We start from the raw sequence: 72,089 nt of genomic DNA, 5'->3' as shown, positions 1-72,089 counted from the left end.
TAAGTGTGAGGGCTACAGGAGGGACACACACCCTGCAGAGAAGGCAGACAAATGGATTTAGGTCTCATTTGTCTCTTTGGTCTGTGAGAAAGACAACAGCAGTTGTGATTTCTGGCCTGAGACAGCTCAGGAATTACAAATGTGAACCCGAACCTGTAACATTTTTAGGGGCATTTACGTCCATCGCTACGAAGAGGGCACAGCAGGTGCCATGGAGGTGAGACACTGCCTTCAAACTGGCTCACTACGATTTTAGCTTTTAATTCCACTGGTCTAAGTGCTAACTGAGGAAGCCTAAGAAAGCAAAGACCTTCACGAATCCTGCACGAATCTTTCGGCTCCTACTTCAGGAATGGGAGCCATGAGTAAACAAAGCCATCTACAGCCTGACTTATATGCAGACCTTGACCTGTTAGCTTGAGGTCCAGGAAATCAAACAGGTTTCTGGGCTTACCTTTTAGAGAAGAGAAAAATAACGGTTACAGTTTTGCACTGTGCCACCTTTCAGCAGCAGAAGAGAACTTCTCCTGCATCACCATATGTGTATCCAAGTCACTTCACTTAATGTGAAAAAAAACAAGCAGTGACAGAACAGGGCCCTTAGAGTAAGCCTCCCAGCATAATGCAGCCACAAGAATTTAACAAGTGGGATTTACTTAACTGGTCACTAAGTGTTAGCATTGCTTTAAAGACATATGGCTGAAAGTGTTTCTCTGGCCATAAACAGAACTGAGAGAGCAGAGAAAATGCCTGACAAGCAAACGCGCTCTCTTTTGTTTAATAGCGCTCTTCAGACTTGTAAGCCTAGAGAAAGCTTCATTAAAGTTAATGGACAAATCTCCCAGGAAAAAAAAGATTAAGTACTTAAATGTTTCTGGTTTTGGTCTAAGCATGCAAAATTTCTCTTCCTTGCTGGGCTCACCCCAAGATAGCAAGACAGGACTACATCCATATTGAAACCTTTCAGGCTAGCTTTGTATCCCAGACCTGATGAGTGATCGGCAGAGTTCATGGGCCAGGTTCACAACCGCTGTAAGCGCGCATAGCTTCACGGAAGTCAGTGGGAGACTTGCACATGTTACAGGAACCTTCCATAAATAGAACAGAACTGTGTCCATTTGCACCAGAAAGGCCTGCAAATTGCTGCCAGCAGCATTTCAGTGAACACTGTTCACCTTGCGGACTTCAGGGAAACAGTTCCTGAAGTTACCATATCAAAGTACCCCCATCAAATCGCTTTCTTAGCTACTACCGTGGCACCCTTTTCCATAACATTTAAGCCCTCTCCTCCACACCAGTGTTAGTTGCAATTAGCTCTGCTACACCTCCAGTGAACCAGTACGCTTACTTTTAGATAAGGTACTAAGACAAACACTGTGAACTTCGTTGTGAGTCAGTGCGGAGACACTGAGAGGTGCTGGGACAGAGAAAGTTGAATATAATCTGTTTTGTGAAGGACTGAATGTTCAACCTTCACCTACAACAGGCATTTCACAGAAGAAATGCTTCAAATAGCCTCTGCACAGATTCAAAGCACAGACAGAAATAAAATTGCCTTTATCACGGTGTGCTTCTAAAGCAAAGTTTAGAAAGCTCAGATAAGAAACTTGTAAGATCCATACATGATGCCATACAGGAGATTTTAGATCACTGGCCATTTAAAAAGGCCAGACAACTCCAACCGTAAGCCGGACAAAACTGCAACAGAGGGTGGGTCTCTGAGCAAAGATGACTACTGTATCCTGTTACCAAAAACATGTGGTGAGACATAGCAAACACGCTCCACAGTTCCCATTTGGGTGTTGAAAAGCATAAAAACAGTATTTGAGATGTCCTATTCTTGCTAGACATGAATGCTGCTATCAAAGTACCCCACTGTGAAATCTGCAGTTCATACAGGGAACAGAGTATCTAACAGCGACAACTTACACAACGTGAGACTTGGTACAAGGTTGGCAGAAACCTATCTGGATGTGGAAGGAGAACTTATTTCTCATTAGCGGATTGGTACTAAAATTCTTTAGATACTACCTTATTACACAATAACATCATATTGCTAACTGTTGTTTGTGCAAGCTGATACAGTTAAAACAACAGATAGAAGAAAGAGTGGCTTTTGATCCGTAAGCGACTTGTTTTGACAATTTTCAATATACACCAGTAAAATGCACTGTGTTACAGCTTTTCTGAACATAGTCAAGTGTGCTAGCAGAACAGTCAGTGAAATGCTCCAAAAGAGATTTTAAAAATCTGGGGGTATTTAAGGAATCTCTTGGTAGCACTGTCAGGCTGCCCAGCAAAACTAATGTTTCAATACTGACTGTGAGCTCTCCAGCTTACAAGCAGAGGCCAAAAATGTCAGTCTGATTATCCCCATCCACCCACGCCAGAAGTCTGAACACTGGAATAGTCACCAGAAGAACTGGTAAGGCTCTCTCTGACAGAAAAAAAAACTGAAAAACTGTAAAACTTTGGGGGTTGAACTTGAAAAACATCACATGTTCTCCCCATCAAAATAAAGGGGAAGGACTCTCATGCAGCATTTGGTGAATGCTGCGAGTTCACTGGCCCGCTCTTGGCCCTGTGCAATGCACTCAATGCCATCAGTGGATTTGCCCCTAGGACTACAGACTAAAGAGGAGACTGCAGAACCATCTCCCTCCTATCCCCTGTGAACCAAAAGGACAGCACAGGCAACAGAATACAGGTTTCAGCAGAATACAGGGCAACACAGGCAACATAGACTCACACATGGTCATTTAACAGCTCAGGTTGGGGACCGACAGCACTGTGCACAGTAGGACAGAAAGGGTGCACAGGTGACCTGAAGTTTGTGGCTTCCTGGTTTGATCCCCAGCATCAATAAAATTGCTGCAAAGCTAATTTAACTTGTTCCTGAAAACACACTGACCTGAACAGGCTGTAGGAACTCAGGCTCAGATTGCTACAGATAGTTACATGTTTTTGTCTTGTCCAAACAGAACAGAGCTGGGCCTACCTACTTTTCAAAGTTGAACTTCATGTTTTAGGTATAATCTAGCCAAAATGCATAATTAGGTTTATGCAGCCTCTAGCTTTTCCACATTTTACTTTCAAATTCAAACGTTCGATAACACTGACTTCCCTAATCTTTAATAAAATGTCTATTTTGATGCCCTTGTAATCTCTGAAATAAAGTGTCAGAAGGCTTCCAACCAGAGCTCCCAATAGCCTTTAAAGACAGAGACGTGTGTATTAGGGCTACACAGGGCTGGTTAATGGCTAGTAACAGCCTTCCTTTCCCATTCCAGCTCATGGCTCTACTCCCTATGTTCAGCCATGGTCACCGCAACTTTGGTGTGCGTGATCCATCTAACCGTTAAGCTGCACATTTCTCCTGCATATCTTCACCTGACCAGCAGCCCTCGTTCACACCTCCTACCCCAAAGAGGCCATTCACTTGAGAATTTTTTCACCAGTCGCTAGCTTTCAATCCACTTTTCTTTTCATTAGACAGCACAAAACTATCTCTCAGGATTCACACATTCTCTTTTACTTTGTACCTGGATTGACAGCTCTTTGAGGCAGGGCCAGCTTTTTGTTCTGTTTGTACGGTATCTCCCACAAGGGCTTTCCTGTGATAACTCAAATAGTAAATGTAATGTAATAGTAAATGTAATTGCCATATCACTAAAGGGAGTCATCGGCAGAAAGAGGAAATGAGTAAGTCCTAGCACCCATCATGCTAATCAGTGGATTATGCTTCCTCTCTATGACCACAGTGATTCCAGAATAATTAAAACTGACTGGTGTAACGTTTCAACATTAGATGAAGAACTTAAAATCAGAAACCAAACAGCTGCAGGGATTGCTTGAAAACTAATGTGAGTTGGTATCACAGTCCTTGCCTGTATGTTGAGTAAGTAGTAAGACTGAAGATAATATTCTGATTCACAGCATGGTAAAAGCAGTTTCTCTTTTTCTCCAACATTTTCCATTAGACTTCTCTGCAAAGCTAACCAAAATGAGCTTGAAAGCGTTCTTTGTGAACTCCCTAGTAAAACGAGAGGGGGAGGGATTTCACCACTTTTTCCAAAGCATGCTAGTGTCACTCGACAATTTTTTGTCACATCGATTCAAATTCACTTTTTCCCCTGAGAAGTATACAAATTCATCAGCTTACCCTGTCTGATTTCTGCTGTCAAACACATCAGGAAGCATGTACCTCTCCATAATTCAAACTCCTTCCTGCCCACCTTAATTGTATGTCTCTTTTCTAGATGTAACATAGTAAGAATGGGCTGTCTCGCAGGGAGAGTTCCTTTGGATGTCCTTATATGGCAGGAATGCATGATCATTGAAGGATGAGTCCCATGTACAACCCTGTCATCAATTTATTTTATGTCCCCATGCTTCATGACAGCCATTTTGATAGTCTTGTCTACAGGGAATATTGCTCTGAACTTCCTTAGACTCTGCAAAGAATGAAAGGAAATTTGCTCCTGCAAGTGTAAGTAATTCCAGTTGTTTCAGGAGAAAGCAAACTGGTAAATCCACGTTCCTCAGAGACAACAAAACAAATCACGATTTAGCTGATTGTCTTAACACAGGTCATGAGGATAACTTTCCATTTCTGTAGAAGCCAGTTAAGATCTGACATATTTCTATTTACCTTTAACAACTTCCAGTCAGCTGCTGATCAGTAGAACTGTTGATAGCAAGAGGTTTGTGTGCCACACAGTCATTGCTAGAAAACAGTAGGTGTTCATCTCTACGGTTCAAGTTTCACAGAGCTCTAACAGACTCTAGATCCTGGAATTTGGATGCACATGGCTTTTTGGCTACTCTCTGTCCCCAGTGTTATATAGAAGGCAATTGGGTCACTACGTTATTTGCTGTAGAGGCTCAGGGATTAGGGCTTTGCAACTCTGCACCTCCAGCCTCTTAACTCCAAATGTCACATAGCTATTGCTAGGACACTTTAAAATATCTAAAATTTGATCTGCAGCACTGTATTCCTTCATCACAAAAACTTTCTGAAACACCTTCACCATGAGATGCTGTAGCACCCACTGCGGATTGCAAACATCAGCAGGGGTTAAAAAAAAAAAAAGAATTTTTTTTGCAATAGCTAAATACCATAGAAATATTGAATAAAAAAGAAAGAGAGAATGGAAAGAGGAGGAAGACAAGCCAACTGTAATAAGGAAAGATGTTCTTAGCCTAATACATCAGGGACTTCCGAAAACAGTTCACAGCTCAGTGGTGTGAAAGTATGTCAAGGTCACCGAACCCAAGGCACGTCTGCTAGCTAACTGTTGACCACTCTGCTGACCTTTAACTGTCTGCCTATCCAACTTCTCTAGGACTTTGAAACTATATAAAACGTGTCCCTTACATGAGATATTCGATGCTTTGGGTTGAATTCCCACTGCTTGCATTGCAGCCAAAAAGCTGTCCCCTTGCTTTGTTCCCCATTTAAAAAAAAAAAGCAGCTAAAATCTTTCAACTTCATTGTAAATAGCCGGATACCTCACAGTAAAGTTATTTATATACGAAGAAAGCATGAAACTTGTTTCTGTCCATATAGAATAGATACAGTGGAGGGTTGTGTGCACACGTGTGTGTGGCAGTGGGGAAGTTACATAGCTCTGCCATTGATTAATTTAAATGTTTAATCTTTTCAACAGAAAAAAATAAGCAAAGGAAAGCGCTTGAAACAAGAGGGTGTTCCACTCTTTTTGCATTTTCTCCCAGCATTCCTGAATGACTTTTAATGAAGACTTCTCATATTTTAAAAGAAGAAACTTCCTACAACTTCTGACCTTTCCAGGCTTATCCAAACACCTTCTTATTCACTTAAACTACTGCATATTTCAGAAACTTGGCATTCGGTCTTGTACAGTACTCCTTGTTGATGCTCTGATGCTCTCAGCCCATCTAAAACTACAGCTCCAAGAAAAAAATGTGTGTAATACCAACAAGCTAGAAGAAAAGGCACCAGTAGTTGGGCTTGAGAGATGCTATTCTTTTCTTTCTCTTCCTTGACCTGTTTAGACAAATTCAACTTTGAAAGAACCCTGCCATTGCTTACTCCAGGCCTAAATCCCTTCCTGTTACAGTCAGGTAGGCTCAGAATGCAGTTTGCAGAAACCTGGTAATAAAACTAAAACAATCACCCAGCAAACAGGGTAAAAATAAAGTCACTCTCAGGAAGTAGTAAACAAGTATCTGCATCAGTAAACTTGAAAAACATTATCTGCTGTCTTCACTTAATATCAACAGTTACTGATGTCCAGTCTCATAAATATCATCTTGTAACCAGCTTTTCATTCCTTTCCTTACACACCTCCCTTCCCCCTGCCACACACATACTCTTTTGTAATGCATAGAAAAATTGCGTTCTGTAAGGGAAATTCAGCCTGGTGTATTAGCAAATCTCAACAGATTTCCAAGTAGTACTGGCAATTTATACTGATAGCTAATTTGACTCATTAAAGAAGTTGTTCTGGTCAATGAATTAGTTTGTTTACCATAAGTAAAAGGCAGTAGAAACTGCGAACTAAAGAGCTATTTGAATATTTCTTATTTACAAACTCTGGTTTAGCAAGGCTTATACTGCAGGTATATCAAATTGGAACTGATTCTTGCTGCAACTTGAGTATAGGTTATTTAACGAGTGTCTAACTAAAATAACACATTTTACTAACAAATGGTAATCCTGAACTCCACCTCTGTTTCCCCAACTCTTTCCAAAAAAAAAAAAAACCCGTCCATAAATATACACACATTGTTCATATGCCTAAAGGCCAAGTGAATATACTTAGTGCTAGCTGAAATAAGACAGTTGAATGCTGCTGAAATTCTACTGAAGTGTCTAGCAAAAGGCCTGAGGAACAGAACACAATAAGTGTTCAAAAACATCTCACAATGTAATAATCAATGTGTAATATGAGCTAGGGGTTAGTTAAATAAAATGTGAAAGCTGTATTAATGAACCCTTTCGCTGTCCAACACAGCATTTCATTTTCTTTCATAGGCTGCATAATGCAGGGCCTGGGAATAAATTATAGATGAAACCCCCATCATATGTTTATAAATACACTAACATTAGCATTTTACTTCCTCATAAATCTGCACCAAACACTCAGGCACAAGATAGAAAGCCCTGTAAAACAATGATATATTCTCTGCTTGCAAGACTTGCCTAGTGGCCCATTCATTTCTACGGCTGTTCTTCAAACATTACTTTCTTCGCTCATGCCCCCTCATTTAAAATCCATTTTAATTTAAAGATGTTCGAGGCAGTCCTAGTGGTACATTTACTCATCCTAGTTATACATCACGGAGCAGGGAAAAGAAAATTGTTTAATCTAGAGATACGGTTCACTGTGGTCACCACTGAACAGTGGAGTAATTACCAGATCAGCTCCGCTAAAAATGCACTCAGGGTGTTCTGTGACCTATCATCTTCTAATCTGCATAGTGAAGTATAGCTTCATAACTATAAATTGCTGACTTAATTAAAACCAGGACCTTTCTGTCATTTAATTACAGGGAGAAAGGTTATTGCTTAAATGCAATTTTCCAAATGCGATTTCTTAACAGTTATTAACTGCTTCACCATCATTTATTGTTTCAGATTTTTCAATTTGAAAATAGTCCCTGTGACAGAAGTAATGACTTCATGAAAAACTCAATCTAGATGGAGCTGAACAGACCCATTTGTTTCTCGTAAGTGGAGCAGACAGAAAACTTGAAAATGTCACAGGAGGATCCTGTGATTGCTCCACTTTACAGGAGTAATTAAAAACCAAGAGGTTGTATTAAAGGTGAAGAGAAGAGGTTTACAACAATTTCAAGGTTTTTTCTCCCTTGCCAAAATATTGTGCTTGCATTTTCAACTCTATTAGGAGAGGTACTGATTAACAACTGTTAATTTATCCCAGTCCAATACACAATCCTAGTACCAATACACGAGATAAACCAGTTAGAAGTTCTGCAGCTTTTCTTTTGATCTGCCAAGAACCACCTTACTTTAAAGGAAAGTAAGTTCCATTTAATTTCTGTCTGCACATAAAGCTTTTCACTTCCAATAACTGCTGTTTCCTGAAAGCGCACAAGTGCCTTTTAATGTAAGAGTTGAGCAGCAGCTCTCCTTAGCTAAAACAGACTTTCTCATCAGGACTTTATTCTGCTAAGCCAGTCTTGCACCAATCTGAAATGAGTAAGAGAAGAATCCATGTCAAGACTTCCCCTGCAGAACACTACATAAAACTCTACTTGAGAGAGGAACCTGGCCATCACAGCACAACATACTTCGGCTCAAGAAATCATTCTGTATCAGTGAGGAAAAGTCAGCATTTGGCTCACAGTGATTTTAAAACTGTCTGGGCCCAATCCATCTGTATGTCCCTACTCCCTTTTGCTCTTCTGGCAAAGCTCGGTACACTTAGCTTACTCAGCCCATTAAGTCTGCCAGATTTGCACTGATGGAACAGGTTGGCTGGACCTTTGGAACTCTATAGAAATAAAGAAGAGCAGTTACCAGCAATAAATCTTCAAAATTCTCTTGAGACCGAGTCTCGGGCATGGGATATAGCCTTTTGAACCAGACAGATAAAAACCACTTCATCTACCACAAAGATGGCTTGTGCATTGCACTGTTCTCAGTCTCTCTCTTTCCTTGGCTGTTCTGCACTGAGTGTGGGCAGGTCTCAAAGACAGATAGCTGTTCAAGTCCTGCACAGCCACTTGTATACAGAACTAGCTTTCATTCTCATGACAGCAGATAGGAGGAACAGCTAAAGTCTGAAAGACCTCTTGCAGTGTAGTGCAAATCCAATGCAAGGCCAAAAAAAAAAAAAAACCAAAGAGAGAGAGAGAGAGAGAGAAAAAGATGCTTGCTGTTGCCAAGACAATTTCTTGCTCCCAATCAGAACATGGTTTTAATTTGAATTTTCCTTGCAGCCCATTTCATGTAATTAAAAGACTTCCCAAAATGCATATGAATGCCATGCACAAGAGGTTTTGCAGATCAGGGGAAGCTTAGTTAGAGAATAACATAGGGAAGTAAGAAGTTTTCTACTGGGCAAATATTCCTTTTCCCAGTCTTGTAGTGAGAGTCCAACATTCATATGACATCACTTCACTAACATCACCAATGATGTCTTTAAAGTATCAGAGTAGCTAGTACTGGCCATGCCAGGCTGCACTGGAGATCCATCCATTTTAAACAGCTTTGAGATCCCATAAACACACCATAGTCTTTAGTGCATTAATCCTCCAACACACTCATTAGCTGGAGGAAAGAGTGGGGAGCTCCACACCATGTCATTAGTGCGAACCAGGGGCAGACGGGCCACGTCATTAACGGTCAGGGACCTCCAGCTTCCTTCCTTCCTGAGCAAACAAGTCACAAGGATTCATTTTATGACCACTTTTTTTGTTGTATTCAGCTGCACACGAACTAATCGTGAGTCCGAAACTTAGCCATGGAAACTGTTAGTTTCTTCAGCAGTTAAATTCTGCAGAGCTGTTTGGCACAGGTAATCACTAAATGCATGGTACTGGCTGGATTACATAGACTATGTGGCAGTGTTTCTTTTCTCAGCAGTAACATAGCTGAATATTGCCCATGCAGAAATTGTCCTGGATTTACTATTACCACAATACCCAGAATATTTTTAAACCATGTGGCATCACCTCTCTTCCAAATTGCATTACTAAATGGACTACAAGCTTTTAACTCTATTTTTTTAAATTGTGAGGACTATTATGTTTTTGGTTATTTACCCAAACTTATGTGGTATTTGTTTTGTTCCCTGACTGGTAGACTTGCATAACTTAGCAATACAATCAAAACTGTAAACAGACAACATATGTGCATGTATGGCGTGCAGTCTGCTTTCAGCTAACGATCAAGCACTCTGGGTTACAGTTTGCCCTTGGCAAGTATGCGTACTAGCATAGCTTGAATCCTTACATGTTTACACTCAGCTCTGGCAGCGGAGTGGCAGTGTGGCATAGGAGATAGCATGAGTGAAATGAATTATCTATTTTAGGACTCTCTGGAGATGGCTTCTGTGAGAATAAAAACTACAGAGAAGGAAAAGGCAAGAGTGAGAGAGAGAAAATGGAAGAGCTTAGAGGAAAACTGGAAAGCAAGTGCAGCCACTGTAGATGGGGAATATGGAAGGTGAGTAACAGCCACATTCTCTAGAATTAAAATGAAGCAGCTCTGAACAGAATACACCAGACATAGGGTGTCCTGACAAGGACTCACAATCTGGAGTACCCTGCCAGTCCAAAGCAACATCTTAGTGAGATATACTGTAGCCTTACTTGTTTATTTAGAAGCCAGTGTTATGGCCAGGTTCATGGAATTACATGGTAGGGCTAATAAATTACATTTTTGTGACCCTTTCACTATCCAGAGGAAAGCCTGGTTTCTTGCTGAAAGACCTGTCACCAGTGCGGAAGTATCTATCTCCTAAAGAAAATAATGCACCTCTCATCCCCATTTAAAATGAAGCTAGAAAATATACTCTAAGGGGTGTGCACTACTCCAGTGCACTGGAGTAGTTTTTCAACAATTTGTCAGGCTCCTTGCTACACTCAAAACACTTCTGTTTCATTCCCCAAAGCCACTAGATGCTCTGTTGATCCAGGAAGGCAAGTCAGTGCAAACTTCCTGCTGGACTGTGCGTTGCGGAGGTCGCAGTAGGAGTTCCCTGCTATCACATCCATGCTGGGTGTGAGTTTTCATACATTCCCAATCTTACATAAAACCCTATGCATATGCGTACATGACCCCTTGATAACAGACATTCCCTAAAGGGGCCAAAACAAGTAAATGTAATAAATTCCAGCTGGCATCTCCCATTTCCCCGTGCAGCTGGTGAGACTCACAAGCCAACAGAACACCTATCACAGCTCAGGGACTTGAGAAGCGCACTGAGGACAGAGACTGTTACTTTACAATTATTCAAGGACTAAATTTAAGTCAACTCCCAAAATCAAAGCTGCTTCTTCTTAACATTTAGCATTCTCACAGACTTGTATAAAGTAAATATTCTTTTAGCAAACTCCAGAATAGTAGCAAAGGCCTGTGGGTCACTTAAAGTCATCCTTTAACCTCACAAATGTTGGAGATCACTGTTCTGAAGCAAACTTCTCTTGCTCACCTATTCAGAACTCTGCAGTGCTATTTCAGGAACAGAACTGGTTTGATCATGTGAAACACGACTGGCTTTCAAAGGTACCTGCCAAGCGTGTGCTTACAAATCAGCATGCCATGCTATCTTCTGAGCTCGCTATGTTTCCCTATGAATTACAAAAATGTATGCTCTCAGAGAAGTAACACATGGATTGCAAACCACACCATTAGACCAGGATGCAACGGCCATGCATGTTAATAGCCTGAAAATACAGAATGAGCCTTTCCTGTAATTCCCTATAGTTTGCTCTTTTGATAAATTGAGCTCATTCAATTTCCATTTAGGACTATTAAGAAGTCTGTAGCTCTAGCTATTTTTGTCTGTGAGACTCAGTTTGGAGATTTCAGAAGCTTAACATTCTAGCTGCATGTCACTGCCACCATTGTCTCTTGTCACAATTCTAATTCTATGTTCTGATAATAAAATTTCATTAGTGTCTGCACATCCTTTACCTTACCTTTGAAGTACTGTCTTGTGCTGAAACGATTAGCAGTACTTTACGTCATATCACTTGACTGTTTGACAGCCATTGTGAGTGAGCTAAACGGGGAGAAATTAAAATTTCTGACAATTTCCATTACATCTAAATTGCTGAGAAATTAAGGCATATTTACTTCTACAAATATTAAAGGTTGTTTAAAATGTAAACTGACTTCATTTTATTAGTAGATTCCACAATGTACTAATTCAAAATGACTACATGGCCTTATTTGAATAAATTACCAACTCATTTTCCAAAAGCGAAGGACATTTCCTCCAGGCTGCTTTTTGACTGTTTGTGTCAGGAGAAAAAGAAAACAAAAAAACTTATGAATATTTCAGAATAGAAGCTATTCCTTGGTGACTCTATTTCTTGTTTCATCTCAATAGAATAATCAGGTTTATTCCTGTATGATATGACTTTCTCTGCAACTTAACAAAAAGCATGCCATGAAGCAATGATTTCATCATATGATGTCAATTTGTCTTGGGATAAATTGATCAATATGTCCCAACTCTGCTAACCTGAACAATCACAGCCTATGCGCCCTTTCATACACTGATTGGGCTTCTTTACAAAGCTAGTTTAGGTTTTTCTATTCCTCTTCTCCTACGCACTCTGCACAAGAACCTCCCTGTTTTGACGCTCGGAAACTGCCTTGTTTCCATCCTAAATGAATTCAAAACTAGTTTATATCAAGTGACACTTGCACCAATAGTCCCCTAACTATCTTTTTCCTCACCCTAGCCACACCTACAGAGCCCAGCATTAACCCTTCCCAGCCCTCACTCTGCTGGGCTGAGCTAGTCAAATTCTTCTGGAATCTCCTTTCCTCACGTGGACTTTCCATTTCTCTCGTCATCTTAACAGGTCTTCTCGGCACTTCCTCTTAAGCAATGTAAGAAACAGCAAAGCAGTATTGCAGATGCAGTTGCTGTTATTCTCTACATGTACGCCAGACATCCCTCAACGGATAGGTTTCCTGTTCAGCGTCACAAAAAGTGGGCAGTTCATGGTCATCCTGTATACCCACATCCTTCTCCTCCTGCTTTTGACAGATGATGAACTAATGACTCTCCAGCTTACAGCTGGAAATGCTGAACCCCAAATTCATGATCTTGCTCTTTATATAGTAAGTTACATCCCAAGTGCACCACCGCAGTCATCAAAATCTGCTCATTCTACCTCATACTCTGGTCCTCCTCCGCACTGAAGATCCCTCCAGAAATCTCCAATAAATTGACTTTGAGAAATTCAAAATTGAATTCGCTTTCTGGAAGAAGCATTTTCAGCATGTAACTGTGGTAGAGGTGATAGGAATGGGGACAGGAATATACTTGTATATCAGAGGACTTTTGCAAAGCCAAAGTCTGCTTTTTCCAAACGATTTGGTTTTCTTTCCCTCTGAATTCACTAGCTAGCATTCTAGGCCTGCTGTAGCCCACCAAATTAAACTATTTATGCTCTGAGTTCAGGTCACAAGATTGTAGGTGTGGCTGCACAATTTCTTCCCCGATTTGGTGTTTCCTCAGTATTAACTGGACATTATCATTACAGCCACTGAAGAGACCTCAAACTCTTATAGTAGAAGAGAATGTAAGAAACATAGCACATCTGCAGGGGATGGCGGGGTGCCACCAGTCAGGTACTCATTTCAGACATAAAAACATTGCTAATCTCTGGTTTGTCATTTAACCACTTGGAGCTGCAGCTCAGCTGTTCAGCTGACTTTAAAATTATGTTAATAAAGCTACATACAGTTATTTAGGCTCCAGATTGGAAACGAGCATTGTTGACAACAGTCATGAGTTTCTGTAACTAGCTGAAGTATTACACGGAGGCCACTCTCCTATGTATTTTGGATTGCAACCAAGAAAATCTGCTCATGTCTCTTCTGCCCTAAAACCTTTTCTTTCATTCCCCCAGACCCCTTTCTACAGTAGCTTTCTTTCTAGACTGCTGAACCTCCCTTCCTTCATTTATCAGGTTTTCTATCTTCAATTCTTTCCGAGACTTTTCTCAGTGTCTGACCACAGCTTTGTTCCCAAACATTTTTTACGGGCCGCTGCCCAAGGCCCAAAGACAAACACTGCTCCTAAATGTCCTCATGATTTGCCTTGTAGGTACCTCTTTTATAGACCTCATGATTTCTCCGACCAAACTCTGAATGGCTGTTCATTATGGGCTAGCATAACGGAAGCAGCTTATTGCATGAAGTCAGGCATCCCTAAAATAGGTATAATAGTTACCTACCACATGGGATGTTGTAAGGCTTAATTTACTACTGCTGTAAAGCATTTGAGACCCTTAGAAGAAGGGTGTTATGAAAACTTAAAGCACTATGCTATAAAACATCGGTCTGGCTGAAGGCTTTCTTTTAACATTGGTGTGTTTGAAAACCAAAGGTGGATGTAGGGAATCAGAGTGTCTTACCAGGCATTTGCCATTAAGAAAAAAAAAGTACTGCTTTAATGCATTTAGCATCAATACACATATTCTAGGACTCTACGCGGTGAAGAAGGAAGAAGAGCAGAGAGCATGTCTGTTGCATAAAGCGTATGTGAATAAAAGATTACCAGAACATGGAAAAGCATACAAGATATTTCTCACTGTCCACTAAGTACACTTACCAAGAGAAATAGATGTGCAAATATAGGAACTTTTAAAAGTTTTAGTCTTTCAGATTAAGGTAGATCATTATGAACAAAGCAATTTATGTAAAAATACTCAAAGGGGACATAAAAAAGAAGAACGATTACAATGTTTTTGATTACTCATTTGTGGGGGAAGTGTCTTGTTTTGTTGGGATTTTTGAGAAGCAAGAATCACAAGGAGGAAATGGAACCATGGCCAACAGCTGCCATCCCAGTAAAACTCACTGTACTTGAAATTCTTTTTTACATACTTTGCTGAATTAGGATTCTAATACATGAAATATACTTTGATCTTGACAGAGGTTCAAACCTTTTTCTTAAAGTCAAAGACCATTTTGGATTTTTTTGCTTTAATGCACCATCAAGCTCATGCACATCCTTTGTCAAAATATATCAATATAATAGGATTATAATAAATAGTTCTTTTAACAGTTCATTTGGAATTCCAAAATGATGAGGTATGCAAAATGCAAAGAAAAATCACATAGATTTTTTTAAAGCAAACAAACTGTAACAACCCTTAAATTAATACTACAACTAAAAGAAAATTAAATCTGAGATAAGTTTATCTGACCTAAAGGCTTGGGGCAGCACATGGCAAAACACTAATTACTGACTCATAACCACAAGCTACATTTGGGATTCAAATCACATAAGAGTGACACTTTTCAAATGTTTTTCCAGTCCTTAAAATAGATATGTACATATCAGATGCTGACAAGTATTCAGTCCATAAATGGGTAAAGAAAGATTTCTACTTGTTTATATTTGATTTTCTCTTGCATTCTGTCATGTCCATCTTCTACTGACATGCTACTGAGTCAAAGATAGAGCTATTATTCCACAAGAAATGTTGATGCATGATTTTTTGATCTGCCCAGAAGAAAATACAGCATGTGACAGCATACATTACTTAAAGATTTTCATTGAGTTTACTACAGATCCTCATGTAGGTGCTCATTAGTTGGGACCCACATTTTGATTCCAAGAATCAGAGATGATAAGTTTCAAAAGGACCTTTAAGACCCGGGGCTGCCCTCCAGCAAAACAAATGCCACAATAATCCTCCAGCAAATTGTAGAGATTCAGAGTAACATCTCAACATTCACAAATATACTTAAGTCAAACTTCCAAACCTCTTCCAGCAGCACAAAAACAGAAATAAACTGGCAGGTGTATCTTATGCAACATCCTGCAACATAAAAATCATGGGCCACTTTACCGAAGTGACTGGCAGTCAAGAAGATAATCTAAATATATACAGTTGTTCTGTAAAGTCTGTTATATTGTAGCTGGATTCCCCAAAAGTTTGCTATGAGGTCTGTAATAACATCTAAAATTAAATAGCACAGAATGAGCTTTACAATAAATTCAGATGAGATCTGAGTTATTAGAGACTGGTATTGCATCACAGAACAAAGCTATAGGAACAAATTAATGCAAGGAAAGCTTAGGTGTGAATTTTCCCTGCATGGATCTGCTTCACAGTAACTGCCGGTGTGCATGCTTTCCCCCATGAAAGCGTTCTAAAACATTTACAGCAGTATGGATGTAGGTACACTAAGCCCACACCTTACTTTGCTTCACAGTAATTTGGGTAAGCATACCCAGAGAAGGGATTAAGGCTTATTATTATGATCATATCAACAGACATGGATCTCAAGACACATATAAAGAAGCAACTTGTGGCTTGCTCTAGGTCGAACATGAGATGCTGTTATCAGTGAAATGGCAGCACTATGGTTCCCAGTGAAGCAGCAGAATTTACACTGTAGTGGCTCCATCCTGCAAGTGTCTGCCCTAGCAAAATCAGATCTTCGGTAAGTGTTTCTAGATTGTGCAAGGGTAGGCAATTCTGCCTTCAGATCAGAGCCTTTCCCCTTACAGAAAGTAACGTTAAGAAAATTTAGCCTGTAACTTAGCTGGTGTGCTGCCTATCCCTTACCCCCAGCTTTACAGTGTCATTTCTGCATTTGTTTTTTGTGGACTAAGGAGGAAGCCCAAGGAATTTACGTACCTCATTCTAGTTGTCTTTTGCCTTGGAAATTTTGATCTTAACCAGTCTCACTGATTGCATAGCAGGAAATAGAAGACTGTCACTCGTTTTTAAAGCGCTTGCTTTTTACAGTGAAGAGCGTGGAAGTGTATCAGCAATGTTAACCTTCTGGAAACAGACAATATTTAAATTACACTGCTCAGAGCACAGTAATTGAGCCAAACAGACATAAGTTCATATCCACTGAGATTTCAATGTGGCAAATGCTGCAATTAATCCCTCTGAAGTACTCTAATGATAGTTCATATGACCAGAACTTTGTGTATTTTCTTCCAACTCTAGCAGTAGATTTAATAGACTAACCACTTCCCCTTACTAACCTTACCTCAGCCACAGACTCTGGGCATATTCAGAGTGATGGCTAACTCAGATTCTTCTAGCGCGCTCAGCTAAAACCTTGGGTAAAGTGTAAAATACCTCTACGTTATTCCTTTGCCCCATCCTTGAGGGAGCAGACAGACAGCAGCCCATGCAAAGATATGATCATGCATCTGTCAAGCTGCTACAATAATTCTATTTTTATACGGTTTATGAAGAGTTACACGTTATTAACGAGCATTTTAAGAAATGATTCATCGGTCACTCTAGAGTCTTCTCTCTGTTTATGACCTGTACCTAATATCAGAAACAAAACTTTCTAAAAAGGCTTTTATGATGCTTTTACTCTTCGAAGGTCCAGATCCTTGTTCACCAGTCTTTATTACATTATATGCAAACAAAAGTATAATAAAGAATGACCTACTTGCCTACAGAACTCCTCAGGAAAATCATCATTTCTTGTTTTAATTTTCTGACCATTTGAATCTACTTTGCAGTCATACATGAATGTTACAGACATCAGAACACTTAGTTGCCACACAGATGTCGTCACCAGACGTCTCAGCCCGGATGCTGCCAGATTCCAGGATAAATTAATACTAATAATCCTAGAAAGGGAAGGACTGTTTTGTTTGTAAGTTAAAGCAAGAACACATCCTTACAAGTTACATGCCGTTGCAATGACTCGAGCACTGCAGGTACCTACAAGGATGCTTTACACTAAGAAAATGAACAAGACAACCTCCAGTTCCTTGACATCTTGTAGTGAAATGTAATATATATCTAATATACATCTAATATACCTATGGTGAAAATTTCAAAGGCATCAATAAATGCAGCAGCTACATTGTCCTTTCTCTTCTTTACTTTGTATGTCCATGCACCGACATTGTCCTTTCTCTTCTTTACTTTGTATGTCCGTGCACTGAATTTCCGGAATTACTGCAATTTGTGACAGTCATGACATTATAAGTTCTTGCACAGTACAGCGTAACCTCTGTGGAGAGCCTGCACGTGGTCTACGCACCACTACTGCGCCTCCCTCATCTTCAAAGTAAGACAGATTCACCCCCTCCGAGAATACCAAAAGCGCTCTGCTCTCCCTGCTGAGTTACACAGGCACGAAACAGATTAGGCAGAGACAGAAGCAAACATTTACTTGGCTAAAAAATCCAAACATTCTCTTAAAAATTAAGGTCTAAGCTATCTTTTGAGTTAAACTGTATTACGCTTATGAATAAGAAATATTTTTATACCTGTTAAGAATCTAGCCTGAAGCATTTTCTGGTTTAATTAGCTTTTAAAATCTTGCTTTACCTATTAATCCCACTCTCAATATGCAGGAAATGAGCAGATGCTCAACACGAGTCTATCAGCTGTCCTATCTGCCCATCAAAATGACATACAAAGGTTTAATACCAGATTTGTTTTTTAAGTTGTACAGCCCAGGTGGAAAACACATGTTATGTCACAAATACAAAGCATTTCACAATGTCAGCTGAAGCCAGCTTTCTTGCACTGCACAGAGTCGGTGACTCAGAAGAAGCCCTGTCCATCTCAGATAATGCCAGGACTTGAATTCTATTCACTGCAGTAACAAATTAAATTAAATCAGCTATCCTGAGCACCCCACTCTCTCCCAAAATAAATAACAATACCCTTTCACTCTACTTTTACCTGTAACTATCATCCCCTATGAGCAGGAATAACAACATATACATTCTTGCACTGTCAACTTCGCATTTCTAAAGCCTAAACAATCCTCATATGCAAAGTGTTTAAAATCTGGATCCAGACCCAAATTTCGTCATTTTGAGCCCCTCTCTAATCCCAAATGCAATGTAAAGAGTCACACTGCAGGCTACCAAACTGTCCTAACATAAGGTAGGTAGGCAGATGCTGACTGCTTTAATTGGAGGTTTGTTCTAGGTGAAGGAAACCTGATGGTCTAGATCCTGATTCAGCAGCATTCATGTTATGTTCACCGAAACACGATTGTTACTGAAAACAGGCATGAGAAGAAGTAGCTTCTAGAATTTGTCCCTAAAAGATATGAATGATCGATAAAGAAAATAAAGCCTTTAGAAGGAAAAGTCTTTTTCTGGTCCAAAGGTATCTTGGTCTCAAATGAATTTTGCTCTGTAAATAACACTTATTCCTGATTATTGTGCTCATCTCATACTTGTAAAAGCAGCTGTTCAATTTAAGAAAAAGTCTCTTAATGTATCACTTAATACCCTATCCTTTTTACACCTATTGGTCCATAAACAGAACTCATTAATTTTCTTTCATATTTTAGGCAGACTATTACTGTGTTCTCATTCCTAAAGGAAAAAACTGTATGAAGTCAGACTCCTTAGTTTAAAATCACCTCAGGAACCCTAATTATATCTGTGCCTATGTAACTTTTCTCATTCAGATTCACAGAAAGCACTTGGAATCAAACCAAAGATCATGGTTATTACTGCCAAGTACTTACATTGTGTGTAAATTTACATAGTGCTTTGCAAGCAGAGATAAGATGTATTTCCTACTCCAAAGAGCCTAGAATCAACATAAGGTATGACAAACACAAGGACTGCAAGGGAACGTGGTTTAAAAGTGAGACTGTAAGGATAAAAGAGTATGATAAAAGATAGGGTAATCTAAAGTAACCCACTTCTATCACATACTCGCACCGTATGAAAGGACAAAGCCGCTTCTTTCCTATCCAACAGCAGGTGGGGCTACTGCAGTACCAACCTTTGTTAGAGGAGACACAGCTGCAAACTGTACAGGCATTTCAGCCTTAAAAGGCCCCTCAAAAATGGGAGTCTCTGGCATTTCAAACTCACATGAGAAAAATGAAAGTCTTAAATTCAGAACTCCAATACAAATGGCCTCATTTACTTCTCATTCCTGTTAGCTTCAACAGGGTTTACTGAGCCTCCATAAGTCAGAGTGCTTTTATGTGTGTGACTAAAACACAGATTCAAAAGATATAGACCACAGGCTCTTCCCAAATCTGAATCAGGCCTTTAGTGGCAAAGCTCCACTAGCTTGTAGCACAAAGCCAGTCTACATCAGCTGAGGAGCACACCTGATTGACTCCTAAAAAACTTCAGTGCATCTCATTTATTGCACATACGGCAGAACAGTGTTAAGTTATTTATAATACAAGGGCCAACTCCATATGTACTTCCTTCACATTACCTTATTAAAGCTAACAGCATGTAGAAACGATGTTCAAAACAGAATGTAAAAAAAAAAAGGCCTGAGGATAAACTGTTAGCCAAAGAACTGAGATTATTTTCATGTCCAAAGGTCCAGTTCTGCTGGAATGAACAGGAAGCTGAGTGCTTATTCAGGAGAGAGGCTGGGCACAGGAAGGTGTTGTGTTTAGCATCTGAAAGATGCCTGAAAGGATGCTAGATCCAAGGTCTAGATGCCATCAAGGCACAGTTCAGTGATGAGAAGTACTGCCTGCCATTGCAAAACCACCTGTATTCTCCCAGAGGTTCAGTTCAATCCTGTGGATCTTTGTTAGTGTGACAGCTTACATAAGCTACGCTACAGGGTAAAACATCAGAGCCTCAGGGATCCATAAGAGGTAGGTAATAGCCATATATTGTTTTGGGGGTTTGAGGCACTGTTTTCATGCTCTACTTCTACCGGTTTCAAGGCAGTGGTAGGCTGTTCTGCAGCATGACACAGTCTGCTAGTGCTTTCTTTTTTCCAGAGTCAGGCGTGACACGGGAGGGCTTTAACAGACCTGATCTTTTGCTGGCACGGTCTCATACTTCCAGCACTGGAGCGGAAGTATGACTGTGCCTCCATCCCTCCTCTTGCCACATCAGCTGTAAAGTCACTTTCTGCAGGAGCCAGTCTTCACTTTGTTTCCCTCCCTATCTGCCTCTAGTTCCTTGGCATTGATTCTGTATGCACTGAGGATGTGTCTGGAGGTGTGTAGTTACACTGCTGTCATAGCTTCCCCTTAGCTAGGGAGGTACAGCCCATCCACAGCAGCTTGGAACTCAGCACGAGCTGCAAAACCCACCCAAGAAGTGGAAGAAATGCTGTGGCAGTTAGTTAACTCACCCACAGCTAAGTAACAATTCACTCTTCACAATACTGTTAGCAGCTACCTCAGGGTAACCCTGCAAGCAGCAGCTGCTGCAATGTCAACCTACCCTGGTAGGTAAACACAAGGAGGCTTCTCTGGAGGCTGTGGAACTTGATTGCTAGCCAGTGCTGCTGCATCCTCACTGCTACCATTATCCCTGCCCGGTTAAACTAAGATAGGTCAACATGCTGCAATCATACCTTCATTTTGCTGGGCAGACCGATGGAGATAAAGAGACCCCCCCCCCCCAATGAAAAGAGAGTCTCTGATCACAGTGAGAGACAGATGCATAAAGGACAGGCCAAACTGTAATTTTTCTAGTGCAGATGATAATTTCACTCTTTGAAGAGCTGCACACAGAACCAAAACTTGCCAGACCAAGTGTGGGGTTGGCCATTTCTCAGATGCTGCCATACCTGAGGTAGATAAAGCTGCTTTCTAACAAGTGCACAGCACCCCTCAGGGCCAGGTTCCCTGCCAACCAGCCAGAACAGGGCAGCAATGGGGTATAGGGAACAGGAATGGTAAGGGGGCATGGTAGCAAGTCAAGAACCCTCTTGACCTTTTTGCATGGAGTGATGCTACCTCTCCTCCCCGCTCCATAACCCGTGTGATGGCCCTACGTGTAGGGCCATACAGGGCTCCCTGATGACCAAACTGTCTGAACTTGGAGAGATGGCAGGGTTTCCACCTCCCACAGGCAGAAATGGCCAGCTAAAAGCACAAGGGACAGTCAAAGAAAGAGACAAACAGCTGGAAACACCTTCAGAGGGAAAACAGACAAAAGAGAGCACTGCTCTTTATCCAGTGGTTTTGGCACTCCCTGTAAAATGCCTGCCCCAGTAGGGGTTCACCCCAGGGAGAGGAGGAAGCAGAAGTTGCTGTCTGGATGACGGTAAGTGCTAGAGGCAAAGCTTCAGCCTATCACACCTGCATATTTGGATACACACTCCTGCAGCTGGTCCCCACCTTGCGGCCACATCTGCATCTGCCACATCAGCAATGCGATGCCATAATGTCTCTCCTACTCCCACCCCACATCGCAGGCATGCTTGGCTGGGCCTGACCATGACCAACTGGCCAGCCCTGGGGTCTCAGCACAATGCTCACAGCAACTGAAAGCAGCGTGCTTGTGATGGGGCCATATGCTCAGAGAGGTCTCACTAGAAGACATACTTCCCAATATTATCGCTTAGCAAATGTGCTCTTCCAACACCTGGCCTGTTTTCTCACCAACTTGTATTACACTAGGACTGTAAGAAGCCTTTGAATCCAGGGGTATAATTCTGCCCTCAAGCCATTTTTACACCAGGATAATTTTGCTTTTTTAGGAGGTTTAGTCCTGATTTGTACTCTGCTTGAGAGCAGAATGAGGCCCACAGATCTTTTGACATGCAGCAATGCTGAATTAGTGTCATCATTTTTTCAAGAAGCATCATTCCAAATAGATGCCCACCCCTCACAGAAGAAGGGCATACTCTTAAATGCAGTAATTAACAGGCAGCACTACAACAAATGCCGTAAACATTATTTAATATGAAATCTTCAGCAGACTTTTTGCATCTGCTGGTAGAGGGTTTGTTTTTCATGGAAGACAAAGCAGTGACTGTGTGGCAATTACTCTGATGTCAAGTGCTAAAATGCAATAATGTACCGCTCTAGAACACGCATAGAAATGACTGCTTTGCCATGTATTTTGTACTATGAGCAGTAACCTAATCATCCGAGTGCAGCTGAACGGGCTGTTATGCACTCTCAGTGCAGCCCTGGAGCTCTTACGTGATGCGATTTGGAAGCTGTGATTCACATTTCCCACAGAAAACCAAGACCTAGTGGCAGATAGAAACTCCCACACTCACTCACATCATATGAATACCTGTAAAGAAGCCCAGCTATACCAGCTAGAATAATTTCCCACGCTTAGTCCTCATGGAAGTCAAGGCTGCAATATCCAATTAACAGAACTCATGGCTCGCTCTTGCCATCCAGCTTGGATATTGCCCTCTCTAGCTGTGCTGGACTGCAGGAAGCTTAACCCGCAGGCAGAATTAAGTAGCAATCCTGCCTCAGGACATTCCTAACTCCCTTATGGACACTTTAATACAGAAATCCTAGAACAGGACTTTTGCAAAGGACATTTCTTCCTCCTCGCCATGGGTACCCTGAAGCAGCACATAAAAATGTCACAGTCAAAACCCGTTGGCTTGTTGCAGAGAAGCCTGGCCTAGCCAGCCCAATCTATCTCTTTTCCCAGCCAGATACCTTGTCCTGTTCCTCTACCTGAGCCCCCCAAGTTCCCAGCAGAGGCACACAGATTGCTGCTGTCCGCTGAGGAAGTCTCTGCTGGAAGGGTAAACTGTGGTTTGAGGTTGGGCATCTGAGATTTCTTCTCTGTGGTTTCCCACACAGGAGGAAGTTGACTTTGGCTGGAGCACTGTGTGTTCTGGCTAACCCCAGCTGGCAGACAAATCGCCCGGGACTCCTGGCAGGGCAAGCTACTGCAGCCTCAAGCTGCACTTCTGTATTCGGGGAAAGGCTGGGTCAGAGGCACTGAGTCCAGGGCAGAATCCAGCCTTCACTGCCCCCATAAAAGCCTGAGCCAGCTTGCAATAAGGTCAGTGCCAAAACTCCTGTAAGAAAGGGAATCCAGCTTGTTCAGAACAGTGTCTTCTGTGTCTCTGCCAAACCCGATGGGATCTTGGGGCCAGTGTTAGTCATGCTGCTGCTGACAGTACACATTTATGGGGTCTGTTGTTGAGGCTCTGCCATTTACTCCTTTGCTCATTCAAAAAAGTCAAATTGGCTTAATCTTATTGTGCTAATAGACCTAAATATGGAAATAAAGAAATAGACTATACATAAGCACAATGAATATGAGTTTCCCATTCATTCCTTCAATTCCTTCATAGTACACGGTAAATTGCCAGTGCAGTCTTTTCAGCTTATTAACATCTTTAGACTTTGCCTCACAAAGATTGCATTCCCCACTTCGCAATTCAACCTCCTTCCAATACTTTTAAAATAGGAAAGGTCAGGGCCCCTAGACAAGATGCCAAAGACCAAATGGTCGGTCCTGAAAGCAGACGAAATGCAACAAGCCAGTAAAGCAAACAAACCATGCCAACAGTGGTGCTCTCGAGTAAAGGAAGTACAGCTTCAGTTCTGGCATCCATACAACCTGAACACTTACACACACAATACTGATCTCTGCAAGGCAACAGTGAATATCTGCTTGGAAGGGCTCTGTGCTACTTGGAGCTTTTTCAGCCTTGGTAGATGCTGTGGCTTTTCTTATGATTTCCTAACCCTTCTGGTCATTTTGGAAACTAAATTCTCTGAAAGCCAGGCTCCCACACTTTCTGGACCCCAGAAAGCTGCCATGGCTAACTGTTGGCTTACCTTGGGTGATACTTTGCTTTCTCTCTAACAAAAAAGAACTTTCATTTCCCTCTGAGCCAAACTAAGCACATATCAGGAAACAAGAGCATTTGCAAAGCTGAAATCTCAGCATCAAGCATTATTTAAATTTGTAGGGCTATTTAACGTTCACCACACATTTGATCCTAACCGTGCAAGTGATTTTCTATCAGAACATTTTTTTCCATTTTAACAAGGAAAACTGCCCCTCCACATATAAGCACTGCTTGTTATTTTGAGGCAGTGAGGCAAAACATACAGCACATAGACCACATTTGGCTTGCTTAGCAGATGTCTACAGATCACTTGATGTTAATTTCAACATAAAAGCTATTATATTTCTGGCCTTGCCCTATTAGTTGTTAAATAATTATTTATGGTTGGCAGATAAATTCTAGGAACCTTGAATAAAGCCCATCAACCCTACTAAACTAACGATATTTGACATAACAGTTTTCACTCATAAAAGACCCTAGATGTACTGTTTGTTGCATATACGATTCCATTTCACAACCTAAAAGGTAATCCCCTATTTATATTTAAACATAAACGGCATATAATATGCATTCCAACATTCCTTCACAGGCAAGGAATTAGCTTGTCTGGTTCACTGACATTTACAACTATGTACTGCAGCTATTTTCAGGCCATAATTCAGTTTATCTAAATAATCTTCTATTCACTTCACAACTCTGGCACTTGTTAATATATTTTTCCATAGATGTTTGGCTTTGTCTGCGCAGTTCGCTATACATGTGATCAATTAGGAACCTGTATGCTCTGGCCTTGGTGGCTGCAAAAGAAAATAATAACTGGAAATGTAGGCTTTCCTTAATTAATATTTTTAAGTGGCTAACCTTTTTTATACAAGTGCTGTTTATACACATGCTCAAAACTTTGCAATCACTGTGCATTCTGTTTGAGTGGTTTGGTAAATTCCAAGTAGCGAATCTAAAACAAAACCCGGAAAACGTAGTGAGCACAAGGCCCCATATGAAAGTCTTTCAGCTAAGTCTTTGGATGCATTCGGATGTTGTTGTCTGAAGAAATTTAGTTGATGTGTTGCCCTTTGTAAGCATAATTTAGTGTAATTATACTTTTGCATCCTTTGCAGTCAAGTTAGAATTTAAAGATTTGGAAAGACAAAGAATTTGAATGTTCCACCAAGGACAATTCTGTTGAGATGCCTATTTCTATTTCAGTTGTCCGGTTAAGAGAGTGCAGGTTCTCCATTACTGCAGTAATGTCCACTATATCTGCATTTAAGTTTGTGTGTAGCTTATGATTTGTTTGTATGACCAACTTAAAAATTACTGATCCAAAAAAGAGCAAAAGGAATTCATATCACTTATGGCATTCTGCATGGCCTGTCCTAAAAGCCACGCAGCATTGCTTTGCACCATTGAGAATTAAACCAAACTCACTAAAGTTACTGAAACGATTTCAGCTGATTTCAGTGGACATTAGACAGTACTTGTTAGCAGCTGGTGTGCCTCATTTCTCAGGTAGCTTTATTTTAGCGGGGAATTGTGCTATGTATTATCAGCACACAATAACTAAACTTACAGGTGGTATCCCCATCATTCTCAAGCCAGCCTAATTCTGCTTCTCCTAGAAGGTGAAGCTGCCCACTGAAGGCTAAGTCTTCCTGTTTCTTCCCGTTTGCTCCCCAGACCACAGAGATATGAGCCTGTGGGACCTCTGTCGTAGCTCTTTACACTTGATAAAGTCGCTTGCTTTAGACCTGCAGGCCATTTTGCTGGTCCCTAATATTGTCAAAATGAGGCCCTTAATCCAAGCAGGGAAACAACTAATACATCTGAAGGCTGAGAGGTAGGAAACATCAACTGCCAGGAGGGACTGGAAGGCAGCCACACAGGCATGGTTGCTCACAGTTGTACCAGCCTTTCAGAAATACCTACAGGAGTCCAGGAGAAATCCACCGGCACTTCAGGAGCGAACTGCCATCAGGACTTTTTAATGCCATTTCTCCCCAGGCACATTAGACACAAAATCTTAACCAGTAGCTTGCCAGTAGCAGTTTTAATGATATCCTAAGAAAGAGCAGATCTAGCAAGGAAAGCTGAGCTCCCCTGTTCCAATGGATACCTATGTGGCAGGCTGCTCTGCAGCAATGGGCCTTATGCATCTCTCCCAGCCCTATCATAGGCCCCATTTACACTTGGCCTTTGCATATATGGAGATTGTAACCCTGGGTTAAAATGATCAACAGGTGAGAGCTGTGGATGTTGTTTCACATCTACTCCCAGAAAGGAGAGGTTGTGGCCGCAAGCATCCTTTATTTAGGGTTGGTTTTACAATTATTATTAATGACCAGCCAATTTCACTCCGTGATGTCTGCTGCATGTGATAACACAATGTTTCCTTGAACATCATGTCATAAACTAGCAAAGGTGAGCAACTGGTGAGGCGGAAAAAGTAAGGAGAAGAGACAGTATATAAAATCATGCACATCAGATATTGTTCATTAAACACGCTTTTTTGACATAAGATTTTGATATAATTATTTCCTTTGCCTTCTGATAAAATATACCCACTTGTTAAAATATATAAACTGCATAGCTGGCTAACATAGTGCTTTTTCACCTGCCAGCAGGTTCCCTTCTTTATGTTAGCCAGAAACAAAAAAAACCACTCAGATTATGTAGTGGAGGGGGGGAGGCAATACTATTACTACAACAGGGAAGCAGGATCATTAAACACAGACGTTAATCCCACATGTGACGTTAACCTAGGCAAATCTTTTCTCGTGCACGCCTTTCTCCCTCTGTTGGAATGATACTGCAGCTCTGAGGGAAGGTTTACAATGCCAGCAGTCAGGTTCTGTGATGAGCTTTGATATCTTAAATTGCAAGCCTATGCTACTATTAGTAGCACAGTTTCATTAACAACTGACACCATTTTTCAGACATTCTCAGGTTACTTGCATCTTTCTCATTTTTAATTCACTGTTAATAATACCCCAGTCTCTGATCAAAAATAATAAACCAAAACCAGAGAGACATAGGCTTAAACAAGAAAAAAGGAGGGAAACAACAAGATATTATATAAATGCTGATCCCTACTGCCCCCAAACTTATTTTGGTAGAGGTCAGTTCTGTTCTGAAGCATCCTAACCGTGGAAAGCTGAGTGCTGGATAATTACAGTCAAATATTTCGTCTGGTTGTGATATCGGTCATTCAAATAAACTGGTCTATAAACAAACTTTTAAGAGGTTTGGCAGTGCTGCTATTATCAATTTTATTTTGAAGAGTGCATTTAACTTGCAGGACCTCGGTTTTGCTAACCCTGCAATTCTAAAGCATCTGCTATTCTCTTCAATATGATGTGGAGTCTAAGGAGAAGCCATCCTCAGGGAACCACTGCAAGATTTTCAGACTGAATACAGAAATTACATTATATGTAATATAGGCAAAGACAGGCAAAAACTCCAGCAGTCAATTATACTCAATAGTTTCTGTTAGATGATGTAAAGCCCAGTTTATATATTTATTTCTGGTGCAGGATACAGATTGGGACCTCTAGTGAAAATCAAGTTGCTCAGTGGCTTAAGTAATTTTGTTTCCACTCCCCACCCTGTCTCTGTTTGAAAGAGAGCATGTTTCTACAATGAAGACAATTCAGGGCTGGCCTAGTGAACAGAACATCTTACCTTGGGAGCATTTTTCTTACAAACTGGGATCTAACGACATAGGTACCTCTATAGCTCAGTCTTTCTCCGACTCTGCAAATCTCCGCTCTCTTCAGTCAGGGTATCTCCTGGTTTAATGGCTGGGACAGTTCACCCTTCAGTAATCAGGGACTTCAGCACTTACTGCAGGACTAACACCCACATTCCCACTATTTAAACACAAAGCCAAAGATTCAGCAACAATTTCATTCTTTATCAGCAAAGCAAAACCTTTACTTAACTAGTTTTCTTGCTTGAGGTTTTATATCTTTAATAAAATATCCTAGTTGTGGGTTAGAGGTTTACCTTATTTTAAGGCCTTCAGGGTTGTAAGGATACACAATGACTAGTGTATATGCAGACTGGCATTCAAATAGATTTATGTGTTTCCCTTGCTTATGATCAAACAAGGGATAACTGTTACCAGCTTCCTCTCTGCTATTTCTTCATTTCAGTGACAATGTACTGGCCCTGATAAGTATTCAGCCACAGCATGTGTGCTTTGAAAAACAAAGCTGCTCTCCCATCTCCTCTATAAATGATTTGGGGAAGGTTTACACCTCAGTCAAAACATCTGTGGCTACAGTTCCACCCCTGCATGCTCGCACTTACATGCTCACGTGCATTTAGAAATGCAGAACTTGGGTTTAAGCACAACACGGCCGTGCAACATATCCAAGTCTGTAGACTTTTATGCCCTACATACACTGTGGAATTTCCACCGTGCATGCAAAATTATTCATGACAGAAACATTGAAGGACCACCCTCCCCCTCCTTGTATATGAATACCAATGAGAAAAATAGCAAGAGGTTTTCTTTTCCTTCCCGATCACATTGAGGAAAGCAAATTTAAAAATAACATGTATGGGGGAGGGGAGAGAAGGGGGGAGTCACTGCAAAATGTTGAAGAGCAGGGGTACAAGTACATACTTGTATTAACATCTTCCATCCCTGGAGCTGCAGTAATTTGCATGACATTATCTACCTGGGATGTTGCTATGGTTATCACCATACATAAGTAATTACCAGGGCAAATTGCATGTACAGCGCACAGATTCATGCTGTCAGAAGCGAAGGATCTTTTCATACACTTGAAAATGTAAATGTTAGAAAAACACTAATCAGAAAGATTCCTGATAAGAGAAAAACTTCAAAACTGCTCCCAAGTGATCTAAAATGACTGTTAACCATGCTTAGTGACAATAGTACCAAAGGGCCAACTCAGACCATGCCCAAGTGAGCAGGACACTGCACAAACTCTGAACAGCAGAAAATCCTTGCCTAAAGAGTTTACAGCGCAGCGAGATAAGATGGCTACAGAGCAAGAGCTCATCACACAGAACAAACAAGGTTGTCAGCCTCATGGTACCGGGATGATATTTTTGGTAGATTATGTCAAGAAACTTGATTTTGGCACCAGAAGACGAAAAGAAAAGAAAGATGAAGGAATGGTACAGACTACACCCAGGTAAAAAAGAAAAGAGACACGATACTGTTACGAAGAAACTCTGACCAAACAGCACATCAAGTCAGGCTAAAGGAAGTCTAATCAAAAGGGTTATCTGAAATTTCTCCTAATTCCCCCTTCTGCAATGTTTCTGCTGCCACCCTGCAAGCTGGGATCTAATTGTTCTCTGATCTCTTGCCCTCTCGTTTCCCACAGGGGCTGGGACAATAGTTACATGCCATCTACTGATGTAGGTCTAAATTGAAAAGAACAATTAACATCTAACAGATTTTGACTGAAAGTCCAAATACAGAGTATCTAACGCTAGATTATCTAAAATAAATCAGACATTAAAAAGCTCACTCTTGAAATACTGCTGCAGTTTCACTTCCAATAAAGTACAGCAGCACCGTGTACAAACAGCTGGAGCTAAAGTCTATTGGTGTCAATGGAGATTTTTCAACAGCTTTGATGAATGTGTTCTATGCCCTAAGGAAAAGATAAGGTTTTAAAAAATTGTGCTGCTGCTGTGATCTAAGCCCATGTAAAGCACATTAAGCTAACTGGAATGTAAAACACAAATCTGGAAAATATGAAATAAGTTTCTATAATTTAATTTGAGGTGACATACGTCATTGTCTCATATCTATCCAAACCAATCACATGTTCTGTGTATAGAGCTATACTATAATTTATTTATTCTGAATTTACAGAGTGTGGTAGAGTTGAGGGAAAAAATTGTTATACTTTCCATTCCTAGCTTCCCTGAAAAACAAGTTTTTCCTTTACTGACATTAGGAATCATCTTACAGACATTGATCTTTACCTTGTTCTAATATTAGCAGAATATAAGGCCAGTCATCATCAAAGAACATCATTCTCCCTAACTGAGCTACAGAATAAATTTTCCAGTGCTAAACCAGCTCTCCTCCCAGCCCTAGCCTTTCACAATTTTCCCTAAGAAACTGGTCAGACTACCACACAGACCCTAGCAACAAGGGTACGTCTCTACATTCACCCACAGTAAGTTAAGCTCACCTGTGTTTCAGCATCCAGCCCTAGCAAAACATTGTTCCCTAATAACGAAGTGCCACCATTACAGCCTGGACTGCTGAGTTAATCTACTCTCTCATTTCTCCAGGTTGCCTCAGGGGGCCATTAATCATAGTGAAATGAGACACTGAAATGTACTTGATTTGCTGATGAGAAAACCAATGAGTGGTATCGGTACTTCACCTACTTACATAAGGATCTCTATGTAAATGGAGCCAAGCTCCATAAGATACTGCATGTGAGCAGGAGACAAAGCAAATTAATTTTGAAAGGACAGAAGAAGAAAAGTATCAGCTCTAGGAATCAGCCAGGACAAGCATGCTTTGGCACGATGGTTAGGAGAGCTATACAGGCCATAAAGATTTAGATGAGGTAGAAGACTTAAAACAGTTTTGAAGGTTGACTTTTTAACTGAAGATACATTTGCACGGCTTTAGTGTAAGAACCGTTAGGTGTAGCAGCGCTCTTACTTTCGTTATCCCCTTTCAAAGCAAACTATGTCTGAGTCTTTGGGCCAAAATCTCATTCTAGTTTTAATATGGACTTTAAACGTAAGTAAGAGAATACTAGGGTCCTTCCCTTTGAAAGCTGCAACGACGCTGTGATGCCATCAAGTATTTCGACAATTTTAGCACATGAGACTCTGAAACCATACTGATAGAGATGATGTGCTCTGAAGAGAGTTCTGCTGCTGAAAGGATGATAAGAACAGGTAGTAGCCAGCATCCCTGGCATCCTGAGAAAAAATGGCATCCCTCAGGGATCCACTGCGGCCATAAGGAAGGCACAATTAATGATGCCCAGAAATACTCGCTAAAGATAAAAATGTACCCTTACTAGGAAAAACACACATTTATGACACAATAGGATATGGAATATCGTCGTTCCATACCTTCTTTGACACAAAGCATTTTTGGCCTAATCTAGGGAACTGGACCCAAATGATGGCAGGCATATTCTAGCTCTAGGTATATTTCATGGAAAACAGTTTGTTCACTGTGAATATATCAGTGAAAGGGAAAGTAAATATGTAAAGAGCAAGATGCAAGATGGAAAAAGTGAGATAAATATTGTTAGATTCAGGGAGAAAAAGCTATAAACAGTAAGCAAAGATCTTTGATTTGCACTGTTTTCCAGCCCATAAAACCCTAATATCTGCCAGCATTTCATTAAAAGCTTATAAACTACCCAGCATGCCTGCTGCTGCATAAATGTATTGCTAAAAAGCACTGTTGATGTTGCAGACTCTGTATTTTGCAATGTTTCACAGAAACCTTATGCCTATAAAACTCAGACGCATCACTGAAAGAAGTGCGTATTATGAAAATAGTACTTTAAAGTCTAAACCTGATTAATAATAATCATTCAGTAGCAATCGGTTTTTCTCAGCAGAGATGTTCACAGTAATATTATTAAAACCAAAAATACCAGTTTCTCAGAGAAAATTATTCAGTATGTTGCGGATAAAGAACTTAAGCGAAAACTTCTACCATTTTGTAAATTGAGTAAAATTTGTATGACATATGACTTTTCACAGAGGACTGAGAGTGCAAGGAGTTTGATGGGGTCATGATAGCCCAACAGCAAAAGTCTGTAAATGTTGATGTGAGTGGTACGTAAATCTAAAAACATTCAGATCCGCAACTATTTTGACTGAACGTGGAGTCTGTTCTCAGTGTTAAAATCTAGGACTTCAGCCTTCCAAGGGCAAGTAATTGCAGTGTCTTTCCTCTTCCATGAAAAGTCATATTGGATCAATCAGATTTATATTGTTATTAGCAATCATACCAAACCTAATCTGGAACGATCAAAACACTCATGATTTCTTGTCTTACGTAAGATCACCGCATTTCAGGACTCACATAAACACAGGGCAAAATTAAAACGCTCCAATCAGAAGACAAATCTCTGAGGCAAACCCTCCCAGTGTCTGGAGGCTTTCAAGTGACCGATCATGTATGCACTTAGCCCATTCTGCATTGCTGTTGCAGCAGTTTTTTTCTCACAGAAGCATCTCCAAATTGTTCTGCCAAAAACGTTTCAGAATATTTATACAGATTAATTTCCCTCCTCCCCCAATAACGTCATGTTCCTTTGTTACTAAGATCACATGTCAAGCCACAAAATTACGTCACTGACCCCTGAATGGGCAGTAAAAGATACCTCTTCTCCATGCAAATGACTTACCTCTTAACTAGCAGCATGCTCTAGCACCATCTGGATCAGGAATAAGGTAAAAAATCAGCACCTCAGCACAGCCTCACCTTTGGAATAACACTGGAAACAACATTAGATGTAGGAATCGGGGCCAGGAACGTTAGAAGACCAAGATGGACAGCTATATCTGAAGTATCGCACAAACATGAGATTCCTGAATACTTCTGTGGTAACTATTTGTTTTACAGGCATTTACTCAGTACACGAAAAACAATAAAAGTACTGCAATTCACTGGCTTTGTAAACTCAAAACAAAGTTGGTATGATCAGCTCAACCGTTTTCAAGATGCTACGTGCACAGCACAGCTCCCAGCGAAACACCACTGAAGCACTTCCTTAACTCTGAACACACAAACAGATCCACAGGATAGTCTAGCCAGGCCTAAAGCAAAGCCAGGCCTAAAGCAAAGCGCAGCTCACACGACTGAAGTGAAAAGCCTGCATCGAAGTTTTGCTCTGCCTATACTTAAGTAACACATGCAGAGTACTTTGACTGTTTAAATGTTTGAAGCCTGTTACTATCACAAATGGTTCTGTGGCAAAACCACCAATAAACTGACAAACTTGCTCTGCACGGATGTCATTCACGTTTTTCAAGAATCACAAAAGGTAGAAAACAGAAAACGTGGAAATCTCTGACTTGACCTTTGTATTGTCATTGCAGTCAAGTCATGGGCCAAGCACAATTCGGCTATACTCAACGTTTAGGTCAAAAGGACGTCTACCAGGCTAACCATAGTGCAAAGCGGGCCGCGGTATGGTTCAGCGTCTTCAGTGCTTCGTCCAAACAAACAGCATGAAAAACACAGCACGTCAGCACTGGTGGCATTGCTACCTGCCATACCATACATATCACTATGAACTGGGCTGACAAATTAGATGTTGCAATTTGAAACTAGTAGCGCTCTCAGGTCCAAAGCAACAACGGACAGACAAGCCTCGGTGATGAGGCTTATCCACAGTGCTTGGTCATTGGTTTAACACACGAACCACTGGCAACAAGATCATTAACATACAACCGTTAATCCTCCCTAGAAATAGATTACAAATATAACATAGGAAAAGGAGGTTTATCAGGTTCAAATTTAAATTACTATTTCAATCACATGAGTCTAGAGCCTCCTTTTACAATCTTGAGCAAACTAAACTGTAATTTAAGGAAAAAAACAACAGCTTTTCTGTGCCAAATGATTTGGGCTATTTCTCTCACGCAAACTGCAGGATGGTGAGTTTGCTTTACTTGAAGTGATGGTGACACTGTTATGATAAATATCCTCTACAAGAATGCTGACAGTTTCTTTTTTACATTTTTTTCTAGAGCCTTTGGTTATTAACTTGGTGTTACACTCATTCTTTACTTGTAGCTTTATTGCTGCTTGCCTTGGAAAGAAAAATTCATGTTTTTGCCCTTTTCTAGCCAACTTAGGATGACAGCAGAAACCATCAATCTGAGAAACACGAATGACCAAACGAAATATACAGGTTAAGTGAGAAACAGAAACGAGAGGCGCTATAAAATTTAAGCGAGCTGCTTGTTTTGTGCGGACATACTCCTTTTGGACAACAGTGAGAGTTTAAAGTAGTATTATAGTAAGCAAGTAGAAGAGGCCTTCAAGCCCCCCACCCGGATTTCTCTGCTGCTCCTAGTTTACTTGGCAAACTGTGTCATAAAGCAGGACATAGGAACTGGACAATTTTTGCGGGAAGCCCGCAATCGCCGAGCTGGTTTTCGGTGGCAACCACAGTTCACCTCCCAACGGGAAAAGCAAGTCTAAGCTTTACCGTTCGCCTTCAAGCAAAAAGGCAGATAAAAAGCTGCGAGCAAGGGGCCGGAGCGCAAGCCCGGGGCGGGAGGAAGGAAGGGTCCCCAGCTGCCGCTGGGCTACGGGCAGAGCCACGGCGGGCCGGGCAGGGCCCCCAGCGGGCTCCTTGCCCGCCTGAGCAGGGCGCCGGCGACAGCCGGTCTCTGTGCAGCACCATCGGCCGCCCGAAAAGCCCGAGCCGTTGGCAGCCGTTGGGGGCCGTTGTGCGGCCGGCAGCGCGCGCCGCCCTGCAGACGTGGCGTAGCGCTCCGCGCCGGGCCGGGCCGAGCGGCCGCTGCCCAATCGCGAGCGCCGTAACAGCGGGGACCGGCCGCGGCCGCCTGCGTCCGCCTCCGTGACTGGCCGGGGGAGGAGCAGGGTCGCGGAGCGGGAGCGCGGCCGCAGCCGAGGCGGCGCCCCCGCCCGCCGGGGAGGGAGGGGACGGGACGGGACGGGACGGGTGCGATGAGCGGCCGCGGCCTCAGTCGCTGCCTGCTGGAGGTGGGGTGCCATCGGCCGCCGTCCCGCTGCGCGGCAGCCGCTGCGCGGAGGGCGCGGGGCATGGGCGGCGGCGCGGCGCGGCGCCGGGCGCTGCCGCTGCCGCCGGTGCTGCTGCTGCTGCTGGCGCTGGCGGCGGGGGCGCGGGGCAAGCCGACGGCGCGGCAGGAGCGGGCGCGGCCCGGCGCCCCGCCGCAGCACGAGGACCGGCCCAGCTTCCAGTACGACCACGAGGCCTTCCTGGGCAAGGAGGAGGCGCGGAGCTTCGACCAGCTCAGCCCGGAGGAGAGCAGGGAAAGGCTGGGGTGAGCGCCCTGCCCGCCGCGGCGCCGGGCGGGGGGCGGCGGCGGCCAGCCGCGGCCCGGGCCACGTGGCGGGGGAGGGCGCGGGGGCCGGCGGGGGGCGGGGGGGCGGTCCGGCTCCAGCACAGGGCTCCCGCCGCGAGGGCCGCAAAACGCGCGCCCGTCCGCAGCGCGGGCGCCCTGGACGAGCCCTGCAAGCCCGGGGTGTCTCCCCAGCTACGGCCTCTTCCCCCCAGCCGGCTGACTTGGCAAACGAGCAACAAACCGCTGGTCCTGACTCGCGTGTTTTTCCCTCTCCTGCCTTCTGCGGCTCCACAACGCGGCGCCTCCCCGGGAGGGAGCTGCTGCACGCAGCGCAGCGCTGTGCCAGGTGTCGGACAGAGCCCACCCGCCGCTGGAGTGCTTTGCTGCTACAGCTCCTTACCTCTGAGTCACCTGCCTGGACCATATTAGCTTGAATCAAGTTTAAATCATTTCCTCTCTTTGCCTGGTTACAGCTCCTATTTACAAGTCCACTTTAAGCCATCCTCCCATAGCCTTTCCACTCCTGACATTTTTGCCCGTTCTCTGGTACTGCTGATCTTACTGCTCTTACACTGAGAACAGAGTCCATGAAACAGTGGCCTTCTCTTACCACTTCTCCCTCCCTTACACCTTCTTTTACAAGAAGTCGGCTGGCTAATTAGAACTAGATTGAACAGTAACTGAAGAAAGATCCTCTTATGTATTTAAAGAGAAAATAGTTTCAAAAGTCTGTATGCTCTCATTAAGATTAGCTTTGCCTTTCCTTCCGTAGGGAGTAGTACTTACTCATCGCATGTTCTGCCTCGTTCCCTTGTAAGCTCTTAGCACAGCATCAAGGGTTGTCTCAGAGACTGATCTTGATTCCTTCTGGAAGCTGTCACTGCTATTTACCTGTATCTCAGCGGGTAAACACATAAAGTGGTTCTTAGAAATGAGCAACTTAGTCCACCTTATTTCAAGACAGGAGCAAAAATCATGTTCTCAACATACACAGTCTGTCTTGGATTCTTATAAAGTATGTCAATAACAGGGGCATGCCCAAACCCAGAAACCCACCTCGCTCTTATGCCAGGTCTACTTTTTAAACTTACACCAGTATAGGTATTTCAGTTGGGAATATGATTTAACAAGGGAGTTGTTTTGCTTTCGAACGGTTTTTACATATACTAACTCAGCAAGGGGGGGGAAGAGTTTTAGTGATCTCAACTTGTGCACCATGGAGAGGTGACACAGGCATATTAAGCCACTTCCACAGTCAATAACCTGTAACCAGAGATGACTAAAGTCTCTGTAGAAGGACGAAAGCGCTCACCTCTGTGGCAGGGTGAGCACTGTGCAGCAGAACATGAGAGGTGCAGTCCCTGGTGTGCCTCGACCGTGCTCTAGAGCGTATTGCATAACCTTCAGCATCTCCAAACCTTCTCGTTTCACATAGTGTACTGGGAGGTAGAGGAGTGGATTTTAAAACATTTCTCTTTTTTATTTTGGTTTCAGAATCAGATACTGAAAGAAAGTGGAAAACAGTTTTGTTACAGGGGCCTTTCTGCAGGGAGGGTTACAAATTGTGTCACTTACCAGCAAGTGAGTGACTCTTAGGATGACAGGTTTAATGAAAAGCAATTTTTAAGCAGTTTCCGGGAGATGTTTCTGGAAGAAAATGTATAGTCTGCTGCTCTAACCACAGTACGTGCTGCTGCTTTTGTAAGTCATTTTAACTTGGCTAAGAAGGGCAACAGCGTACCAGACGTGCTGTGGAGTCCCAGGGTTAGACAGCAGTAATGCAAAGCTACTCTCATCTCCTCCAGCAAACAAAAAGGAACAGCCAGTACAAAGACAACCCCTGCAAACTCAAATACCCGCAGCCTCAGTGGTGGAGCAGCTGCGCAGCATGATCCAGTTTGAGACAGTGGCAAACAGCAGGCTGCAACCATATCGTGACATGGGAATACAGCTGTCCTTGTGACCGATTCAATGACAGGAGCATCCCTTCTTCCTTTCTTCCCACCCTGCATCACTTGATAAGGGGAGACTCGCATTGTATTTCCAGGCTATGTGCAGTACCACAACTCACCCAGCTTTGCTGAAGTTGGAGTTAGTCCCAGTGCAGCATCTGAGGGAGCAGAGACAGCTGTTAAGGAGAAGGGGAGCTGGGCTGCAGTCCCATGAAGGTTCTCCCCATCATTTGTGGCAGGCCTGTCGTTTTCAAGAATACAGAGGATGATTACAAATCCTCACAATATAAAGGTTTCTGTTATTTATAAAAAGACCAAGGTCAGAGTTTAGCCACATCCAGCTGTGCTCAGGCATCAAGTGCAGAGGGGAAGCCTCCCTCTTTCAGCCACTTTGTAGCAATGATTTCCCTGCCCCAACTTTGTTGTATCTTGCTAATGGCAGGTTGTATGTACCTCTTGCATGTGCCCTCTAGCTTCTTCTTTAGGAGGTGGAAAGCGAATATTGAGTGTAATCCCACAGAAGTTAAAGGGAGAAAGGTTGCAGGTGTCATACACTTGGGCACACAGCTTACTGAGTATGACCTGGCATTTTATATGTGCTGCTTGAATTTCTGTTGTATTCAAGAATTAACCGTTTAGAATGAAGGCACTAAGACTTTTCAGACTTAACAGTGTCCATAGCTCCACTACAAAACTTAAAGTGGTCCTGAGATATTTTATAGGTAATTATCAGTATAAAAAGTGAAGCCCACAGTACATACAATAGCTTCTTACTCCAACTTTTAGGAGCCAGTAGACAAGACATTTGTCCCCCATCTTTGTCAGGGAAGCAGAGTACAGTAATGTGCATGCATGCAATGGAGCTTTTAAAACAAGCGGGTAGGTGGAAAGAACAAGGCATGCAACATATCCTGGTAAACAGTGCTGCCTGCATGCAGCACAGCTCCTCACCTTCCCAGTTCCAGAGTATGAGGGAAGTGTTAAAATTAACAACAAACTGCTAGCAGAATCATTTATTGCATTTAATTTACTACATTTAACAATAGACAAAAATACCAGCTAAACCCATTAAGTCAAATTCCCTGTAGGGCAAATCCATTCATAAATACAGTCCATTGTGCAGTGAAGGGACTCTAGGTGGTCAAGTCCCCCTGAGATTATTGTACGGACGAGTTCTTCAGTCAGTTAACTCATACTTTCCTACCTCAGAGAGGGAATTCAGTAACCCTTTTTCCCTTTGTTATGAATTCTGCAGTCAGATCTGAAACACCATTTAGCTCTGATTTACAGTAAATGGCATATGCTACAAATCTAATACTATCAGACTAACGCAAGATTGCTGGAAATTCAGTAGAAGCTGCTGCTGGTATTTGGCTCTGTACTTACTGCTTTCAGAATTGAGGCTCAGGGAAGGGCTTTTACTAGTTGAGCAGTTCCCATTGGTCAATGGCAATTTCTTTTGTGGATAACCAGTATGTTGAATTGTATGAAACAGTTAAAAGAGCAGACCTTTTTATTATGTCCTTTGGCTGCCTGGAGGTTTAGGGCAGGCAGCTCACCTGTTAATAGTCAAGCTAGGATTTAGATGAGTGAACTGCTGTTCTTACCCCTTCTTACAAATGACGTATAGCTAGAACACAGGGTTAGTGACTGAGCAGCTGGTCATTCAGGTACCTTGAGGTGGCCACTCGTAGTCACTGAACTGCTAGGTCACTCCTGTAGCCTCATGAGCAGTGATTCAAGGGTTACAACTGCTGCTGTAACTGAAGCTACTCTGGCTGTGTGCAGAGGAGTTGTGCTAATTACCCCAGTCCCAAGAGCAGAGTGCATAGTTTCCCAGAGGCCATTGCCTAAAACTACAATAATACTAAGACAAGTTTGCCTACCAGCTGTGGGATTCAGATTGCACTCTTATTTTAGATAAAGGCTTTTATCATCCGGTCTACAACTGCAGCTGGAACAGAAGCCAGTTTTACAAACTCAAAACTGCAGCTAGTGGCGTTTAGCAGCTACAGGCATTCCTTTATAGATTTATTGCAGAGAACCTAAACGCTAGAGAGTTATCTTTTTTGCACAGTTTTTCAGGCGAGTTTTATCTGCAGCTACATGCAGAACTTGTCAAAGGTGGAGGCTTCCTTGGGAGCCCCCCAGTACTTTAATCACTGCTGATTTCAAGAGGACTTGAGGCTAGGCAGCATGACACAGGGTACTGGCTTAGATCCAAGTTGCCAGCAGTGACTGGAGGCCTGCTGCAGACTAGCTATTGAATTAGTGAAAAAAGGGCATTCCTGGCAATACAAACAATATTGCCTCTCTGGGAAATAAAAGAAGCAGAAAGAAGTGGAGGGGCAGGACTGGAAGGGGAAGCTATACACGGCACACATCCTCTGCACTACATAGTCATATAGCTCACTCCATCCTGGCATCAGTCTGCTGGGAAGGCCACAGGAGGAACTGCAGGGGTCTGCAAAATCCTAGGTTTTGCCCCAGTTGCCTCTGGCAAGCTGCAGTACAGGCTTTCTTCTGAGGTACGGTTAGCCTCCTGCTCCCAGCATGACCACTCCTTGTGGACACTGAACGGGTTCCCTCCTATGTTAGTAGATACAATATAAGAAATCCAGAATCATATATCATCTGAGGTGCTTTGTTCGCTAATTTTGATTGTGCCAGTTCCATTTTAATTATTCATAGCCATATTAAATAATGCGTGGAGGACTATCTCTTAAGATAATCTGCATAATCCAAGAAAGCCTTAGCCAGCAGGACAGCTTTCTAAGTTTTAGGCATTGCCTTTTTGTGGAGAACGGTGAGACTTTTAAAAATCAGGCCCCCGTAAAGATTACTAAAACTGGACTGGCATGCACTTTGTTCTTCTGTCAACTCTTCAAGATGCCTGTCTCCTTTTACAGGAAGATTGTGGACAGAATAGATGACAACAAAGATGGCTATCTCACAACAGAGGAATTGAAAAACTGGATTAAACGGGTACAGAAACGCTACATCTATGAAAACGTGGCCAAAGTTTGGAAAGATTATGATCTAAACAAGGACAATAAAATCTCCTGGGAAGAATACAAACAAGCCACGTATGGCTATTATCTAGGTAAGACAACATTTTCAGATTACATGCTAAAAGACGACTGAGGTTATAAGGCACAAAATCGGGCCTTATAGTCAGCAGGAGCTTGGTGTCACATTTAGGACTTGGAAAATCACATTAAATTTTATAGGCACTCAGAGGGCAAAAGCACTTCTGAGTTGTTCATTGCAGACATTTCCACATGGGTTACCCACAGACAAAGGGTTTGTAGAGTGATTGATTATTAGACGTACTGACAAAGCTGAAGTGAAGTTTCCTATTCCAGCTTAGAAATACAGTATTATTTTTTAACATTAAAAAATGCTACTTTCATTCAAAAATAATCTATAGCATGATTAACCAGTGTTTGTTCAACACACGCTCTCAAAATTTTAAGAGTTTAGTTACTAAAAATTTAGGCTGGGTCTAAGCTCTAGAAAAGTTACTGATTAAAATAGTTCTTGCAAAATGAAATGTTGCAGATAGTGATCAGCTGTAAATGCAAATCCTTAACAAATCAGGCAAAAGAAATAACTGTTTAAAAATATACCTAAATTAAATTATTCTTTTCATATATCTTCCCTTTGCTTTTTATAAGTTAATTAAGGGAAAGGAGGAGAAGAGATCATTTAAGCTAAAGGGCAATGCTGACCGAAGAACAAGTGGGTATTAACTGACCATGAGTACATTTATACTGTAAATGGGAAGACAGTTTCTAGCTACCATAGGGGCAGTTTCTGGAGCAAGTTTCCCATAGCAGTAAAAAGGACAAAGTCTACATTAGATTAAAATGGAGCTTATTACATTTATGAAAGGAATTAATTTACACATACCAGTTAATAACACATACCTGTAGCAGTATCCCTGGGAATCCTTTTCAGTACTGTGTCTTTGCTTTGTGTAATCCTCAAGATTTGGAGAACAGCTACCGCATTGTGATCTTGTGTTAATGCGCACTTAAAATTCACTGGCGATTCTTAGCCTAGACTTTTTCAAATCTGTTTGTTTCCTAAAATGTGAATTGAAAAATTGTTATAATATGAATGTTTTTCATGTTTGAAGTCAGTTTAGTGATCCTATTTTAAAAATTATATCAAATACCATTCCTTTCATGCCACTGAACACCCTGAAAAATCTCATTGTTTTAAGCCGAAAAGTAATTGTTAGGTTCCCCATAGTAGAGGTGTAGTAGTCAGGTAATTTCAGTCAGTTTGCCAGCTTCTGAAACCAGTCTTTGGTTTGCTTGCTTTTTGAAACTGAAAGATTGCGTAGAACATAGTGATCCCTAAGAAGAATAAACCTTCTGTGAATGAAATCTACTCCAGATACTGCCTAAACAGCCCTTACAAAAGCAGATTAAGAAAAATTCTCTGAAAGATAATATACCATATTGCAAAATCCTTCATCCTGGATTCCAATAGAAGGCTCATTTGGCCACTTGCCTTAAAATCAAACCAACTGCTTGACCCCAAATTTAAAACTTCACAGGGAAGAGAAGTTCTGTTTTAACAGAGCAGCTAGTCTGGCAATAAGCTTTTGTATTTCTATACTCTACTGAGTATGCGTTAGCAAATTGGAGGGCTTCATTATTCAGTAGTATATTTTAGAAGGAACATAGTTTCAAGATTGTCTGATTAATTTGCAGAAAATCCAGAAGAATTCCAAGATGCAACTGATCAGCACAGTTTTAAAAAAATGCTGCCCAGAGACGAAAGACGGTTCAAAACTGCAGATCTGGATGGAGACTTAGCTGCCACTCGTGAAGAATTCACTGCCTTTCTTCACCCGGAGGAGTTTGAGCATATGAAAGACATTGTTGTCTTAGTAAGCAGACCAAAACAATGACATTCTTTTTGCTTTTACTTTTCAGATGAGCATTGAAATGCTTCTCTGATTTTTCCATACAGGGTTTAGAAAGACAGACAGACACACACACACACACACACACAAAAGTAGCCAACTGGGGAACCAAAAGGGATGCCTTTCATGAAATTCACTTGATTTAGAGCTTTCAGTACAAGAAAGACTTGTTAAACGCACTTAGGCTGCTCCTAAATGGAACCAGAAACAGTCCTGGCACGGACTTGCACCAAAATAAAAGGAAGTGTATACTGACATGCATATAAGTTTGAGGTAAGCTTATATCTGCCCCTAAATGAAAACTTAGGCATGGTATCCAGTTCATTCATGTGTAGGGAATTTCTTCAGCATGGAAGATTTCTATATTCCTTGTACAAACAACAATTGCACTGGAGTCAGCGAGCATAGGTCTCTCTGTGTACAAGGGCAGGGCCGGCCTCAAACGTGAAATGATCAGTGAGGAGAGCAGTCAGAACTCCCAGTTCTCTCTTGACTACTTCAGTGCAAAACTCTTTTCCAGGAAACCTTAGAGGACATAGACAAAAATGAGGATGGTTTTGTGGATCAAGATGAGTACATCGGTAAGTGTTGAGGTTTGTTTCTTGTTAAATCTCCAGTCAATTTGTCTGTCTTTTCCTCAAATCTGGATCAGTATTTACAACCCAAAGATTTATGTGCTCCAATTCAACTGTTTTCAACCAACCAACTAACCAACCAAAAAAGTCTAATTTAATTTTAGGTAGATAGCATCAACAGGAAAAGGTTCCTAGCATTTCCCAGCCTAAAGTTTCTCCTCTTACTCGCTTACAACCTGGCTAACTAAGAGGGTCCAGAACGGTATTTTCCATGGCAGGAAACTACCTATGGCTGTTTTTGACAGGAAGACCTTGCTATTTCCAAAAAATAGGTTACAGAACGTAGAACAGATTTTTTTGAAATGATTTAGTACTTCCATGCTTTGAAGTGAGACCACAAAATTTGTAGTGGATTGTTATATCAGAATTGGCCTTTCCCAGTTTCTCTAAATATTTGACTAGCTTAACAGCTTTTGAAAGCATTATTCAGAAATGCAGGAAGATCAGAAAGTGAGTTAGTCTCTACCCAAGTTTGAACAGTGCTTAGCTATGCAAAATAGCTGGGAAGCATGCCTGACAAATTATGAACAATCACACCTTGCAACAGGTCTGCCTTAAAAAAAAAAAAAAAAAAAGCCCTTTTCTACTAGTTATTTTCCAGGTTCAATTAATAGCTAAAAACAAATTGCTTGTTTTTATGTGGCAAGGCCATTATGTTTCTTTTAGAAATACAAGAAGCTGCATTAAAAATGAACTATGTAAAAAGAACACTAAGATTTAAGGTTCTCAGAAAAAGTTGTGAAGTGCATGAAAGTTAGCTGTGCGTTACTCAAGTGGCAGAAAGAGAACAGAATGGGAAGCATCAACATCAGATCACAGTTAATTTGCTCTAACTTCCATCGCGCTGGGCAGTTAGCAGTTAGCACTGGGCACTTAGACCTATGAGGACAAAATGGAAACATGACTAGAGATCAGCAGTACGTAGTACATTTTCCCATTTTGAATGATAATGCTGATACCAAAAGTTAACTTTTCCCACTGCACCCACTTTGATGGCTTTTTAATCAAGAAAGCAGCACCAGGAAAGCATTAGAGCAAACTCAAATGAATCTTTCTGTTTCTAGTGGTGCTATAAAGATCATTTCATGTATAATCAGGAACAATATACACATGTTAATTAATGGCAGGGGGTTTCTATTCCTTGTAAATTATATTTAGCCTCAGAATGTGAGTGCTATTCATTTATGACTGAAATAACAGAGCAGCATAATTTCCACAGTAATTTCAGTTCATTCAGTGACATTACCTACATATAATTATAAGGTAATTGTCAACATTTGTTACTATGTGAATGCTGTTTTTTTCTTGTCTTCTATAGATAGGAACATAGAATGTTCTAGTCACGATCACGCCACATTGGCAAGGATGATAAAAATCAAATTGACAGGACATGTCAGTTGCTTCAGATAAACAATATAATTCGCACCTTAAAAAACGAAAAAAGAAAGTGAATGTGTTGTCTGAAGTTTTCTTTATGAGTTGAGGAAAAACTGTGCTTAAAATATTTCTACTTCCCTTATTCAGATATAGTATTTTTTATTTTCTATCAAACTAGGGTTAAAAAGCAAGCACACAGAAAACCAAATCTCTTCTTTGGTATTTTGTAAGGACCAATAAAAGTGCAAAAATTCAGCCTCTGGATCAGGTCTTTGATGGGGAAATCTACTGGGCATTGTAAAAGAGGAGAAAGGAAGGAGGAGGGAGGAATCATTTTGATTATCACAAAATTTGGTTGATTTTTGCAAAGGCAAAGAACCAAAATATTCCCAGTCATGTTACACCTTTCAAGCAGAAAGAACTAAATTCTCACTGTGCCTAAGCAGGTACAGTATATTTCAGGAACATTGTGGATGGACAGTTCTGCCAACGGGCTTCAGCCTAGCAAGTGCACGTGCTCCCACTGCGGGGTGGGGGGGAGGTTGTTCCTTAGTTTGAGACCAGCATCTATGCCTCCTACAGATACCTGCAGCCTGTCCCTGTGGAGTGCACTTTTCTGAGGCACCTCTTTGAAAACCAAACCCACAAAGGATAGGGGTAGCATCCACAGAGCAGGCTTTAATTATAATTAGAAAATGGAAGGCTTGAGGGATAACCAGCTCTGGTGAGCAGGAAGCAGTTATGAACAAACTTATGCTTCTGGAGGGATTTTTCCTACTACTACTATGTAAGGCCTATGCTATAAAGAACAGGTATCAAATCAATACCTGTTCTTCATAATCACCGCTATTCCCCGACCCGTTTAATTTGTTATATGGATAACAGCTGTCACAACCGTATTTTCCTACTGATGCTTTTTAAATATAGCACAGGACTGATGTACAGAGCAGCTCGCATACACAATCCATGCATCCTATGTCACAAACGGTACCGTAGCCCAAGGTCCCAAGCTGCGACAAGTGCACTGTGCGTGTTTCTCATACGCAGAATGCACTGCTGATGTATAACTTTTTCAAGTCTTTCCTTGTTCCGAATACCTTCTACTGGAGCATGCTGCAGTACTACATGGTTAAAAAGGACTTACCTACTAAGATGGATTTCTCTTACATAGACCTCTCTAAAAGCAGAACAAAAACATTCAAGTTCCATTGATCAGATTTTTTTTTTCTTAAATTGCCCCTATGCCTTTTATTCCCTTTACCGCTCTGCTAGCTAGAGCCTGCCTGATCTTATTTACAAAGACATTTGCTGGCAGGGACAAGATAAAATGGCCAAGCCCCTTTTTCCCCATATGACTGAGCCCAGCACTAAAGCTCCTGATTGCTATTTAAGAAAAGATCCTTACAGAACTTTTTTCACTCTGAAATTCTGTGAATAAAGGCTTTGGACTGGTTCGCCTCTCCTGTGTATCTAGATTAGCTTCACCAGCAGTACACTGTTAGGGTGTAAGGATAATTTAAGAATGGCTAGAACCACCTGCAGTGAAGAAATAGGCCTGGAGAGAAGATATGCACAGCTACTCCAATTACACCCCACGTTTCTTTTTCTGTACAAGGAAACTCAGTGCAGAGAGTGAAAGTTTAGTCTTACTCTGAGGAACGTTGTATAAATGTCTTTAGTTCTGCATAGTTTGCAAACCACATATGACTTGAGTGAGACTTCTATTTCCTCTCCAGCCGATATGTTTGCAAATGAAGAGGGTGGACCAGAGCCTGACTGGGTGATTACAGAGCGTGAACAGTTTTCTGATTTTCGTGACCTCAACAAGGATGGAAAGATGGACAAAGAGGAGATTCGACACTGGATTCTCCCACAAGACTATGATCATGCACTAGCTGAAGCCAGGCACTTAGTCTATGAATCGGACGTAGACAAGGTACTTAGTGCTTTGGTATATTTAAAAAAGGATGTTAGCTTAAATATTTAATTGTTTTCTTTTGCATAATATCAACTAGCAAGTGATGATTCCTAATGACTTTTCTTACTAGTACACTTTAAATGGAGTTTTAAAGGCTGTAAGTGCTAGAGCCTTAAAGTATCAATGCAATTTTTAGTAGGTATGGTTACAAAGTATACTTGGTAAAATGCAATTTGTTACCAGCTGTAGAAGTCCCATTGGCTTTCCTTAGGTCAGAAATCAAAATTCTTTATCTTCATACACTTTCAAGTTTTAACATAGTAAAAATACTCTTTCTTCTTTTAAGAGGAGTCAGGGATCTTTATATGTTAATTTAGACTGCAAGGGAAAAATAAGACACACATTAAATTGGAGGTAGTAAAAAGCCCCAAACTATATCATCAAACACACACATCTTTCTCTTAAAGACTGGTCCAGTATACCTGCTTCCTCTAAAATGGGAGATCAATGGTTCGGCAAATCCCAGACGGTGATCTTCGGAAGTGTAATATGAGCAGAGCTGGAGCCTGAAAAACTGAAGTGACCTTACGCAGAGAGACTTAAATTTGCCAGCATAAGTGACCATCTTCAACAAAAGACACCAGAGGATTTTCATTTTCACAGTTAGAAAGGCAAAATAAAACCACAGGCAAAACTGCATACCAGATAACTCATATATTCTGTTTGGCAGTGAGTTAACTGTAAAGCATTTTTAATTAACAGTTAAAGCCAACTGAAACCACTGGAACTTCTGACTTCTACTGGAGTCCAGATTTCATTCATCATGACAGCTGCAGTGATTCCTGAATCTGCAGCTTGCCCCTTTGAAGAACTTGCTATTTGTCATGTCTCTTGTAAGTCTATGCTGGTGTGTCTTTTACTTAGCCTTGAAAAAGTTCTTAAAGCAATTTTGTTTTCTTCCCACCAGGATCAAAAGCTAACAAAAGAGGAGGTTCTAGACAACTGGAATATGTTTGTTGGCAGTCAAGCTACTAATTATGGGGAGGACCTCACAAGAAACCACGATGAGCTATGATACAGTGTACAAAGCAGTATGCCACAGACCTTTTCTCCACATTACGGAAGTCACCATGTCCATCCCCTCTTTTGGGGTGGACAAGGGATACCCTCACAATTGAACTGACTTATAGCAATATATATTTTAACATACCAGCTTATTACCTCGGAAACTGCACAGAAATAGCCTTTTACTCTTTTCACACTGTTAAACACTGTATCTTATTACTAGAGTTCTTTTTTTTTTGGGGGGGGGGGGGGGGGAGGGGGAAGGAGGGTAACTTTCCTTGAACATATCCCTGAACTGGGAATGCATTTCTAAAACATAATTCTGAAGATCTTTAGTAGTGAAATATTTTCTTCAAATGCCCATTTTATCATAGTGAAATACAGCTAGGATTAGAAAGAAACTTAATGTTTAAACAGACTAATTTGTTTAGTCATCTTTCTTTAATAGCATATAACAATTGAGAATTATAGTTTCACCCTCTTATATAAAGACTTGGTACCACAAGATCCACAGCTTTTTTCCCCACACTGCATTTTTCTTTCTTAGTTTGGGCCAGAGGTGATGAAGAAGGGATCCAGCAGCCCTGTGGCTCATAGCTTTACAAGTACAACACGTACAACTGGCCCTCCTCTCTAACCCCATCACGATGCAGAGACAGCACGTGTGGCCTGACAGCCTGTGCCAGCATTCCTTAGTGAGAAGCGTAGAGTTCATAGTGACAGCTACTCCTTCGAACAACAGAATAATGTACAATTGTTTGTGGGCTGTTGGTTATGCTGTTTCCTGGGAGGAATTATGCCACATGGAGCATAATTTATCTCATGCTTTTCACACTTTACCCAGGCCATACTCTTATTCACACAGTGTGAATGGCAGCAGTTCTGTGATGGAGAAAGAATGAGACGTATCATTCCTCTGGGCCTTCTGTCTTCCAAGCCACATAAGGGGACAGATTCATGTGGCTAAAGTTCTGCTTTTGTATGTATATGTGTTATTGAAGCAACTGTATGGAGACAGCTTTCCTTCCAAAGGAAAGGGTAAGCTTTTCTTTTTCCAGACAGGTGCATTCTTTTTTTTTTTTTTTTTTTTTTTAACTGTATAATGTGAGCTGTTACATGTATATTTTTTATATAAACAACCTAGAAAAGTTTGGTTGTTTTTACATGTACTGGTTTTAAAATAAGCACAATAAAACCATTACTTCCTTTTTGATACTATGAAGGTGCAATAACACTAATACAGGCTAGCATAGAGAGATGCAGTGAAAGCAGAAACCAGATCTTTAAAGCCAGAAGTTCCAAAAGCACCGGATCACTGGCAGGTCCTGTAGCACTGGCTGGTTGTCTAGAAACAGCAGCTAGTCATATGGCACCAACTGTTTCTTCCTGCTTTGCTTCATCCAAAAAAAAACCCCAAACCCAACCAAAAACAAACCCTAGAAAGAAGTCCAACGTACACAGTTGCTATCACTATCACTAGAATCTGTTTGCAACGCTAACATTAGGATGTTTGGTCTGCAGGGTGTTACGGGCAGCAGGGGGAAGTCCACAAAACACTTGACTTTTAGGTACCTTGAAGACTTCCTGTACAGCATGATACACCAGCGATCACAGAGCCATTCAGAGAGAAGAGCTTTGTGACTCTGTGATTGTGATGTACTTCTGGCAAATTTGGGGAAATCACCATGAGACAATGCAGAACTGTGACCTCCATAAACAGTGTCATTTTTATAAGGTCACATAAGAACTATTTTCAAATACTTCTTTCAGTTGAAAATAATCTAAACTGTAGATCATACTGTCTGGCAGAGATTACATCTTGCTAGCACGATTATTAAGCTTTTGGTGTGCACTTCTTATGACATTGCCAGCAATGTCTTCTAAAAGTCCCTACCTCCTCCACTAACATACAGTAGGACAAATGTCATAAGCCATAAGCAAACTGCTTTTGCTCTTCCAATACCCTCAAGTCAAAGTAATGCTTAAATGTAGTGTTATCTGAAAAGCAATAAAATTCTATCTTGGCACATGCAAAACATTCTCTGTTTAGTTTACTATTTGGAAAGATTTACTGTATTCAATAATCTTAATGTAATTTGAAGGGTTTTTTTTTTTTTTAAACTATTTCTTTCATACTAACATTTGAGAATTTTATACTTTGGGGACAGAATTGCCATGTTCTCTCTGCGGTTAGATTATCTTCTGAGGTCTTTTAAGGTATTGATTCCTGAAACAGCAGAACAAAGCTTGCTTCCTGCAAGTGAAATGCAGCTCACACAGGATGCTAAGCCAAAGATTTTCATTGGAGCCCAAGGGAAGGTTGTTTTGCTAACTCTCGTTGAAATTCAGTGGGAGTTGGGTGCTGAGACACTAAGCATTGCTGCCTTCAGCTAAACATGACACTTCCAAATCCACTGCGTTCTGTCCCAACAAAAAACGGCATCTGAGCTTTGACAAGCAATCGTTTTCTTCCATGTTACTCAATGAATCTGGAACAGAATTAGTGTCAAATGAGAGAAATCATGGTCCACTATTAGATCTCAATTTATTATATGCTTGCAACACATTGAGCATTTTCCAGTATAAAACTATACTTATATGAGTAACACTGCTGAAATCAGGAGCTACTCATGCAAATAGGAAATGGAAATTTAGACCCACGATATTTTAATTTCTTTTTTTCACAACAATAATGATACTCAGCTAGACTTTGCTATGCCCAGCTATGAAAAAGACAAACTGACAATTAACATGAGACTTAAAATAATCAAATTATCAACCAGTCTCAGTGTAATGGGGTCACATTAAGAACTTTTTTATAAAGCAAAATATAAAAACATTATTTAGAGAACATGAGTTACCATGGATTTCATTTTACTCTAAAGGCAATCTTTCCTCTTCTTGCCACAATGGTTTACTTGGTGTTTCACTTACCAACATTCGGTAATGCACAGTACATTTTGTGCACTAAATTCTCCTTTCAAGCTCAATGCACTAAGGAAGAGTAACTCCAAAAGAGACTAGAGCTTCTGGGTTTAAATTTAACACTATTTAAGGAAAGCAAACCTTTGCTAGGGGATATAACTGTTAACATTGTGATTTTTCAAGCCTAAGGTTTCTAATGGGGTTTGACTGTTCCAGAGAGAACATTTTTTTTCCTAGGTAACATATTTCAAGTCATATTATGAGCAAATGCGACAAAATTTTAGTGTAATGTGAAATACTGTAATGTCAGATAGTATTATTTATCTGCTTAATATGACTAAAACCATTAATTGCTGGGAGCCATAATTCATCCTAGCAACATGAAAATCCATTTTGTGCCTATCTTGTCAGTTGTTTCCAATTTTCTTAATGAATTGTGATGTAGTGAAATTCTGTTGGGGAACATGTTTATATATTTCCAAATGCAGGTTCTGTGTGGTCACTCTTATTACACAGATCCTCCATTAACTACATGTTTTCATTATGCCTATGCCACAACATATCAACGGTGCATTTTTCTTTACTTAGGTATCTGGAATAGCCATTATTATTGCACATGCAGTTTTAATTATTAGAATTTTTGAAATGAGCTAAGTGGCTAATGTTCATTGTCTTGTATTTCCATTTAATGATTCAATCAGGTTAAATCCGTCTCCTATTCCAATCAAGATACTGTACCTAACTCCCTGAGGAAAGGAAAATGCAGCTCGTCCTGATCTAATTACATTTACACAAGTGTATTAAAATAGTTGCATAATGCTTTACTATTTGAAATATGGAAGCTGTTCTTGATCCTAGTGAAGTTAATAGCAGAACACCTAGTCACTACATAGAAGGAGCAAGGCCACAGCCATCCAAGAACAAGCTGAAGAACAATAAGACAGTGGGCCTTGAGGTCAGAAATAAAGTTATGACCATAAGGTCCTGATTCTGATCTCCTTATTACTACTTAACAGTAACTTTTGGGAGTTTTATCCTAATTCTTACTCATGTAAGATCATATTTAGGGCCTAAGTCTATTTCAAGGAAGAGAGTGTCTAACGCTCTACTTAGCCATTTTACTGTGTGATGATTGTGTCATTTCTAGACAGCAAGTTACCATCAGCAAATGTGACCAGCAAAATAAAACCAGGCAAGTAAACTGTTACAGGGTGGCAGAAGGGGCCAAGGAAAACATTTCAGAGCCAAAGATGTTGCAAAACCTGGTATGGCTTGTACTCAAACACTTGGAAGTGTCCACCAATAATAAGCAATATCCTCTTTTTTCATCACTCTAATTCAATGTGTGCTATATTACAGTTAATATGCGCAGAAAGATGCTGGTTAACCAAAGTTGCTAATTACAAGGGAAGAATTTAGGATTATTTTCCACTGAAGTTTCAGGCACATGTGGGACCACTGTCCTTCAAACCCAGGGGCGGATAAAATATTCCAATCATGAAATTTAAAGCAACCTCAAAGGAAACAGGTACTAGCTTTCCCATAGTGCAAAACAACGTACGAGGGACATACAGGCATATGTGACAGCACAGGCACTTTCACACCTGCATTCTGTCTCTCCACAGGAGGAGGTAAGATCTCTCCAACATATGAGAGTGTTTCCTCTTAGGCCAGTCACAAGAATAAAACTACCAGTAGCAGCACATTTGTTACTATTCCTGCTGATAATTAAGGGTCTTCAGCACAGAAGCTGGCACCTCTTGTTAGGGCAGCAGAGTTCTGGAGTTCAGTTGCACGTTCTGCACACTTGTCATTTTCCTTGCCCAAACTCGCCTCAGTAGTCAGGTTTTCAGAAAATCCTGAAAACCGTATATACCAGTGGAAGAATTTATTTCAAAACCATAAAGTTGAATAGTTCTACTGTGATTTATATAGCTAGCATTTGCAGTTTTAGCATTTGCTTACATGTTTCATAGTTGGCCTCACGTTTTGTGGTGTCTGAAATCACCAAATATCTGAAGTTCCAGGAAAGCTATACAGAACAAGTCATAGCATGATATTGAATCTGAATAGTAATTAATGGTGACACATATATTAGAAATGACAATGTTTCATCTTATCAACAAAAATTTAGATACGCATCAAAAAGCTTTCACAAATTAAGTGGAAAATCATTTCTTTATATGACAACTTTAAAATTAAAGCCTATCGAACCAATAGGGATACAAAAACCTAGTGAAAAATTAATACAGCTTTTGAAGACATACCTTGAAATCCTCAGTAACGCTCCTTGGTGCTTTTGTGGCTGATGTTACAAAACTGAGTTGATAATCCCATGTACGTAGCTAGCGTGCGCTAAATTCTCAAACAGCTCTAATACAGGACTGCCCAAGAAACAGCCATCACTGAGCGTGCTGTATCGGCACCCAACAAGACTCTTGCTGAGGTTTAGGAAAAAATAATTGGCTGCTCTGATGTGTGCTATCTTCTCCACTCCTAAGGAGAATGTTGGATGCTGAGGAAACATGATAGGTGCATGATGTGAAGCCTGAGTGGTCACCATGAATCCCACCATTGACAAAGTTAACAAATTGGTATCAAGTCCACAATACCTAGGAAAGAAAAAAAAAATCATTCTAATTGTAAATTACTAAACTCCCAGAGCACGGTATTCTTAGGACTGGCATATCTTTTGTTTGGGTAAAAGTCAGCGAATTTCATGTTTCAGGGAGAAAAAAATTGGAGTTTTAGCATTAGATCAACTGTAAGATAACACAGACACAACAAGAAAGTATTGACGGAATTGATAAGTTGGACAATCCCACCCCCTCCACTACCCCCAACCCACCTCTCCCCCCACTTTACATTCAGCTAAATTGCAGTTCTGCTGACATTGCTTTTGTTGCATCTCACTGGGCCCTGATTGCTGGGACACAGAAAAAGAAAGGAATGCTAGTTGAGTTCCTCCCCCTCTACTCAGCCCTGGTGAGGCCACACCTGGAGTACTGTGCCCATTTCTGGGCTCCCCAGAACAAGAAAGACTTGGCCCTACTGGAGAGAGTCAAGCGGAGGGCCACAAAGATGATGAGGGGACTGGAGCATCTCTCCCCTGAAGAAAGGCTGAGGGAGCTGGGCCAGTTCAGCCTGGAGAAGAGAGGCGATCTCCTCAATGTGTACAAGTATCTGAAAGGAGGGTGTCAAGAGGATCAGACTCTTCTCGCTGGCACCCAGCGACAGGACAAGAGGCAACGGGCGCAAACTGCAACACAGGAAGTTCTGTCTGAACGTGAGGAAAAACTCCTCTTCTGTGAGGGTGACTAAGCCCTAAGTGACAGGTTGCCCAGAGAGGTTGGTTGTGGAGTCTCCTTCCCTGGAGATACTGAAAAGCCACCTGGACACAATCCTGGGCAACGTGCTCTAGAGGACCCTGCTTGAGCAGGGGGGGGTTGGACTAGATGATCTCCAGAGGTCCCTTCCAATCTCACCCATTCTGTGATTCTGTGAGAAACACAAAAGAATTCATATAGCTAAAATTTTTTGAAAGCTTCATTTGATAACCAGTAATATATACTAAACACTTTAAAATCACAGGGAGAATTTTGTAAAGGGGTTACAATTGCATTCCATGGGCAGTAGAAATTAAGGAAAGAAGTGGCTGGAGATATCTATAATCTAAGAAAAGTTAAAACTGCTCCTCTCCATCCCTACTCTCCATTTAGGATCAATTCCAATTTGCATCAATTCCTTCCTTATTCCATTGCCCAAGTCTCACTATTCTTTTTTCTTTGTCCTCAAATTTTAGTCTTTGCTAATAGCTCAGAAATTACATTTTTGGGAACCCCAAAACTCCCAGTCACTGATAACTTTGAAATGCTTCACATCAAAGAAAGGAAGTTTTCATAACCATTACGTCTGTTCTGAACTGGCTACAGCAAAGTATATTTAAACAAAGAAACCAAATGGAAGAGAATAAAAATAGCATCATTCTGTTCTTCCCACTGATATTCATAAACAAGAAGATGCATAACCTGGAATATGCAGGTTTATAGTTATACTTGCACTATCATCTTATAAAGCAAATGTTTCTTGCATGAGCATTTCATCGATGCAGTTGTGTGACCATTACAATTCTAGGATATCTTCTTCTGAGCTAACAGTTAACCCTCGTGACTATCTGAGGCTGCCTACTCAGCTTCTTAAAAAAAACTCCATGTTTTATTGGCTCTCCAATTGCTGCATAATGCTGGGTGCAAAATTTGAAAACACTAGTTCATCACAAAACAGTTATGAAATTATTTAAATATAAAGGGACCTTTCAGAAGTTTTGCTACCAACCAGTACTAGGTTTACAGAACAGTTAGGTAGACATCTGAATGGATATAATAATCTCTTTTCCCTCTTTTTACATGGAAACCAACTTTTTGCATGTTTGTTACCCCACAGCAAGGAGATTTCATACACGCATTAAAATGGGCCTTCCGGGATGAAAAATACCATATAAATATCAGTTGTTAAACACAACTTATATCTAATCAAAGTTTATTCAGCCATCCACGTGTCACAGTTAGGGACTTGGAGTAAGGTAGTTTTTTCCCTTCAATCAGACTATACCTTTGGTGCAACTCTGTAGCGTATTCAGAGTATTTTTTTTTCAGGAATTTAACTTTGATGTAAATAAAAATTAGGCTCCCACTGTCAAGCTAATTTCCAAATCGAGTCAATGCCAAGTAGCAGGTCCCCCCAAATATTGCTTCAGAAGGTATAATGGGTGCATAAAGCCAACAGTGCAAATATCCTCCCTTTATACCTCCCCTGCATCTCTTCATAAGATATACAAACATAACGGAAATAAAACAGGTAAGATGAAGAGCAACAAGAAATACAATGAAATACTGCCTTTAAAATCTACTTTATTCAACTGGAAACAAAACATTTTAAAAGATGATAATGCTCTAAAAGCTATTTAATTCACCAGTCAAATCAAACTGACCAAAATCTAATTTATTCCTTGTCTTGTTTAGCAGATGCTTAAAAGATCAATATAGTTGTCCCTGTAGATCGGCATGAAATATTAACCAGTTTGAGTGTTCTGAAGCTTTTTACAATGTATTCAGCCTCATTAAACATTAAGCAGCCTTGAAATATAAATATAAAATAACTATCAGCTTCCTATCCTTCAGACACAGAACAAATGGCAGCTCAAATGTGGGAAGCAGGAGGAAAAATATTAAATGAACTGGGAATTCACCAACAAGTTAACTTAGGAAAGCTGTCAGTATAAATTGGCTCAATCAGATACGCTTTATGATAATGAAATATAACATTGCAATATCAGTTTGTGAAACAGAAAAGTATCTGCTAAGGAACAAACAACAGTGTGACATTTACAACATAGGAAATTCATAAAAATATGCCTCTGAGCACAAATGTGCTAATCTTAGGTCCAATCCTCATTTATTTTGAGGCTCCTTTCACCCCTCATATTTGGTGTAAGACCCACTCCACGGGTTAAGTGAGAATAAGGGCCTGTTCTCTTTTCTCTGCTTTTCATTACTGTCTGATATGTTAAAAAATGTCTGGGCAGTACAGTAGAAAAGAGTTTCAGGTTCACTAAATGGAAATGTCAGCTTTACAAATCACTGAGAGTAACCGGACATAAACTGTCAAAATAAGTCAGTGAAACAGTGTGGTTATTGTCAGCATGTAACTCAAGTCTGCAATCCAAGACGTGGCTAAAGGTTACAGACAATATAGCAAAATGGTTCTACTACGATGTAAAAACCAACTAATTTAGATAAGAATACTGTTTCATTTTTAACATATGCAGCACGTCTAATATCTTTTCTCTCCCTTTCTCTGCTTTCTTTATTATTACTGCCTACTGATAGTGAGGAAAAAAATTCAGTCTCACACACACTATTGCCTTTACCACTGCACAGCCTGTCAGAGTTTACAGAGAAACTTTTGCTGTAGCTTTCTTATTGCGATTTCTTCTAATATTGTCTAGATATAAAGGTATCAGACCAGGCGGACCAGTGCCAGAATTTATTATAGCCTTCTTCACTTAGTTTGGGAAGGCAGCAACAGCAAGAAGTAAAAGTGTGCAGGATTCCTTCCCCTGCAAATGTACTAGATTTTGTAAAAAGTATACTGAACTCTTAAGTTAGAGCTATCAATTTCTCTTATTCAACATGATAAGAATGCCATCAGTCAGTCATTGCAAAAACCATGAGGAATTGAGAATGACACTGAGAAACTAATTCTGAACACCTAAAGGCAGAAAAAATATTTTTAAAATGGATATTTTTAAATTTTTGCAACATAAGCAAGATATCAGTGTGCTCACATAAAGAATAAATACATCAGACACATTAAGAAATGATATTCAAATCGCATTTGACATTGGGCTATTTTTGCTACGTTCTCAGAACAGAACTGAAAATATACTTCTGCATTTCACTGCATTACACCATACTTTTATGTTTTCACGACCTATATGCTACACCATTAACAAGTATTGTTTAAAACAGCATCACTTAAATGTTTTATACCTGTTTGCGTGCAAAATTTTTAGAGGTGCTGCGTGGACTGCGTCACATCATCTCCAACAATTTATACGTTTTAAAATTAAGTGAAAAATGCATTTAATGGGAAAGGATTATACACACTGTGAGCAGAGCCTGGTACCTTGCAATTAAGTCCAAGGGACAAGTCATAACCTAACCACAATACGGGCAAGGGGAAGACAAGCAAAGCCTCAGACTTCCTGTACACTCTTCCATTGTGGACTGTTCCACCTTGCGCCTAGTAAAACTCATAACAATCTTAGATAAACGGGGCCTTGCGCTACCTGAGTAGCACCCTCCCCTTCCCTAATAGGCTCTTTTTGGATGCACTGAAGAAACAGAGCTGCTTCCTCAGATCTGCCTAACAGAGCCAATCATGCACAGTCTCTCTTTCCCGTTTCTTCCTGCCATGAAGGAGCACGAAGGTGGTGTATAACGGGGTGCGTGGATCAGGGCCCAAGATGCAGAAGGGAACGCACAAAACTCCTGTCACAAGTGCTAAGGACCACTGTGCAAACTCTTGTTTGCTTCTTTAATCTGAGCACTGTGCCTAAATTGCTGGTACTGCAGGTTGCTCTGGAAGGAAGGTAATTTGACAACAGAGTCAAACATTTGACACCACAGCACAACACAGAAGAATGAAGCAAGAGATAGCTTTCTTGCTGAGACTGCCACAGCTGTTTTATCAAAAAATCCCCCTCTCAAGGCTATGCTCACTCATGTCATTCTTACACCTGAGCTTCTGGTATACAGGGAACAAGCCAACCACTGGACTTACAGGGTCACCCTAAGTGCTCTCAAACTGGCACAGAGGCTCAGGGTAGAAATAGCAAACATAAAAATGGGGGATGTGTAGGCAGCAAGGAACGCTGCAAAGGCAGAGGTGAATTTAACTCTCCAAATTGCTCTCCAAACAGACTGGGAAAACTATGCTTTGCACAGAGGAAATCAGTCTCACTTTTTCTGCTCTGCCCCCTTTGAAAGTCTGAGAGAAGGATGAAAAAACACCAGTGCCAAATTTGCTGTAAATAGCTACTCATGCAAGGTGTAACATTGGCTTTGATCAAGTTCCAGTTAAACTTTTCTTAGATGTCCATCCAAACCCAATTTCTGGAATGCATTCTTCAAAGTCTTGCAGATTGCTTTCATACAAGACTATTCCTGTCCATCTACACAACTAAAATTTTTATCCAGGCCCTCACTACTCATACACCTCTTACAGCAATATCCCACTCCTGATAACTGCAAACTTGCTCCACAACACTCAGCTCGGAGCAGTACTGCAAAGCAGTGCCAACAACATCCCTTCGCTCCCAACCAACTCCAAGCGGCTTGTCTTCGCTTTCAAAGCTCTTCACAGCCTACAGTCCCCAATATCCATGATCCCATGTCCAGTGTTGGAAGTTTTATTCTTTTGACCCACAACATCAGTGGTCCATTTATTAAAGAGCAAATAGAAGACACAAATTTTATGCGTTTTCTCCCATGCTGTTCCCCGTATTTGAGAGCAACTTCTAAATTTCTAGTTACCTAATAATACTCCTCCAAAGTCCTCCTCAGCCATGATACCTTCTAAAAAAATGTAACTGCTAAGCCAATCAGCATGTTACGGTGTTTGTCTATCAGCAAGACAAAATGGAGAGGAAGAGAGGAAGCTCCCTAATAGACCATGTCTACCATAACAGACATTACAGATGGTAGGGAGGAAGAAATATCTTAGGTCCACCAGCCATCTTACAGGGGTGTTCGCCACAGCTTCACAGTTTGAGCGCATTCTCCCTCTTATCTCCTCCTGGCTGCTTTCCCCTTTCTTGTGTTGTAAATTCTTTGGCAATGTCTTTTGGTTCAGTGCTGATACAGTGTTTAGCACAGTGAAATCATGCCTCTTGACATGGATTCCTAAGAGTTACAGTAATACAAGTAATAATACAACCACAGTTTCAACTTTATTTGCCTGAAATTCATACCTCCCAACCACCAAACCATGAAGAAATGGCATATGATAGAGCAAACAATCACACAGATCAAAACGGCATACTACAAATGCATCGACCCTCAGCTAGTGTGAACTGGTATGGACCAAAAAATGTATTTTTCTCTCTCTCAGTGTAGCTACACTTGTTTACATCCACAAGTACTCCTTAAAATAAATTTGGCTTTAGACAATCCTCCAAGATACAAAAGTAATCTTACTTTTTTTTTTTTTTTTTTTTTTACTGCCGTTGAGGATACATACCAAGGATTTGTATGCAACAGCACATGAAAGAGATGAGGAAGCAAATTCTTCAGCCATTCGGATTAAAATAGAATAAAAATGTTCGCATATATGCAAATTCCCTTCCTGAAGACTTATAAAGAAATCTCGGTACTGTTGTAGCTTTCCCTTGTCTCTAAAAGAATGGAAAACCGACTGAAGATCAAGACAAGGACATATTAAAGGGCAGTGAGAATTCTATTAAAACATGTCAATAGAAATATGAGAAATCTTTTGGAACTGCCTAATAGAAATCTATGTCCTCCTGAAAAGCCTTTGAAACTCCTACTCCAGGTCACTGAAAAGAATGACTTTCTGAAGCAGATAATCTTCTCCTAATAAAATGAAACTTTGTTCTTTAAGAGCTAAATGACTATTTGATATATACGTAATTGGATACAAGCATGAATAGAACACAGATGAACTACCAGCAAAGTCACTCGGTCACCTATTATCTTAAAATGCTTGATATTCTTCAGTATGTTTTTGTTTTCATAAGGCATTGTGCTGGATTTGCAAACAGGCTGGAAAAAACTAATTAGAACTAACTATTGTTGAGAAATGTTAATGTGGAATGGGAAGCATTTAAAGAACAGTAACAGACTTTAAAATGTACGTTCATTCCAGTAAATCAGTGTCAAAATGACAAGAGGAGCCAACATGGCTCAAGACAGATATATGGAACAATACAGGAGATAAACAAAAAACCTCATACTCTGTGGATGCGTTCAAAAGAAGTGAAAGATTTGATTAAGTATTAAAAGAAAGAAAGCTAAAGCAAATGAAACAAAAACAAATGTGAATCATACAACTAAAAATCTCTGAGAATTAAAAAAAATCAGGACAAACAAAGAACTAGACACTTCTCAGAATGAGAGTGAAAGAGATCAAACTAGAACAGTAACTACCAGAAATATTTAAAGAACTGATTTGCAACTATTCTAAGACATAACTGTATCTTTGGCAACATACCTGAACATTCCTATAAGGGAGTTTTAAAGCTCTTTCCCACCTTCACTGCTTTCTTGTATCATTGCAGCTTAGGTACTAGGTACTCACTGAAGGTGACTTGCTCAAATTGAGGCAAACAGTGAATGAGCAGCCACGGTGATCACTGTTTGCCTGAATGCCAGTCTATGGACCATCAGTGCATAATCAACATCACCTCTGAAGCAACAGACACTTCTGAGGGGCAGCTCCTTCTCTAGGTTTTTGCAGTTTTTGCACCACATCCTCATTCAGCCAGAGGTGCAAGGGCCCTTTTCACGGACCCTAATTCTCTGGAACAGAGTCTCCATCTAAGTGTGGCGACTGGGAGCTGCATGCATATGCCTGGGTAGAGTCCTTGAGAAGCTTCAGCACAGCCGTGGGCTATAATTCATGCTCTGTCCTTCCCATCTCAGCCCCCCGAGTGTTCCCAGCTTGTTCCCTTTTGTGGAGTTTATAGCAGATGGCACAGATGACACGGACTACACCAGTTCTTTAAAACCACCGCTTTGCACTGGGTTAATGTTGCAAAGTGGCATTAGAAGACCCACCTGGCCCTTTAACCTAGAATAACGAGGAAAAAGTGAAAACAGAGAACTACGACAGCAGTGGCTTTGGCACCGTTTGTCTAAATCAAAGTAAACTTCCAAGAAATGCTTACTATTTAAAGTTACCAGCCTACTGGGTTTTCTGTAGATCTTTCTCAATCTTCCTGCAAGACTTCCCAAAAAGTTGACTTCACACGTAAACAAAAGCTAAAACTGTTGTTTTTTTTTTTAAATCTTTGCTGCTATTTTAGTCTGAGATTTCTAACTTTGATTAGCCAACTAAAACTAAGGATTACTACAGATTCTTGCACCATATTGATGTATCCTGGTGAGTCAAAAGAATTCACTGTTTGATCCTCTGGTAATATAATCTATGCCAACCCTTTTCCTGATACAACTTGGTTTCCTTTCCCTATCAGCTCAGTTGTAGCAGCTGCTCCCTCATATTGTGCCTTGCTACCTGAACGGCCCATGTAAGGGAGTAAGGCAGTGACTTAAATCGCTTTCTTTTGCTAAAGGATGTACAGTTACTTATAAACTGAGCCCTAAGGAAGCACACAGACTAGACATCAGAACACCAAGAGAGTGAAAAGAAAGTGGAAACAGAAATTGAGAGAAGTCTTCACTGACACTTACAAGTTCATATAGTTCAGGAGAGATCCCTGAAGACAAGAAAGAGACCGTCCTAATGCCATTAGTTAAGAGAAAGCCTAGGGAAACTGAAAACTTATGTAGGGAAAGCTTAAAAATCATTTTAGGAAACCAAGGGAAACTCTTCAAAGAAGCACACCAGTGGTTCAATTAAGGGTTTCAAAGATGCCTGTAGGAGTAAATCTCCAAGGATGTTACCACGAGGATAGACAAAGGGAGGCAACAGGGACCTGATGCGGTCGAGCTCAGAAGCACTTCCTCAAGTTTAGTACTGGGAGCTCAATGCGTGAAAACATTTAAAACAGCAAACCTACTCCAGAAATGTGTACAAAGTGCATAATAAGCTTTGTTTAATCATAACTCAGCATAAAAAGTGGGCTAGGCTAATAATTTTACACACGGAAACAGCACTGAAATGCAAAGAAAAGAAAGTATTGATTAATATGGCGGGAGGGGGAAGAGATAGATCATTTACTCTTTGATAAAATAATCCAAATGTTTGTTAAAGAGAGGATGCAAGTCCTCTGCTAGTTAATCCATCAGAGTCCAGATTGCAGATAAACAAGGTAGAGCAAACAATCATAAGGAAAGCTGACTAAAATTACTAATCAAGATTTATACCTGGATTGACCAAGCAATTACCAAGAGAAAGCATACCTACCACTCAGTGTAAATAATATGATTAGTGCAATTCTTTTTGGTAAAAAATACTTTTTTTTTAAAAAAACAAAGATGTCAGCCTTTTTGTTTTTTCTTTTTTCTTTTTTTTTTTTTTTTGCAATTTAACAATCAACCAGAATACAGAATGAAAAAGCAAGCAAATTTCATTATTAAGAACCTGCTTTTCCAAAACAGGGTTACAACTTCCCTGGAAGCTCAGACTGTGCACTGCTATTACCCATCCATCAATTAACGTGCATTTTGCAGTCTCCACTCTGGGCTCCGCACTTAAGTGCGGACTTATTCAGCAGAGAAATCTAAGAGCTTCTGTCTCCACTGCCATTGCCACCAACTCCTGCACCACATACTCCTGCACATCTATTCTCCATGGTCATAGCTGCATAGCCTTCATTTAAAATTAAGTCCGCATTTGCTACAGCTTCTTTCACAGGGCATGTGAGATTTTACTTTAACTATAAGCCTTAGCTCTAGCAGCAGCCTCGTGCTTTTAGCTTGGAGGAATTCAGTCTGATTTTCCCATGCGCTGAACAAATGTCCGCGGACAACATATGGATCTAGAGGAGCATAAAACCTGGGAGAGGAGAAAGGGAGAATAAACAGCTACCACCGCAATAAACAGTAAGCCAGAACAAGTCATTTAATGTGGTTTAAAAATGCTGACTGCAGAGTATTGACTTCATCGAGTATCAACCAAACTCTGAAATAAATATTTAAAGGTATACCTCTCAGCTCTTTGCTCAAAAAAAGTAAACACAAGTATGTTTTTTTCCTGAAGATTGGCTGCTAAACAAGATGACAACAATATTGCAAAATAAGTAAAATTTCAGTATCACTGAACATAGTGTAATTGATTTATAAAGTAGCAATACAACATAACATACAAATATCCCTAAACCTCATCTCTTCATTTAGCAGTAACATTCATAACTGGAGCCTATCAGCTTGACTCATGTTGGCAGAGGTAGGAGGGCAGGGGAACGGCAGCGGATGCAGTTCTGCACATTCCCCTATGGCGTGTCTGGTTATCCCAACCTGTCCTCATTCTTTGGCACTGGGAGCACCCTGCAAAATAATGGCCTAAACAGCTTCTGAGGGCCACTTGCTGTTACAATCTGTATAATAAGTATTAGTTTAGCGTTTCATATGGAAAGTTAATCCTCTAATAACATTTCAAATTACCGAACAGTGTTTGGAAAAATCATAGCCACCATTCAAAAACCTGTGCTGCAATCAGCTATACAAGATACACAGTCTTCTGTAATTAGTGTGCACCTTTCAGACTTGGCTAATTACCTCTTATGAATTAAAATGTTTTTTCCCCCACTAGCCACTATACACAGGGGGGGGGGGGGGGGGGGCAAGGGAACAAACAAGCCATAAGCTCCATGTTCTAAGACAGACGAAAATTCAGTAAGATAATGTCACTGATTTGGTTATTTTCAGGTGAACATCAGGTTATTCAGCCTAGGTGAATTTAATGATTCTGGACAGGTTGTGCAATGAATCTTCCTAGAAATCATTTATAATTGCAAACATAAAAATTAAAAATCAGTCTGAAGAGAAAGATAACGTAGTATTAATGATGCAAAGCAGTAATCTATAGATAGTAGTGCTGCCATTTTAACCAAGGCCATTTGATGACAAGCCTCTAAACCTCATGGGGATAACACTAGGATTAAGAGGCTAGGGCCTCTAATCTCCTGTAGTTTTTAATGACTACATGTGATTAACATAAACATTTTTCTAATATACTGGCATAAAAGCATCAGAGGTTTTCTCCCTAATACCATTTTTTGTTACATTCCTTTTGTTACATTCCTTAGTCTGTCTGTGAAAGATTGATCTATTTTAATTGCAACCTGGCTTTCCAAGCCTCCTCCCCATTATTAGTTTCCAGTTGGCTATTACCCCTGGGCTGAGCCAGGTATTAGAAGATTTCCTTGTGCAAGTACGCAAAGCTGGCATTTTGAATGATGCAAAATATTTTTGGTTCTAAATTATTCAGGTAGAGACCATCTTGTGCTATATGTGCGAGTGCCATCAGCTCAACAAGGCGTGACCTTCTACTCATAAATGCGGGCAGAACAACGTAGATCAGGCAGAGACTTAAGCTCCAGTTCAGCAGCGAGTTAAACATTCTGGTTCCCTGTTCAGTCAGTGGAGGCACTTCAACATCCACTGGACACAGGCCAGCAGTCCCAAGAGCCTGCCCGTGCAAAGGACTGTCACTCTGATACGTTAAAATACAACCACAAGCTCTCCAGGGTAGAGGCACCTCCCTTTTACTCTACTAGCCTAGCAGTGAAAGGACTGGGTACCTGAGACTGGAGGAACTTCCCTTCACCCTTTCCACCAGGCTCATGGCACTGTGGCCCGCCAGGGTGGGCTGTGTTCATCACCCCTCCTCTGAGAGCGGTGGCACGGCACAAGTTGCAGGGGACAAGTAGCACAAAAAGCAAAAGGACAACCAACTCTAGACCAGTGACAAGGGCACTGCCCAAGGCAGACAGACCGTGGGGTCTGGCCCTTTAACACTGGGTACGCACACAGCATTAAAAAAAAATTATTTCATATAATAAAGTAGGATAGGACAGATCTGAAGGCAGTGGCTTCTCCCCATCCTCCTTGGTAACTAGCACATCAAACTAACAATGACTATTATACACCAAAGCTGCAAAACCTGCTACAGCCAGAGCACGACTCCGTAAATAACTTGCATACCTTACTGGAGAAAAGACCTTTTCTGCAGCATTTTCTCCAGGGGTGCTTGGAGCAGCTTAACTGCTCAGGTAGCACCGATTTTTTTGGACTATTACTTCAAATACCAATTGAAAAATATAGTTTTGCTTTCACACTGAAAAAAGGTTTTATCCAATCCTTACCTGCCAAAAGTGGATTTGGGAGAGTTTTCCCTTCACTGTAGCAAAGGGCTACACACATAGCAAGAAGGATGTGCATGTCCTGGTTTAAATACATTTTGCCCCCTCTTAGTGGAAAATAAGTCATCTTCATGGAGCTCGTCTGATGAAGAAATTCTGCATTTTTGAAAACAAGGGCATTTTAATTTACTGCTATTCGTAGTTTTTAATAAGCATAACCCCCTTTTATTTTAAACAAAGGCTTTTTGGAATATTAGCTGTTACAAAAGGAAAAATGGAAAGCCATAGTACAGATTTCCAGATTTAGGATGGCTTGAATTTGAATCTAGAAGTCAAATTCATCTTCTTTGTCTTGTATGAAGTCTGGAACCAAGATTACGATCAGAGTTTTTCTGGTCATATTTTTGATAAGACTGAACTCCTCTGACATTAGCTGCTTTTATCAGATTTTGGCTCTAGACGAAACAAACCTTGCAGGTATAATCATACATCCAAATGACTAACTGCCACTGTTGTACCTGTTAATTATTTCTGGCCACAGCACTCTGTACATAATCAATCATGGACACAACATGATGGATTTCTTCCTTTTTGAATTTAGCTTCTAGGTCAACATTTTCAGAAGTCAACACTTGCTCTGCAGAAATTTAAGGTATAATCACCCTTGAACACCTTGGGTTGTTTTGTTTAGGCACTCAGTATTTGCAGCTCCCAAAGACTTCAACTAGAAGTGTGAGAGCAACCATAATTTAAAAAATCAGGCACAAGCTTCTTTCAAAATCCATCACTCCAAAAGCTCAGAAATTATTAAACAAAGATGGATATGATGCCTGAAGAAAAAACTGAGTCCCATTCCTGGGAAAACCACCTACTCTTGTTCCAAGCCATTGTATTCTATTTTAACGTCCTCCTACTCATCATGGGACAAAGGTATTGAAATCTTTGCATGGTATCACATTAATATCATATCAGTCTGCTTTTTTCTCATGTGATAGTGAAGTGCAGTCACGTTAGCACATTTCATTGTACGTTAGTAAAAATGAACATTAATATGGCCTGATACTAATCCACCATGACAGAAAATTCCTAATACGATAAAACTTTCATATCATATTAGCAGAAAAAAGTCAGTTCCTGCCTGTTCCAGGTCACTTTCAATGTTGCCTTTGAGCATAAAGTAACAGCAAGCGTTTGTCTGTCTGTAAAAAAGGTCCCTAATGCTGTTCAATCACAAATTAAAAATGATATTCAGCTGTACCCTCTTTTCTTCTGTGTGCAGCCTAGCCTATGTAAGAGAGCCCTCAAACACATCATATCAATTAGCCCTCATTTCTAAGGTTTAACTCTGAGTTACTCTTGTAAAGAAGAGCAATTTTTTAAAATGGTCTTGTTTCTGTTTACTAAAATTAAAGAGGCTGCAGGAATAAATATGGGTCAACATGACTCCTCTTTTCATCTTCTTAATCAAGCTTTTAAAGGGAATGGTCAACTGCTGGCAGAATGTTCAATGAGTCCTTCAAAGCAAATCCCAGGTAAACAAGTAATTACTGTTACTTTTTCCCCAGCCAAGAACTTGATAAAGATCTGGATTCAGAAGCAGAGCCAACGGTGAGCTCACCGCTGGCTCAGGAAGAGCATGCAACCACCTTAAATTGGACAGCTCGGGGAAGCTCAGGCCAACAGCCATGCCAGTTACCCTACCTAGTTTGAACATTACCATCAATTCTTCAGATGTTTAAATCATACTAAATTCTTAGAACTGCAACAGTTTACAGAAGCTGAAAGTCTGATCCTGCAGGTTCACAGTCTCTGGGACACCTTTGTTGGTTTGGAACAGTTCTCCATTTTGAGACCAAAGAGGTAAGTCTAATCTAAAATATCATCTAAATAAGAAAGTGTTTCTCGGAACTTGCTGGGCATTTCCCAGAAATGGATAACAGATTTGAAAGAAACACTATCAACTTATTACAAGGTTTGTAAAGTCTTCGTTAAGGTGAGGCTAAACAATAATTCGACACATTTCCTTTGTCCCTCATGACCCAAATGAAGAACACTTTGGCTCATATTGTCACCTGGTGTAAGCTAGCAAAGATCAATTTAAATCCAGAGCTCTGTGCCAATTTCCACCAAGCTAAGGTCTGATGTTCTTAGTGTAGTCTCTTCTGCATTGTATTCTCATTACCCTGCACTGCATGAGCAGCAGTACAGTCAGGTAGTCCCTGCAGCTGCAAATATTGAGCTTCCTTATATACGCTGCATAATTCAGAAATTTAAAGTTAGTGTTACAGAAAATTTAATTTTTAAACACAGATGTTTCATTTTGTCAACAGAAATGCATCCAAGCAACAAAATGCAAAGAATGAGAGGAACGAAAGGTTCAATTTATCTGCTGTGGAACGGTACTGAAGACAAATTATGCTATGGATTAACTTAGTCTGGAGAATGTCTCACAAGTTAAGCAGTGTAATATTTACTTCAGTCTATTTTTTAACTCTAGTTAATGGATATACTTCTGTGTTGAAGACATTAAAAACATTCCAAAACTTTTAAGCAAGTTTACTTCACTGCTGTACCCTGAAGGAAAAAAGGTGTGTGGGGAGAAAGAAGGAATGGCCAGTTTACAACAACAACAACAACAACAACAACAAGAGAGTAATTTTCAGCTACGTTATTGCCTATGAAATGTTACAAGTGTAAAATGTAATTACCTTAATGCTATTTTTGATATCATATCAGCAAATTACACTGAGTCCCTACTGTGACACTTATATCAAGGTAAGAATTATCCTGTTGTGAGTGCCGGTCCCCGGGGAAAACCAGGCAGCATAAATGGCTGTGATTCTTGAGCAATTAGCTGCTTTGAGGCTGCAGACACTCTTATTTAAAAGATCCTTATGGAATGTTTAACCTGCAAACACCTAGAACATTTACCTCCTATTTGTTTTATCAGTAATTAAGCCTCCAGGGGATCGTCCTATGTAACAAGCATTTCTTCCTTATTTTGCCACTCATTTTTCTTTTTAATCATGAGAAAATCCCCTTCTGCTATTAAAATACACACCATGAAATTTGGAATTGTTTGTAATAACTATGTCTTTCCATTAGTACTAATACTCTAATGCCACAGGACAACCATGTAATACACTACAGGATTATATAACTTCACATTGAGCAAAAAGAAATTACAAACTCCAAACACCTTTAGGAGCTAATTCTTTTTTCCAGTTATCAAAGTTCTTGAGGATGAAGAATTATTGATGGACGAGAGAAATACGTACCATTACAGCTCATTTCAGATCCTAAGTATTTACTCTAGAGTCAGACACAGCTTGACCTGCAAGAGCTAAGAGTACAGGCAGCTGCATAAGGCAAAGGCTACATTCACACGTGACAATAAAAGACACAGGATGCAAAGCAGCTTCACAATAGTGCATCAAAAGTATACGCAGTTCTTCAGGAAAATTTTATACACATAGCAAGAGGAAAGGGATGTAATACTAGTGCAACAGTGCCATTTCAACACCAAATTATTCAACAACTTCTATGATCACTGCTTTAAATTTCAAAGTTTATAAGCTCATATACTGTAACCAAAATTCTGGACGAACGTGCACCTTACATTTTTCCATGAATCTGAACTAGTAAGAGCCAGATGGCCCTGTAACTGAAAGTGAACCATAAATACAAAAATTATTAAATTTAAATCAAATTTTTTTTTTAAAGATTGTGTGCACTTTCAACATCATTTTCACTTCTAATCACAAACAAGAAGCTGAACATATTCCGGAAAAAAAAAAAAGAAAACTTTCCTCTAGGCACAAACAATAACTTTTTGTAACGTTAATTTACAGACAAAATGCAATACTTAGGTTCTCTAAGAACTGTAAACAAGTCATTCTTCCCCCCCAGAACATCAGTTCCATGGCATACATAAACGTGACCTCAACATCTCCAAATTTCTGATATACTGTGTAATTCTAATAAAAGTAATTCTTTTAAAACAGCCTGAATTACCACTATTAGTGCACTTTCATCATTTTAGTGCACCACTGAAGCAAATTGGAAGTAGTTACTTTGGTAAAAAAGGAAATTATTGATTTGTTAAAGGCTTTATATAATACATGCAAGACTCATAATATTATTTATATGCCCGCTAAGTTTTTCAACCACCTTCCCATGATTTCCTTCATTAAATTCCAGTTGCCGTATCAGTAAACTGTTCTGGCTAATACCTGCTGATTTTTCTTGTTTAATGAACTGTTTTTACCAGATGTTATCTTCTGACTGAAAATAGTAATGAAAAGGTTTTCTTCATCACTAGATATAACATCACGTGAAATGCAGTTACCGTAGTTAGAGCTTTACTCCCTGACTTTGTAATACACTGGCAAACACAGTGAGGTCTGTTCCAGCTGTTGGGAATTTTAAACCCAGACCTTGGTCTGTTATTATTAACTGTACCTTTGTCACTGGAACTGCTACAGAATTGTGTGCTGCTTGTGCGAAGGGCACCATAGAAGGGCAAGACTGCCTTGCATCATGTTCATGAACAGTGAACCTACACAAAACTTCATTTTTCTCCTGACAGGACCAAGGTGTAAGATTTTTTTCCTGCATTTGAAATCACAAAGAATTTGAAAAGAGCAAAACCATAAATGATGCACAATTGCGGTTTCTGTCGAAACCTTCCTGCATTCATCCTTTCACTTGCCAGCTGCATCTAAGAATTATGAGGGCCCTATAATCACAGTCTGAAGTCATGAAGCATAACGTATTTTTCTCAGTACTGTGAAGCCTTTTTCATACAGGTAGAATATTGGGGTGCACAATTCTCTAACTACTGGTTATCTGTTGATCCTAAAAGGATTGTTCTGTTTCCACGACTCCATAGACAGATAGTGTGCAATAGCTCCCATCTATAATCTACACTTCAGGCTATTACTGTCAATCTAATGCTAAAATAATACTGGTTTAACTCCCGCGAAAGACAATGAGTGTAACTACTCAAGTGATGTGGGGTGGGTTTTTTTTCTGCAAATAAGAATGAAAGTGTAGATGCACACTACAATAAAAAGCTTTTTCATACTAACCTTTACTTCCATTTAAAGGCTTACAGAGGTCCTCTATTATATATGCTCTTCTATGACTCTATAGGGAAAGTACTATTTTCTCTAAGTATCAAGGATAACAGCCCCAAGATGTGAAGCGATTTACTTAAGGAGAGAGTCAGTAGCTGGCCCGAGCTGAAAGCTCAGTAATTCCTGGATGCTGTTATTGCGCTTTCTCCATAATCTGGCGCTTCCTTTGCTGTAATAATCTCCCAGCAGTGTTCATATTAATCATTTGCACTGCATCCAAAGGGACCAGTCAGGACTCCAACAGCTAATTTACATACACAGAAAGAAACAGAGCATCCACTAATCACATTTTTTTAATTAAAAAAAAAAAAAGACAAACTAAGAGAAATGGAAATTATCTAACTGCAAAACAACCAAAGCAATGACAGGCTATCTGCTACTTACATCTTGTGATACAATAAGAATTGCATACTGGACTCCCATACTAACGACAAAACCCCACCCATAAATGCCATAGCCTCCATGTTTCTTACACTGCTAATCTAAACATGCTTTAGGCAACACTGCTAATTTAAACTTCTTCCCTTCCTTTTATTAGTTTTTGTACAATGCAAAATAATTTTATCTTCCTGCTAGGTGCAAACTTACATCATCAACAATTCTTTCCCATCAAACCTTATACCAAAGAATATTTTCCTTTATTCCTGACAGCTACATTCTTCATTTTGTTTTCCAAAATAATTCATTGGAGGAACTTAATTTTTATGAGAGAATATCTTTATATACCTACATGAATTTGTAAGATTAGCTTTTACAAAAAACATCCTAGTCTATATATATATTTTTCAGATAAATCACTGTTATTTGTCAGTCACTATCAGTAAAACATTTTGCTTTTGGACTCCCACATGTTCTCACTGAAAACTAAATTCAAATCCACACTATGTAAGACAGGTAAATATCAAAATTGTTTATATTTGTAAAATACTGTTATCTATGCATAGAGGAACTATAGCTGGCATCCCTAATTATTCGCACGGTAACATGAAGTACCTCTAGTCACTGACCATGATAGCATTATAAAAAGGAAACATATCTGGGATATATGGTGTCAACACCTGCACCTGCCCTCCGGGCTCGTTTGTGTTGAGGGGAGAACACTTAATGATTCATTCCCTGAATTTTCATATATGAAATATTGTATTTGTTTTATTGAAGTAAGTTTCATAAAGCTATTGAAATGGCACCCAGGTCTTCAAATAAAACACCAGGAAACGAGCCAGCTCCAGACACAGACACTGCTTAGAAATGGAGGCAGTGAATGAAGATGGGATAAAGGCATTGTAGAAAAAATTCCCAGCATACACCCAGTACCTCCTCCACTCAAAAGCAGTAAATTAGGCAGATGGGAGCTGTGGGTGGGTGTTGCAGACGCTGACTCAGGAGAGTTCTGCAAACCAAAATATATCATCTCTGAGTTTCTGTATGAGGACAGAGTCCTACTTCAAAGAGCAGGAGGAATATGACTACCATGCTGCCCTTGAGAGACAGCGTAAGAACAGGTGCCGAGGTAACAACAGATGAGAAGTGAAAAGACAGCGACCAAGCGTTACAGCAGTGTCACAAAGATTGAAACCCCTACAGCATTAGAGAAGTGGTAGCCAGGACTTGCACACGGAACAACAAGGGAACAAAAATACTGGAATACAGAATAATTAAGTTACAAGGTTTGGCCCACAGAAAAGTGAATATAGCTGATGGTTTAAGAAAAATCGCTAGCTAACTCTGCTCATCGGGCCTAAATTTATCCATATCCGCTAACAGGAAGTGCAATAAATAACAAATTCACTCGGACAGTTTCATACCTCTTGTGCATAGCAGAAGAAAAAATATCCCCATCTGTTAAAAAGGATCTCTTACTTGCCCTGCATGAATGAGCAACAGAGAGCTGCCCAAAGATAAAGTTTTGGGCTATCTGGGCATTTGTCAGTTTTCACATGTAATTCACCAAGCCTGTGAGTCAAAAGAGAAAGACTTAACATGAGAGATCTTGCTGCCATTTTCAGAATGAATCTGATAGATGGATAACACTGGATCCAAACCTTCAAATGTGACCAGAGATTCAGCTCCTGGTTTTTCCATGTCCCACACCACGCTCTGACAGAGCTCAAGGAAGAGGACAATTACATGAAACACTCCAAGTCTTCCTCTTACATGCACTCAGGACCAACTTCTTCAGTGATGTAGCTCAGCCAGAACTGGCAGATATCCTGACCTGAACCGAATAGAGTTCACTGAGCACAATTCTGCCCAGCGATGGCTGTTGTCAGGCTTCATTCTGCTTTTACTTCTTTCTGGGACACTCAAGAGTT

At 40.6% G+C, this 72,089-nt stretch overlaps 1 protein-coding gene and 1 long non-coding RNA gene across 2 annotated transcripts; one reads left to right on the top strand and one right to left on the bottom strand.

The window, feature by feature from the left end:
* The first annotated feature begins 34,903 nt into the window (after nucleotides 1-34,903).
* On the top strand, nucleotides 34,904-49,176 carry RCN1 (reticulocalbin 1). Its single transcript, XM_068944105.1, has 6 exons — nucleotides 34,904-35,241; nucleotides 40,124-40,317; nucleotides 41,939-42,117; nucleotides 42,674-42,734; nucleotides 45,902-46,101; nucleotides 47,051-49,176. The coding sequence occupies exons 1-6, from the start codon at nucleotides 34,904-34,906 to the stop codon at nucleotides 47,156-47,158; spliced, it is 1,080 nt and encodes a 359-aa protein (XP_068800206.1). The 3' UTR covers nucleotides 47,159-49,176.
* LOC138067450 (uncharacterized) lies at nucleotides 36,013-37,547 on the bottom strand. Its single transcript, XR_011141415.1, has 3 exons — nucleotides 37,334-37,547; nucleotides 36,575-36,765; nucleotides 36,013-36,153 (listed from the first exon to the last, which is right to left on the bottom strand). It is a non-coding gene; the product is annotated as an uncharacterized lncRNA (long non-coding RNA).
* Nucleotides 49,177-72,089: the final 22,913 nt, after the last annotated feature.

The sequence above is a fragment of the Struthio camelus genome, chromosome 5, assembly GCF_040807025.1.
Source record: "Struthio camelus isolate bStrCam1 chromosome 5, bStrCam1.hap1, whole genome shotgun sequence".
In the NCBI taxonomy this organism is placed as follows: Eukaryota; Metazoa; Chordata; class Aves; order Struthioniformes; family Struthionidae; genus Struthio; species Struthio camelus.
Note: the sequence above shows the minus strand (reverse complement) of the source record. Positions and strands in the feature narration are given on the sequence as shown.

Coding starts and splice junctions, on each gene's coding strand:
- RCN1 (XM_068944105.1), top strand. CDS start 34,904: ATGAGCGGCCGCGGCCTCAGTCGCTGCCTGCTGGAGGTGGGGTGCCAT. Junction 42,735..45,901: donor GGATCAAGATGAGTACATCG/GTAAGTGTTGAG, acceptor TTTCCTCTCCAG/CCGATATGTTTGCAAATGAA. Junction 46,102..47,050: donor ATGAATCGGACGTAGACAAG/GTACTTAGTGCT, acceptor TCTTCCCACCAG/GATCAAAAGCTAACAAAAGA.